At 42.5% G+C, this 71,608-nt stretch overlaps 2 protein-coding genes across 10 annotated transcripts in view; both read left to right on the forward strand.

Annotated features, from left to right (window-relative positions):
* The window catches only part of LOC111548095, a 19,343-nt gene extending 8,490 nt beyond the window's left edge, over positions 1 to 10,853 (forward strand). For 2 of the 8 annotated variants that reach the window (XM_023220327.3, XM_023220325.3), the window contains exons 2-4: positions 1,489 to 1,598; positions 2,036 to 2,156; positions 8,900 to 10,853. In XM_023220327.3, coding sequence (XP_023076095.1) covers positions 9,047 to 9,805 — 759 coding nt within the window. In that variant the 5' untranslated portion in view covers positions 1,489 to 1,598; positions 2,036 to 2,156; positions 8,900 to 9,046 and the 3' untranslated portion in view covers positions 9,806 to 10,853. The remainder of the gene's footprint in view (positions 1 to 1,488; positions 1,599 to 2,035; positions 2,157 to 8,899) is intronic. The other 6 variants (XM_023220326.3, XM_023220322.3, XM_023220329.3 and 3 more) reach the window with 4 other exon arrangements.
* Positions 10,854 to 27,920: 17,067 nt separating this feature from the next.
* LOC111548093 (tyrosine-protein phosphatase non-receptor type substrate 1-like) lies at positions 27,921 to 55,926 on the forward strand. 2 transcript variants are annotated; one of them, XM_023220316.2, is made up of 11 exons: positions 27,921 to 31,876; positions 33,053 to 33,376; positions 34,188 to 34,508; positions 39,560 to 39,868; positions 42,479 to 42,646; positions 43,835 to 44,161; positions 45,213 to 45,322; positions 45,947 to 46,354; positions 47,146 to 47,317; positions 47,610 to 48,794; positions 54,398 to 55,926. In XM_023220316.2, the coding sequence occupies exons 1-7, from the start codon at positions 31,813 to 31,815 to the stop codon at positions 45,317 to 45,319; spliced, it is 1,620 nt and encodes a 539-aa protein (XP_023076084.2). In that variant the 5' UTR covers positions 27,921 to 31,812; the 3' UTR covers positions 45,320 to 45,322; positions 45,947 to 46,354; positions 47,146 to 47,317; positions 47,610 to 48,794; positions 54,398 to 55,926. The 2 variants fall into 2 exon arrangements, with proteins under 2 accessions (XP_023076084.2, XP_023076085.2); XM_023220317.2 differs by lacking the exons at positions 42,479 to 42,646; positions 54,398 to 55,926 and adding an exon at positions 51,188 to 51,605 and having other exon boundaries at positions 27,923 to 31,876.
* The last annotated feature ends 15,682 nt before the right edge of the window (positions 55,927 to 71,608 follow it).

Genomic DNA, 71,608 nt, shown 5'->3' on the forward strand with positions numbered 1-71,608 from the left:
ACGGCCGGCCCACTTACTTATTTATCTATTCATGTGTTTAATGTCTGTGCTTCCCGCTACAATGGCAGCTCCACTGAGGGCCGAGTTCATCTGTTTTGTTCACAGCTGAATCCCCAGCCCCAAAACAGTACCTGGCACCCAGGAAATGCTTCACAAATATACACTGAATGAAGGAAAGAGGGTCTGGGATACAGGAGGCTGGAGGTGTTCACACCCTTGCTGGGTCTCCGACTGGGTGAGACGGTGAGGAGCTCCAAGATGTTTTCCACCTTCCCTAACCCCTCCCACATACAGACTTCTTATTTACTCTTGGAAGCAATGCTGCAAGGGAAGTATTATCCAAACCATTTTATAGATGGAGAAATTGAGGCTCAATCAGAGAAATGATTTGCCGTTCTCAAGGTCACCCAGCTAGTAAGTGTCAGAGCTGGGATTTAAACCCAGGCCTCCAGAGCTCACTTGTCATGCAAAAGGGACGCTTGGTGCTTGCTAGCTCTGCCCACCCAAAGGCAACAGCTAGAAGGTCTAGAAGGTCCATTCACAATCTGTGTGTTTCCCCTTCAAGGTGGGGGGTGTCAGCAACAAGGTGAAACTCACACTTAATTCACAACTCCCAGTTTTGTCCATTTCAGTGAAAACTTTCATGTTGTTTTAACCCAAATCCCCTGTCGACTTCAATGAAAGCTTTGAATCCAAGAGGAAGGTCAGAAAGGGTTTTTTGGAGGTAGCACAGGCGCCCAGTGGAAATCATATTAGCATATTCATTATCATCAGGGCCCTTTGAATGTGTTTTTGAGCTGTTCCCTTCAAGTGACTGGAGACAATGGTTCCTTTCTGTTCACAAATTCCTGGGCTTGAAGTGGGCTGTGGCCAGCTCCTATGTGCTTCTCTGCACTTTCCAAATGGTCACAGTGAACCCGCGTTGCATAAGGTAACGGGGAGGATGTCATCCACTAGGCGTGCTGGTGGTGAATGAGGCTCTTTGTCTGGGTTTGGAAGAAATATCTCCTCAAGTCACTTAGGCAGCTGTGGTAGACCCCAAAGATGGGCTCAGGTAACAAAATATGTTGTTAAACTGTCTTCTAAGGAGGCTGGACCCTATTAACAGGAGGTTCCTGAGTGTGGCAAAGAGTCGGGGCTGGGGCTGGGGTAACAAGGTAGTTGCTCAACCCTGGCAAGTGCCAGGATCACCCAGGGAGCATTTAGCATCAATCAGTGCCCAGCACCACCTCACCAGGCCATCTGGACGCAAATCTTGGGAAGTGGGGGAACAAATAGGCATCAAAGGTTTGTAAGTGTCCCCAGATGCAAATAGGCAGCTAGTAAGCAGAGCAGAACGCCTCTCCTCCAATCGGAGGGAAGGAGAAAAGAGAAGTTGTGGGTGGGGTATAGTGGGGAGGGAGGGCTACAGGAAATCCTCTGGGCATGTATTGGGAAAAGAGAACTTCAGGGAAAAACGCTTTTCTCTCTCTCTCTCTCTCTCTCAAGAAAATTCTCCAACTGCAGAAAGTGGAGACAACAGTACAGTGACCCTACATGCTTGTTACCAGCCTCACCTGTCACCCACATGGAGTCCTTCCCATTTGTGGGGTTTCCAGGTGTGTGCCTGTCCCAGAGAGGCCATGTGGCCTGCTGTCCCAGAACCTTCCTTCTGTAAAGCCCACACCACTCCCCAGTGATTCTGACAGTAGATCCTTGGTGGGAACACAGAGCCCCAGCTCTCAGCCTGGACAAGCTTTGACAGAAAAGCCAGCAACTGGGACACAAGTCCTTTTGTATTAAGGGGGAAAAAAAATAGTTCTAATTAAAAAGAAATCCCCACCTATTTGGACTAATTCCTCCATGACTAGCTTCTCCTTAGTTCTCCTGTTTTCGGACAGGGCCTGCGGCTGATTTCCCCTGAATAGGATCAAAGAAGCGAGGGGACTAGCCAAGGGCTTGGAACACCCAGAGGGTAGCTGCTGGGGGCGTGAGAACTGAGTAGGGATGGCTCCAGGAAGTCCTCTTATGTGTGCTTCTTTGTTCTTTTGACAAGGATTTGCTGAGCACCTACTATGCGCCAGACGTCGTGTTCTAGGTAAGGGGGATACATCTGATGGAAGAAGGTGCTTCCCTAGACGTAGCTTACATCCCAGTGTGGGAGATGACAAGAAACAGTAAGTCAAATCTACTGCATGTCAATAGATGGTGTTAAGTGCTACAAAGAAAGTTAAAGCAGGGAAAGAGACTGGGGAAGGACTGCTGGAGTGGGTGGTAATTTTTAAAGAGGTATGCAGGAAAGGCATCTCTGCAGACCCACACAAGTGAGAGAGGGAGCCGTGCTGGAGGGGCACTCCAGGCAGAGGGCACAGCAGATGCAAAGGCCCACAGGTGGGAGTTCTCCTTCCAGGAGCGGTGAGCACCCTTGAGTGGTTGGAATAGAGGAAGGGCTGGGGAGAGTGCAGGGAGGTGAGGTCAGGGAGGCAGGTCTGTAGGGGAAACTGAGGAGGTCGGACTGTGTGACTTAGGAGGCCTTTGTGTTTCCTTTGAGTGAGAAGGGCAGTGATGGGTGGGTTTTGAGCAAGAGGATTGCAAGCTCTAGCTTAGGTTTTAACAGGACATCTCTGCTGAGTTAAGAACAAGTTGTAGAAGGCAGGCCAGGGGCAAGAGGAGGCTGTTGTGTCACCCCAGGTGACAGACAATAGTGGGTCAGACTAGGGTGGTCATGGAGGGCATGGATACGTTTAGAAGGAAGAGCCAATGGAATTTGTGGACTGCAAGAATATTGGAATATGACTCAGGACAATCAGGGCTGACTCCAAGGTATTTGATCTAAGCAACTAGAATTATAGAGTTGGCATTTCCTGATATGAAAATCCTGCAGAAGGGGTGGGTTTTGGAGGCACAATCAGGAGTTCCATTTTGGACAGGTGAGATGTGACATGCCTCCGTAACACAGATGGAGCTGTGGAGTTAGTAGCTGGGCATGAGGCTGGAGTACAGGGGAGACGCCTGGCCCAGAGTCACCCCAGATACTGAGTGAGATCACTAAGGGTGTGACTGTAGACGGTGAGATGTGGACTAAGGTTCTGATATAATAGGAACTGGGCCAGGCCATGTCTTCTGGGCCTCATCACCTGGGGTTGATGAAGGGATGTCCTGATCCTACCTCCCTCTCCATTCACCACTTCCAATTCTTAGCATTTACCCTAAAGATAAATGGGAGAGCTGAGCTAGCCTAATTTTGGTTGAAAAGAGCAGAGCCTCTCTCCTAATTTGAGCCATGGGGGGTTGTTGTCAAGCTACATGCAGGGACTGGAAGGCAGGAATTTTGACCACACATCACAGAATACAATTTAGCTACTGGAACATCATTCAGGACCCAGTGCTCTGGGACTGAGTTAGTTCATAGTCATCTCAGGAGCAGAGGTTTGTCAAACTTCTCCTCCCCCTTGTCTGTCTTGGAATTTTGGCTTACTCATTGCCCCTGTGCCTTCACATTTGTTTGAATTATGTCATTTTTTAGGGTCTTTCAGCTTGTAGGCATTATCCCAGCTCTTTGTGGTCCAATTCAAACTGGCAGCCACCATCACTGCTGATGAGTTTAGTTAACTGGGCTCAGCCCTGCTGGGTGGAGCTTCTGTCCCAGGCTGTATCATAGGCTGCTCAGCCTCTATTTTAGCAGTCTTTGGGTCAGGTGGCTCTTCCTGCCCCCACCAGGTGTTGTGGAAGTGTGGAGATATCGGGTAAGAATTCAAGGTCAACAACAGTAATGTCAACAGTGATAATAACAGCATGGCTACGTAGACTGCATCAGACAGACTGGGTTCCGGTTCAAGCCCAGCTTCCACCACTTTCTATGACCTTGGGCAGCTTGTTCAGCCTAACTGCATCCCCATCTCTACATCTACAAGTGGGAAATAATAATGTTAACTACATCTTAGCACTGTGGTGAGGAGTATATAAACTAATCAAGAAGACCCTTATGGCATATAATTTAATCAGGGCTCAAAAAATACCAGTCACTCTTACGACTATTGGCTGAACAGTTCTTCTGCACTAAATGAGGTGCTTTAAAGGTGCACATTCTTATTTGATTCCTTATAAAATCCCAATGAGATAGTTTCTTTTTTCAGCCCCACCTTATAGCTGTGAAAGTGGAGGCAGAAGTGATGTGACTTATCCAAAGGTCCTTCAGCTAGTATAAGATGAAGCTGGGACACTGAAACACAGGTTTGTCTCGTTTCAGAACCGGTGGTCTCACTGTGCCCTCCCCCCTACCCCAGCAGGGTATCTATATGTAAATGCTCACCCTGGGCCACTTCCTCTGCAAGACTGTGGGCAGGAGCGCCCCAGAAGGTGTAGGGCACTCCCTGATCTCCCACAACCCCACCCCCTACCCCAGATCTTTCTGCCTTCCAAGGAGATAATGCCTAGTCTTCTAAATACCACTCTGCTCCAGTGGGACTGTGCCCCTCACCTGCTCTGGCCTACAAAGGCCATTCCTGTTCCTTGTCCTGTGTGGTCCTCAACATTTCAATTACTTAGCAAAGCAGGGATTATTTCCTCCCATGTGATAGATGCAGAAACTGAAATTCACCAAAAGGATGGAACTGTCTCCTCCCCAGTCCTTACAAGGAGCGTTTGGAGAAAGGCAAAACTGAACTTGAGAGGAACAGAGAGTCACTGCATGTCCTCCAAGAGGGGTGAGAAGAAGGCAAGAAAGACTGGGGTCAGAACAGAGAAGCTTGGAACTGGAGCAGAAAGGTGACTCATTTAACTGGGCCTGTGCCCTGGTTAGCAATGTAGCCAGTTCTGCAAAGCCTCCTCCAGACTTGGGGTTCAGTCAGGGTGTAAAGGAAATAGAATGATATGAATTCCTGGTGCCAGTTTAAGTTCATGAAATATGCCAGCATGGCCCTGGGGCTTGATGCAGGCTTCCCTACTGAAGGATCACAGCGGGAAGGGAGCATCTGCAGGCTCTTGGCTCACATTTGTCGCCTGTAACCTTCACACACCAGGCACAAGTCTTGCCCATGCGCCGGCACTGTCATCAGTAAACAGTCCCTGAGCTTCACATGTATGGATTTCACAGCACAGCTCTGGAATCTGACAGTTGAGGGTTTGAATCTCAGCCTTGCACCTACGCACTGTGTGGCCCGGAGCAAGTCGTCTAACCTGTCTGGGTTTCTGCTTCCTCATCTGTGATCCTCCCTCAGTGGGATACTGTGGAGATCAAGTGAGATATGTTCGTTTAGTGCTTGACACAGGGCCTGGTGTGTGGCGAACGCCATTATTGTTCCACACAACACAAAACAATTCGGACACTTGCTGTTGGCATAGGAATGATTAAAAGATATACGGTATAGGAACATAACAAATAATAAAAAAGGAAAGATTATTTTGATGACAGAGTGGAGGATGTGTTAGGAAGGAGAAGACTAGTATTGAAACATCTCTGCTAGGAATAGTGTTTGGCTGTTGGTAGCAAAGAAAAAAAAAAACCACCTAACCATGGAACAGATTTTAGTTGTTCTCAATACCTATGCTCCCCTTCTTCCTGAGTCAACAAAATCCCCAATTTTCATCGGAGTACATGGCATACCTCCTGAAATAAAGATTACAGTTTCCAGTTTCCCTTCCATATCCTAGGTATGCCCATGTAAGTTCTGGCCAGTGGAAAATGCTGTGTGTGACTTCTAGAAAATGTCTTAAAAGGGAGGGTAAACACCTTCCTCCACCCGTCCTCCACACTTTCTGGAATTTGAGACATGATGACTACATCTCAAGTAGCTCGGACCATGTGATGAGTTAAAGATGGCTGTGGATTCTTTGATCCTCCTCCTTTTGAGAGGAGGAGTCATTTTCCCCTGTACTTAAATCTGGGCTGACCTGTGACTTCTTTGACCAATAGAGTATGGTGGAAATAATGCCACACCCATTCCAGGCCTAACCTCTAGAAGGACTGGCAGTTTCTGCTATGGCCTCTGGGAGCCATGAGCTGCCATGAAAAAGGTCAAACTACCCTGCTGGAGACACCCACCTGGAGAAGCCCTGGGATTCCATGGAGAGGCAGAGGGACCCAGCTGAGCTCAGTGTTCCAGCCATCCCCACGAAAGCACCAGGCATCTAAGTGAAACCATCTTGATCCTCCAGTGTAGCCCAATCAGCACCTGAATATCACTGAATGACTCTAGTCAGCGCTCCATGGATCACTGAAGGATCACCCAGCTGAGCCCTGCCCAAATTTCTGACTCACAAAACTGTAGATAATACAATGGTTGTTGTTTGGGGGCAGTTTGTTGTGCTGTAGCAATAAATAGCCAGAACAGACCAAGAGGTAGAAGTTGTTTGCTGAAAATGTTGCAAAAATTATACCAGCCCTTACCTAGCTACCTCCAGATTTCTTGCTACATTAAAAAAAAAAAAAAATCCCTATTTAAGCCTTGTTGACACCTTGAGCTATTGCTCAGTCCTCAGTTTTCCATTTGTTAAATGGAGCGTTAGCTCCTGTCTTATTAATTCCCAAAGGTGCCTGAGAGGGTAGAGTAAGAATGAAGAAGAGAAGGCCTTTTTCATGTAATATAAACAGTGCTCATGTCCCCAAAGATCAGTGAGTGACATAATCAAACAGTTATAATATATTTAATGTGGTCGTAATGGGTGTGAACTTGTCATGAACCAATTGCAATGGATTTTGGAATCAGACACATTAGGGCTTGAGGCTCTCAGCTCTGCTAGACAAATTTCTAACTTGACAAATAGGGCCAGTCATTAAATCTCTAAGCCTTAGTTTCCTCACCAATAAAATACAGATGATGTGATTTCCCTCCATTGAGTCTGTGTGAGGATTAAATTAAATGAGATTAATCCATCTATTTGATAAATATTGAATATCTCCTAGGGTCTAGGCCAAACACACTCCTGATACTGGTGGAGGCTGGTGGCCACTCACCCTTAAATCTAAATATTTAAAAGTTATAAATCAAACCAATACCTTCTCTTAAACGTTCTATCCTTCTCCTCGATAAGTATAACTTCTCAGCAGCCTGAAAGGCCAGGATCGATTTGGAAACAGACTTCTTAGATACTTGCACTGACATGTGGTGGTGCTAGGGAGAGCCAGCCCCATCCCCTGGTTGCTTATTTCCCAGCCTATAACCTGCCACCTTCCCTTCTCATCCCCAGCTCCATCCTGTACCGTGTACACCTCACCTGCATGTGTGTAGACATACCAGGCTGCAGGTCCAAGCTCCATCCACACCCCATGCTCAGCAGTGCCCCTTAGCTACACCCTGGGTTTAGTGTTCTGCCTCCAGACAATAGACCAGGAAGAGGCCTGGCAGCAGGCTTGGGACTTTTAGGTAGGGAGCTCAGGAATCCTAGGAATCTGTAGTACTCTAGACAAGGAGCAAAGACTTGGATGGGTATATCCCCCTGGCACTGCAGACTCTCTAGCCTGTGGGGACGTACGCAGCTGGAGGCTGGCCGGGGCACAGCTCGGCTTGCCTGGGTCCAAGGATGGGCTGGTCAGCCTGTGCTAGGTGCTGCAGATACATGAGTAGATGAAGCAGATACCACCCCTGCTTCTCCTACTCAAAGGTGAAGACACATCCCTGAAGTCGGGGCCTCAGTCTCAGCCCTATCTGTAAGATGAGGGCTTACCTGATCTGACATCAGGTAATGTTGGAGACTTGGTGAATGTCCTCAGGAATCTCCTAGAAGCCAGGAGGCCAGATGAGGCGGGGCATGCTTAAGGCCTGAGTAATCAACTTCCTCCTTGAACTCAAGGCTGGTAGGGCAGGAACGGTATCTACCCTCTAGTCGAACTCCATCCACCCAACTCCTTCAGTGGCCATACCAACAAAACTTCCCATCACACTTAGAATGAAAGTCCAGCTCCTTGCCGAGACCTGCAAAGCCTGCTACCCTCAGCTCCTGACCATCTCCTCTCCTTCTTATTGCTGCTCACTGAGTTCCATCCTTATGTTCATGAAACCCCACATGTACTCTTCCACCTCAAGGCCTTTGCCCTTGTTGTTTTCTCTGCTGGACATGCCCAGCTCTTTGCAAGGCTAGTTCCTCTTACTGTGCAGGCCTCAGCTTAGACACTCCCTTGCATAGAGATGGCCATTGACATCCTTTTAGGAGCAGCTCCTATCTAGCCCCAACTCTCTCTCTCTTTTTTTTTTTTTTTTTTTGAGGCAGAGTCTCGCTCTGTCGCCTGGGCTGGAGTACTGTGGCCCGATCTCAGCTCACTGCAAGCTCCGCCTCCCGGGTTCATGCCATTCTCCTGCCTCAGCCTCCCCCGAGTAGCTGGGACCACAGGCGCCCGCCACCTCGCCCGGCTAGTTTTTTTGTATTTTTTTAGTAGAGACGGGGTTTCACCGTGTCGGCCAGGATGGTCTCGATCTCCTGACCTCGTGATCCGCCCGTCTCGGCCTCCCAAAGTGCTGGGATTACAGGCTTGAGCCACCGCGCCCGGCCCCCAACTCTCTCTTAAGTGTGTCACCACTTTACTTCCTTCCTAATACAGCTAAAAGTGGTGTAATGGAGTGTGCAAAAGCTTCCACTTGGGGCTGGACTGGCTGGGTCGAACCCCTGCTGGGCCCAATATTCTCAAGTGCCCAGCCTTCCATACTGCACACTTGAGGCTATTGTTCAACCTAGTTCCCCACATACTGTTCAACCTGTTTCTCCACATATTGTTCAACTTCCTATTTCCCCTGAATAGATTATTCAACCTGCATTTTCCTATTTGTGCAAGGGAGTGAGGATTACATGACCTAATGTGCATATAGCATAGAGCAGAGGCTGGCACAAGCGTTGCAGTGGTGTTTGCTATGATATCAACACTTGTTGCTATTTGAAATTATTGTGTCTGTATGTTTCTTGTTTATTTCCCTCTTCTCTCTGACAGGCAAACTCCCCACAACAGCCTCCTCAACGCTGCCTCCCACAGTGCTTGGACAAAATAATTACAGCAAGGAGCGCGCACTCCTTATACAGGACATCCCAATGCAGGTGGAGAAACTGAGGGAGAGTTGGAGGTTCCTTGCCCTCGGTGATGCGGTGTGAAGCCCTCCAGGCACCAGCCCCGCCGCGTGAGCCGCCGCCTGCACCGCTTCTCGCGGACACCAACCGAGCCGCACTTCTCGCGCCGCTACTGCGGGTTTCCGCGGCGCCGGTGTTTTTGTTCCCGGCACGGCGCGTTTTAGTCGTTCAGGCCGAATCAAGCGAAGGCGGAAAAGCGGCGCGCGGTCCGCGTCAGCTGCAGTTTCGTCCTCCTGGTTCCCGGTGCGCTAACAAAGGCATTTGCATGAAAACAGAAACCCGGTTTGCAGAAAGGACCCGTTGGCGGCGTGCATCGTGCGCTCCAGTGCCCTACCGCTGCGCCCCCTTCCCCAGGTGGGGAAGAAGCGAAGTGTGGGGACTGGCCCAAGACACGGCTCGGCCGGCGGGGACCGGGACGCTGCGGCCCGAGCGACCCCCTTCTCTGCCCCCTTCCCAGGCCGGCGGAAACGGCCGTCTCGGGCGTGGGCGCGCTTCTGCAGACTCATCGGGACGTTTTACCCAGGCGTGCGGCCAGGGCCCCCGGGGTCTTGGGGAGCCGGCGCCTGCGTGCGGACCGCAGCGGAGCGGAAGGAGCGGCGGCAGTGGCTCCTTCAGCACTGGGGCGCAGCCTCCGGGCTCTCCCTGCGCCACTCTGGGCCTCGGTCTCTTCGCATGTTCGACAGGGACGCAAGAATGTCACAACGCCTATCTGCAGGGGGAGGCGGGCTTCCCAGAAGCGTGCCGGCGCGTGGCTCGCAGAGGGGCTCAGTGAATATCCGCTGCGTTGGCCCTTTCCAAAGCTTTTCCTTAGCCGCTTCTCCTTTGGCCCTTTCCAGAGCTTTTCCTTAGCCGCTTCTCCTTTGAAACCCTCGTTTTCCCCAGCAGCCCTTGGAGGCAGGATAAGCTAAGTGGTAAAAGCAGAGGATTAGGAACCGGGGAACCCTGGATTCAAATCCTGCCCGCCGCTGACTAGCTGTGTAACCACGGGCAAGTTACTCCGCCTCTGGAGGCCTCAGCTTCCTCATCTGTAAAATGGGGCATAACACAGTCCAGAAAGTGCTTATTTCCGCAGTGTCACAAAGCAAGTGTTTAATTCATTCTTAAAATTAATCACTTCCAGCTGTGGGACAGGCGCAGGGTAGAAAGGGGTTTTCTTAAGGTCACAGGCGGCGTCAAAGGCAAACCCTCCGGGTCTTCACAAGTAAGTTTTGTGAAGCAGCAAGTCTTCAGCAGCCTGAAGGGCAAGCTCCCCAGATGGTTTTATCCAGCCGGGTAGATGTGAGCGGTAAGGAGCGCCGGCGCATCTCCGCCTCTCTCCGTGAAGACGCATAAGCAATGGCTGGCGAATCTACTGCCTGGAATGGGGTTCTTGGGTAGAGACCGTTTTTTGTTGGAAAAAGAAGAAGAAAGAAAGAAAACAAACAACCATGCAAACAAAAACGGAAAGCCAGAGCCTTTTATGTAGGAGCCAGCCTGCTATTCAGGGCCGACCACCGTCTCTCCGCAATTCCTCCCCGGGAAGGAAGCCTCGCGCTGCCCTCCAGTGGCAGGCGAGGTAGTGTCGCCCGGGCGAAGCTCACAAACAAGGGTTTACCAGAGAAACCAGCTTCAGTCTGCGCGGGTGGGGGCTGTCGGGGAGAGAGCAGAGAAAATCGGAATGGTTCCCTGACTGCTGTTTTTTCGTCCCGGTGGATCTTGGGAGTCTTGGAAAGAGAATAATAAGGCTCTCTGAATTTGAAAGGCATAGGAGTTTTTACATTCTGGTTTTATTTATTTTTGAATAGACAACACATTTACAGGATTCAAAAGATAAAAAAGAAGATAGCGTGAAAAGGAAGTCTCGCTTCCACTCTTGTTCTCCAGGCACCCAGTTCCCCTTCCTAGAGACAGCCATTGTTACAGGTTTCTGTGTAGCCTCCCGGAGATAGTCTATGCAAATACAATTATTTTACAGGATCAATAGTAGCTTGCCCTATATACTCTTCTGCCTCTTGCTGCTTCGCTTAAAAATGCATCATGGAGTTTGTTCCATGTTGATTCACATGGGGCTGCCTCATTCTTTTGAATAGCTGCATAATATTCCATTGTTTGGCTCTCCTGTAATTCTTTGATCAGTGTTCTATTGCTGAGCCTTGAGGCTGCTCCTAATCTTCTCTAATCGCAGTGTGTTACGCCAAATAACCACCTACATGCATTGTTATGCCTAGGTGCCAGTGAGGCACAGAGCTATTGCGGTATAACAAACCACTCCAAAATTCAGTGGCTTTAAACAGAAAGCTTTTCCTATTGCTCATGTGGGTCAGCTGGGTAGCACTGCTGATCTGGGCCAAGCTCAGCTAACTTTGCATTTGCTGCTTGTATCTTGGATCAGAGAGGGTGAGTCTGCTGGGGCTGGTGTATTTGGAATGGCCTAAATCACATGTCTGGTAGTCGACTGGCTATCAGCTAGGGTTAGAGAGGTGTTCAGGCTATGTGTCCCTCAACGTCTGGCAACATGCAGTGCCTCCTGAGACTATAACTGGTGTGAATTTACATCCATTACATTCTATTGGTCCAAGCATGTCACAAGCCATCCCGGATTCGAGAGGTGGGGAAATAGAAATCACTTCTCCCAGGGAAGAGCGGCAAAGTCACATTGCAGAGTATGATGCAAGGGCCCTGAAGCATTGCAGTCATTTAAAAATATATTTATAATATTATAGTTAGCATTATGGTGAAAAAACCTGATAAACATTACCTTTGCCATTACCTGACAGACATTACCTCAAGCCTCGAGGCTCAGCAACAGAAGACTGATCAAATAATTAACAATAATAATAATTAACAACAATAATTTCAACAGAAGACTGATCAAATAATTAACCAGGCGATCAAGGTTAACATTAAGTGATACTGATATTGATAGTATATTCTCTTGATATAACTTGTTGAGAATGACACTATTCCTCTGTGGTTTTCCTCCGCCAAACCAGTCTGATAATAACCCCAGTCTAATAATGAGAATAGCCTGATGTAATAGCTGCTATGCACAGCCTCCACTTAAGGGATGGGGAGTTACGCTTCACTTCCTTGAGGGGGCAGTATGTAATAAGTTATTTGGAATTCTTCTGCTATTTGTTTATTCAGTCATTTATTATATCCATGTGCACTCATGGATATTTATTTTGTACTTTTCATTGTAATCCAATACTATGTTATTTATATTGTTGCTTTAAATTGTTCCAGTTTTGGCGCCTGGGAGCTCTCTCTATTGGCTCCTGTGTCCCTTTGCCATAATTTTTTGTTATGTTTTTGAGCCCTTCCTTACTTTCTGGCACTAAAGCTGCTCCAGACTCATCTTGCATATTTTCTTCCCAGCCTTAGAATCAGCCATTTCTCCAGGGAGCCTGGTTCCTTTCACTGGAGAGTGTTATTAGAAACAGGTCTGAATGGTGGGTTTGCATGTTGCTACTGGGGACCCACTACCAGGGAGCAGGGCTAGGAAATACGTGTATGTATCCTAGCCTGTGTACACATATAACTGTAGTGATTCTGTATCTATCATCGGTATCTATATTAAGTTAAACATGAGCTCATGCTGCTGTCTCTGATTCTAATACATTCATACTGTTCATTCTATCCTTCTCCCTTTGCTTATCTATAACCTTCCACTTCAGCAGTGGAAAACCTGGTTCCTACCATCTGCCGTCCATTTACTTAATTGTTCAATGTTAGTACACTTGTACTGGGGTTTCAGAATTGTCAAGCCCTACCCCTGTGAGAAACAGCTTTACCAACTGGAGGGCAGTGCTTATGGACAGCTCTTTTGGTCTTTAGCCTTCTTGTTTCCAGTCATTTCCAAAGTTGTTTAGGTCAGCACCTCTAGTCTCCATGCCCTTCAATGAGATCTCTCATCCATTTGTAATACAATTAGATTATTTTGTCATCATCTGCATTTTATCCTGTGATTCCCCATCCTCCTAGTAGATTTTTTTAAATGGCATACATTAAGGTTTACTTTTTCTTTTTTTTTTTTTTTTGAGATGGAGTTTCCCTCTTGTTGCAAGATCATGCAATGGTGCAATCTTGGCTCACTGCAACCTCCGCCTCCCGGGTTCAAGCGATTTTCCTCCCCAGTCTCCCGAGTAGCTGGGATTACAGGTATGCGCCACCATGCCCAGCTAATTTTGTATTTTTAGTAGAGACGGGGTTTCTCCATGTTGGTCAGGCTGCTCTTGAACTCCTGACCTCAGGTGATCCGCTTGCCTTGGCCTCCCAAAGTGCTGGGATTACAGGCGTGAGCCACTGCGCCTGGGCAAGGTTTACTTTTTGTGCTGTATAATTCTATGGTTTTGACAAATGCATAGTGACAAATGGATAGTGTAGGACCTCTTTATATGTTCTGGATAACAAGCCCTTAGCAGATATATCAGTCACTACAGTACCACACAGAATCGTTTCATGGCTCTAAAATATCCACTGTGCTTTACTTAGCCACCTGTCTCCTTCTTCTCAGTCCTCTGGCAACCACTGACCTATTTCCCATCTCTATCATTTGCTTTTTTAAATAAATCATATAAACGGAATTATCATATATGTATATATACGTATAGGCATATACATATATAAACATTTGGTAACTGGTTTATTTCATTTAGCAATATGCACTTGAGATTCATCCATATTGCTGTGTGAATTAACAGTTTGTTCCTTTTATCTCCGAATAATGTTCCATAGTATGACTGTTCCACTGTTTGTTTATCCATTCACCTATTATAGGACATCTTAGTTGCATCTGACTTTACTGTGAATAAAGCTGCTATAAACATTGGGTGCAGGTTTTTGTGTAGACATAAGATTTCTTATCAGTTGAGTAAATACCTAGGGGCATAATTTCTAGATTGTATGGTAAATCTATGTTTAACTTTATAAGAAACTGCCAAACTTCCAAACTGTACTTCCAAAGTACCATTTTTCATTCCCACTAGCAATGAGTGACAGTTCCTGTTGCTCTGCATCTTCATCAGCACTGGTATTGCCAGTTGGTTGCAATTTAGCTATTTTAATAGGTGTGTAGTAGTTGTTTTAATTTGCATTTCTATAATGACAAATGATCAGTTTTTCATATGCTTATTTGCCATTTGTATACCTTCTTTGGTGAGATGTCTGTTCATATGTTTTGCCCATTTTTAAATTCAGATGTTTGTTTTCTTACTGTTGAGTTTTAGACATTGTTTGCATATTCTGGATATGATCTTTGGGATGGTTAATTTTATATGTCAACTTCTCTGGGTTGTCACAAGGGATGCCCAGATGGCTGGTAAAACTATTTCTTGGTGTGTCTGTGGGATCGTTTCCAGATGAGATTAGCATCTGAATCAGTATGCTAGGTAAAGAGCATTGCCCTCAATGATGTAGATGGACATTATCTAATCCATGAAGTTCTGAATAGATCAGAAAGGCAGAGAGGGTACACATTCTCTCTCTTTCCTTGAGGTGAGCATCCATCTTTTCTTCTTCGACATCAGAGTTCTCCTGGTTCTTAGCTCTTCAAACTCTGGGTCCTATAATAGCTGGTACCCTCCTCTCAGACCCCTGGCCTTTGGACTTAAAAATTCTGATTCTCTGAGAAGCCCTAATACAGTCTTTCATTAGCTACATGATTTGCAAATATTTACTCCCATCCTGTGTCTTATCTTTTCATCCTCTTTTGTGTTTTCTCTTTAGCAACAGGGTCTCGTTCTGTCACCCAGTCTGGAATGCTGTGGCATAATCATAGCTCATGTAGCCTCAAACTCTTGGGCTCAAATAATCCTCCTACCACAGTCTCCTGAACAGGTATTCTACAATGCCCAGCTAATTTTTTTTTTAAGAGGTGGGGTCTTGCTATGTTGTGCAGGCTGGTCTTGGACACCTGAATGCAAGCAATCCTTCCACCTCAGCCTCCAAAAGCATTGGGATTATAGGCGTGAGGCACCACAGTCAACGCCTGACTGCTCTTTTCATCCTCTTAACAGTGCCTTTTTTTTTTTTCTTAATACGGAGCCTCACTCTGTCACCCAGGCTGGAGTGCAATGGTGGGATCTCGTCTCGCTGCAGCCTCCACCTCCCGGGTGCAAGTGATTCTCCTGCGTTAGCCTCCTGAGTAGCTGGGTCTACAGGCACGTGCTACCACGCCCAGCTAATTTTTGTATTTTTTTAGTAGAGTTGAGGTTTTACCATGTTAGCCAGGCTGGTCCCGAACTGCTGACTTCATGTGATCATGCGCATGCCTCAGCCTCCCAAAGTGCTGGGATTGTAGGTCTGAACTACCACACCTGCCAGTTTCTTGTATAGAGCAAAAGTTTAGTAAAGTACAACTATCAATTTTTTAAAATTATGTTTTTGGTATTGTATCTAAAAACTTGTCACTAGACCCAAAGTCAAGTAGATTTCTCCTATGCTTTCTTCTAGCAGTTTTATTGTTTTGTGTTTTACATTAAGTCTATGATCTATTTTGACTTCATATTAATTTTCATGTAAGGTATAAGGCCTATGTTAAGGATTTTTTTTTTTTTTTTTTTTTTTTTTTTTTTTGTCTATAAACATCTCATTGTTCCAGCATCTTTGTCAAAAATGAGTTGACTGTATTTGTATGGATGTCTTTCTGGGCCTTCCATTCTGTTCTATTGATCTATGTGTCTGTTTTTTTGACCACATCGTCTTTGATTGCTGTAGTTTTATAGTAAGTCTTAAAATTGGCAGTGTGAGTCCTCCAACTTGGTTGTTTTTCAGAATAGTGTTGGCTGTACTTTGCCATCCCATGTTAAAAAAAAAAAAAAAAAAAAAAAAAAAAAATTGTTTTTTTGAGATAGAATCTCGCTCAGTTGCGCAGGCTGGAGTGCAGTGGCACGATCTCTGCTCGCTTCAACCTCCACCTCCAGGCTTCAAATGATTCTCGTGAGTCAGCTTCCCATGTAGCTGGGATTACAAGCGTGTACCACCATGCCTGGCTAATTTTTGGACATTTTTCATAGAGATGGGGTTTTGCCATGTTGGCCAGGCTATTTAGTTGTTTGAGTTTCTTACACATTTTGAATATTAACCCCTTATGAGATGTATAGTTTATAAATGCAGGATTTTCTTCCACTCCATAGTTGTCTCTTCATTCTCTCCATGATTTAGATCTTTTTGATTTCTTTTGTTTTTGTTTTTTCGTTCTCTACTTACAGGTGCTCTATATATTTTGTTTGATTTATACCTCAGTACTTCATCTTGGGGGATGTTATTTCAAAAGGTATTTAGTTTATTAAATTTACAATTCCATTTGTTTATTACTGGCATATAAGAAGGTAATTGACTTTTATATATTAATTTTGTGTCCTATGACCTTGCTAAATTATCATATTTGTTCCAGAAGTTTTTCTTTTGTTAGTTTGGTAGATCTTTGGGATTTTCTGTGTAGACAGCCACCTCATACACGAATAAAGACAGTTTTGCTCCTTCCTTTTCAAACTGTATACTATTTATTTCATTTCCTAGCAGTATCTAGGACTTCCAGTATGATGGTAAAGAGAAATGGTGTGGGAGAGCATTCTTACCTTTTTCTCAATTTTATTAGGAAAACATTCATTCTTTTACATTAAATATGATGCTACATATTGGTTTCTTGTATATATCCTTATTAGGTTAAGAAATTTCCCTTGTATTCTTAATATTTTTAGAGTTTTAAAATCTTGAATGAGCAATGCACTTTGTTGAATGCTTTTTCTGTATATATTGATGCGATCATATGCTTTTGTTATTTAGTCTATTAATATGATGTATTACATTGATTTATAAATATTGAACCGGCCTTCTCTTCCTGAAATGGACCTCATTAATTGTGATATATTATTATCCTTTTTAAATATTGCTGGATTCAATTTGCTGATATTTTATTAAGTATTTTTACAGTTATGTTTATGAGAGATATTTGTAGCTCTTTTTTTCTTTAACGTCTTTATCTGATTTTGGCATTAGAGTAATTCTAACCTCATAAAATGAGTTGGAAAGTGTTCCTTTCTCTTTTATTTTCTGGAAGATATTATATAAAATTGGTATTACTTCTTCCTTAAATGTTTGGCAGATTTCATCAATGAAACCATGTTGTTCTGGTATTTCCTTTTATAGATGAATTTTAACTACTAAATGAATTGGTTTACTAGGCATAGAACAATCCAAGTTATCTCTGGTTCTCCTTAAGTAAGTTTTGGTAGTTTGTGTCTTTCAAGGAATTGGCTAATTTGATCTAAAGTATCAAATTTATGGGAATAGGGTTGTCCATAGTATCCCCTGATCATCTTTTCAGTTTCTGTGGGATCAATAGTAATGACCCCTCTTTTTTTCTCAGTGTTAGTAATTTGTGTCTTCTCACTTGCTTTTCCTTGGTTAGCCTGGTTAGGGACTTATCAATTTTATTACTATTTATAAAGAACTAGCTTTTGGCTTTTATTGATTTTCTTTATTGTTTTTCTGTTTTTCATTTCACTGATTTCTGCTGTAATTTTTATTATTTTCTTTCTCCTATTGTCTCAAATTTAGCTTTCTGTTCTTTAGTTTACTAAGGTAGAAGTTTAGGCTACTGATTTTGGAATTTCTTCTTTTCTAACACACATTGAATGCTACAAATTTCCTTTTATGCACTACATTAGCCAAATAACAGAAAGCTTTATACTTTTTATTTTCATTTAGTTCAAAGTATTTTCTGATTTCTCTTGAGACTTCTTTTTTGACCCATGGTTTATTGAAAAGTGCACTGTTTAATTTCCTACTATAGTCAGCTATCTTTCTGTTTTTGGTTTCTAGTTTAATTCCTTTGTGATCTGAGAACATAAGTTGTATGATTTCTATTCTTTTTAATTTGTGAAGGTGCGTGTGATGGTCCTGAATGTGGTCTGTCTTGGTGAACATTCCATGAGTGTTTGAGAAGAATGTGCATTCCGCTGTTATTGGATGAAATACTCTATAAATGTTAATTAGATCAAATTAATTAATAGTGCTGTACAGGTCATCTGTATCCTTACTGATTTTCTGCCTGTTTGATCTATTAATTACTGAAGGAGGGGTATTGAAGTCTCCAACCGTAATTGTGGATTTGCCTATTTCTCTTTTCAGTTCTGTCTGTTTCGTGTCATGAATTTTGACACTTGTTAGAAGCTTAAGATGATTATGACTTCTTGGAGAATTGACTCCTTTATAATTATAGAATGACCTCATTAGTTCTGATACTCTTTCTTTTTCTAAAGTCTGCTTTGTCTAAAATGAATATATTAATAGCTACTCCAGTATCCTTTTGATTAGTGTGAGTATAGTGTATCTTCCTCTATTCCCTTACTTAAAAAATTGAGACATAGTTCACATACCATAAAATTCACCCTTTCCAAGTATACAGTTCTGTGCTGATTAGTATATTCACAAAGATGTGAAATTATTGCTGGGCATGGCAGCTCATGCTTGTAATCCCAGAACTTTGGGAGGCCAAGGCAGGTGGATCACTTGGGGCCTGACCAACATGGTGAAACCCCATCTCTACTAAAAATACAAAAATTAGCCAGGCTTAGTGGTGGGTGCCTTGTAGTCTCAGTTACTCAGGAGGCTGAGGCAAGAGAATCAATTGCTTGAACCCAGGAGTCAGAGGTTGCAGTGAGCTGAGATCATGCCACTGCACTCCAGCCTGGGCAACAGAGCAAGACTCCATCTCAAAAAAGAAAGAAAATAATGTGAAATTATCAACACGAATTCCAGAAACTTATAATTACCCCACAAAGAAATCCATACCCTTTAGCAGTTACTTCCCATTTCCCCTTCCCGGAGACCCTGGCAACCACCAATCTACTTTATGTCTCTATAAATTTTCCTGTTCTGGACATTTCATATAAATGCAATCATATGATGTGATTCTATAATGTGTCTGGCTTTTTTCACTTAGTGTAATGTTTTCAGAGTTCATCCATGTTCGTCCAAGCAATCCTCCTGCCCCAACCTCCTAAGTAGCTGGGACTGTAGTTGCATGCCACTGCGGCCATGTATCACTACTTCATTCCTTTTTATGACTGGATAATATTCCATTGTATGATGTCATATTTTATTGCATCATCCCGTTTTGTTTTTTATCAGTTGATGGACATTAGGGTTATTTTCATCTTTTGGCTCTGATGAACAAGTCTGCTATGAACATTGATGTATGAGTTTTTGTGTGGATATATGTTTCAAATCCCTTAGGTAAATACCTAAAAGTGGAATTGTTGAGTCATATGGTAGCTGTATATTTAACATATCAAAGAATCACCAAACTGTTTAACAAAGCAGATGCACAAAGTGGATTTCATATAAGTGGACTCATACACTTTTTGTCCTTTTGTATCAACCTTATTTCACTTAACATAATGATGTTTACAAGATTGATCCTTTTGCAGTATCTGCCAGAATTTTATTCTTTTCTATGGCTGAATAATATTTTATTATATGTATGTACCACATTTTGTTTAGTCATTTTTCTGTTGATGGACATTTGATTTGTGTTCCATCTTTTGGCTATTGTGAAGAATGTTGCAATGAACATTGGCAGGCAAGTATCATACTCCCTGTTTTCAATTCTTTGCACTATAAAGCTAGGAGTGGAATTGCTGGATCATGTGGCAATTCTATGTTTAGCTTTTTGAGAAACTAGAAAACTTTTCTACAGTGACCGCACCCTTTTACATTCTCACCATCAATGAACAAGGGTTCCAATCTCTCCACATCATTGCCAACACTTTTTTTTTTCTTTTTTTTCTTTTTTTAGTTGTTATTTGTAAATAGCCATCCTCTTAGGTATAAAGTGGTTCTGATTTTGTATTTCCTCAATGACTAATGACGTTGAGCATATTTTCTTGTGCTTATTGGACATTTGTGTATCTTCTCCGGGGAAATGCTTATTCAAGTCCTCTCCCCATTTTTTAATTGGGTTGTTTGTCTCTTTCATTGTTGAGTTGTAGGAGCTCTTAATATATTCTAATAATTATATTATTGATACATAATTTGCAGATATTTTCTCCCATTGCTTAGGTTGTCTTTTCACTCTCTTGATAATAACATTGGATGCACAAAAGTTTTTAATTTTAATTAATTTTTTCTTTTATTGCTCATGCTTTTGCAACCGCTGCCAAACCCAAGGTTGTGAAGGTTTACATCTATGCTTTTTTCTAACAATTTTATGGTTTTAGCTTTTACATTCAGGCTGTAATTTATTTTGAGCCAATTTTTACATATGGAGTGATGTAGGAACCCGACTTCATTTCTTTTGTTCATGGAAATCCTGTTGTTGCAGCACAACCTGTTGAAGAGACTATTCTTTCTGCACTGACTGGATTTAACACGCTGATCATAAAACAATTGGCCGAATATTTTATGGGTTTATTTCTGGACTTTCAATTATTTTGCACTGGTCTATATGTCTCTATATTGGTTTATATAACCTTATGTCATTATCATACTGTGTTAATTACTATAGCTTCATCGTAAGTTTTGAAATTGAGAGTGTGAGTCCTCCTACTTTGTACTTCTTTCTACATGTCTCCTTATAAGAGGGTGACAGAGGGAGATTTGATACACAGAAGAGGAGGAGGTGACATGACCAGAGAGGAGGAGATTGGAGTGATTTGGCTACAAACCAAGGAATGCCAGCAGCTACTAGAAGCTGGGAGAGGCAAGGAGGAGATTCTCCCTTATAGAGCCTCAAGAGAGCACAGCCCTGCTGACACCTTGGTATCAGCCCAGTGATTCTGATTTTGGATTTCTGGTCTCCAGAACATTAACAGAATAAAATTCTGTTATTTTTAGTCACCCAGCCTGTCCTAATTTGTTACAGCAGCCTTGGAGAACTAACACAGATTGAGTATGTCTTACCTAAAATATTTAGGACCAGAAGTGTTCTAGAGTTGTTTTTTTTTTGGCATGTCTGCATATACATAATGAGGTATCTTGGAGGTAGGACCCGAGTCTAAACACAAAATTCATATATGTTTCATACATACTTTACACACATAACCTGAACATAATTTTATACTATGTGATATAGTTTGGCTGTGTCCCCCCACCAAATCTCATCTTGAATTCCCATGTGTTGTGGGAGGGACCTAGTAGGAGGGTAATTGAATTATGGGGACACGTTTTTCCCATGCTGTTCTCATGATAATGAATAAATCTCATGAAATCTGATGGTTTTTAACAAGGGGAGCCTTCCACCATGATTGTGAGGCTTCCCCAGCCACATGGAACTGTCAGTACAATTAAACCTCTTTCTTTTGCAAATTGCCCAGTCTTGTGTATGTCTTTATCAGCAGCATGAAAACGGACTAATATTGTGTATCAAATTATAGTGTAAATTTTATACTATGTGTATAAAATACACACATATACTGTGTGTGTGTGTGTGTGTGTGTGTCAGCATATAAAGTATATAGAGAGATGGAGTGTTGCTATGTTGCCCAGGCTGGCCTTGAACTGCTGGGCTTGAGCAATCCTCCTGCCCCCAGCCTTCTAAGTAGCTGGAACTACAGGTGCATGCCAATGCAACCAGTTATACGGTATTTTTAAAATTTTGCGAATGAAACAAAGTTTTGACTGTGTTTTGCCTGCAGACCATCCCATGAGATCAGGTGTAGAATTTCCCACTTGTGTTGTCATGTTGACCTTCAAAAAGTTTCAGATTTTGGAGCATTTCAAATTTCAGATTTTCAGATTAGGGATGCTCAGCCTCTACAGCTTGCTTTGTAAATTTTTGCTGAAAGCTGGACATGTTGAATAAGAAAATAAACACTGAGGTAAATAGACCTTTAGTGTGAGGATTGATGTTAATCTGGCTAGGAGTTGGGCAGCATTTAATGCTTGTTGTAGCTATAAGCATCAGGGACTTCCAATTTCTTTAAGGTCCTTGTTTTCTCTTCTCTTGGCTCTGGAGCTTTCCTTTGTACAGCTCCCCAGAGAGTCTGTGTCTTGCAGCTGTAAGTCACTGTACTCTATTGGAGCCTTATTGGTATGTGCTAGAGTGTGGAGGACCGAGGACATTCCCTAATCCTCTAATTAAGTCTCAGTCTTTGGTGGGCCTCTTGCTTCAGGAGTGTGGACTTTAGAAGTGTTTTTCTTCTTCCTGCAGGGGTAGAGCTCCCTCCTCTGCCACCACTTTTTTCCTCCCTAGGTGGGGCAGGAAGTCTGGAGAGGCCTGGAGTCATGCAGAGCTCCTTTAGCTTAGCGAGGATAGAGTTTCAGAAGTGCCCTCTGCCGAAGTCCTTGCCTCTGGAGATGAGGGAAGAGATCCTGGGTGGGCTTCACACATAGCTGTCTTTTGCCTCTCCCTGCTGGGGCCCTGTGGGGAGCTTTCTTATTGGAACTTCGTGAGCTTTCTGGAGGAAAAACCTGCAAGAGTATGAGGTCTTCCCTCTCATGCTTGTGCCTCTCATGCTAGTATGCACAGAGCCTTGACAATCCATCAGAGTTACTATGTAAGCATTCCCACTGACCGACTTAGGCATTGCTCCAGGGAAGCAGAACTTGGGGGTCACATCTATCTGGACTCACCTGACTCCAGATTTTTAGGTGGTAGTTTGCTCTGTGACCTCAGTTTTCTAATGGGTTCAAGGAAAGTCACTGATTTTCAGCATATCCAGCCTTTTCTTGTTGTAAAGTCAGGAGTAATGACTTCCGAGTTCTTTGCATGTCAGAGTTGAAACCAAAAGTCTCCACTGTGGGGAGTTTTAATATCAATCTACTACAGCAAGTAAGAAATATTAAGAGTCACAAAATCATAGGACTATAATCTTGGAATCATAAAGACTTTGGCACGTAGAGTCATAGAGTTTTACAACTGGAGAATCATAAATTCTAAGAATAAAAATCCCCCAGATTGAAAATCTCCATGGACTCACCACTGTTTATAGGACGACATGACGTAAAACGATTTTTATGATCTGACCCATTCTGTCTCTCCAGCCTCATTTCTCACCACTTATCTCACCCCCACCCAAATCCTATTCTCCCTCCCACTCCCCAGCAAACAAATTCTGCCCAGAGTTCCAGCCTTGTCCTAACCTACTTCATATTCTCTGCTGCACCTTGAATATTGCCTGGAACCTAGCAAACCTTCAATGATCATTTGTTAACCTAATTAATAAATAAAGTGGTAAAACTCTCTGCACGGTGTGTAGCACATAGGAGTATTAATAGTGACCTACCTCTATCATCCACATGATTTTTGCCTCATACTCTTTAAGCATGTCACGTGTGTTAATTTTATTTTCATAACCATATGTGATAGGTGCTATTATGATTCCCAGTGTAAAGATGAGGAAAGTGAGGCACAGAGAGGTTAGCAATTTGCTCAAGGTTACTCAGCTGATAAGCGGCAAACTGTCATAAATAGGTTGTAATTAGCATGAGGCTTCTATTATTTTCCAGGCACTGTGCTAATGCTAGATGCATTAGGTGCGTAATCTCTCATTTCATAATAACTCCCATCTAATGCATGAAGAAATGGAGGTTTAGAGGGGTTAGGTGACTTATCCAGGGTCACACGGGTAGTAAAAGCTGGAACTAAAGTTCACACCAGGTCTGCCTGCTCTACATCCCACACGTTTTGCTGTTCTCTGAGCGGCTTCTGCTGGCTGTATGGAAGGCGACACCTTTGCCCCCTTGTCAAGCCATCCAAGTCCTCTTCCTTCAAGACATAGCTCAAGGATCCCTTGGCTATGAAGCCTTTCCTGGCCTCTTCCCCACCCCACCCCTAGCTGCTGCAGTCAGCCTTCCTTCTCTGAGCCTCCATATCCCGTCCACCTGCCCTTCACACCCCAGTGGAGCCCTGCGGTTAGAAATTCAGGCTGTCTTGGTGGTCTTAGGTTCAAATTCTGGTTCTGCTGGGTGGACCTTGATTCACCCTTTGTGTGACCATTTGAGCTTTGATTTTTTTTTTTCTCATCTGTAAAATGGAGATAAGAAAATCAGTTCGCACAGGGGGCTGGGTGAAAGGTGCGTAAATCTTAGCCAAATGCTTACTGAAGCATATACTACACTGTATTGTAATGATCTGTGTAAATGTTCATCTCCATCTCTTAAGTGGAGGGCAGGAACTGATTCTAATGTATCTCTTTGCCCCTTGCACCCAGTATGGCTTAAAATAGGTATTAAATAAACATGGAGTAAATGAATAAAAAAAGAAATAAATGAATCTTAGAATCCTATTCTCATAATTTGATACATAAAACCTAAGGACCTCATGTCACATAACTGCAAAGTTTGAGGAATCTTAGAGGTCAACTTCCTAAGGTGTTCAATCCTTTTGACTATCACCCACAGTTAGTAATATACTTTATATTGCCACCCAGTATGTGTGCACATGCACACACACACACAGAGAAAAGTTTTGGTGAACAGTTTTTGCCCTTCCTATGTGGGATAAACTCACGTAATTTCTCTTCTTTTCTCTCTCCTCCCCTCACCTCCTATTCTATCTTCTAACTTTTCCCTTCTCCTCCTTTCAATCTTTTCTTTCCTCTCTCTTCTATCTTTTCCATTAAAAAAATTGCTGTTTTAGGTCCATTAAATTGATTTCATGCCCCATGAAAGCATTGTGACCTATGGTTTGAAAATCATTTATCTAGTCCAACTAGACTCCTTGTCCAGCATCTCTAACAGGAGTTCTATACTTACACTTCTCTGATGAAAGAAAGTTCCTCCCAAAGATAAACAGTTTCGTTGCTGGACAGCATTTATTGTTAGAAAATTCTTGCTTCTCTTAAGCAGAAATGAACCTCTTATAACTTCCTCATTGGTCCTAGTTGTTCCTATCTGGCTTGCTGCTCTCTCTGTAAGTTATCAAGCAAATCACCTCATTGAGTTTCCTTTTCTTCTCCTCTTCCTACAGATGTGTCCCACCTAAGTGCTGACAACCTACAAGTCCACCATTAAAGCCATTCTTTGGGGGTTAAGGCATTGATCTTCACCCATCATCTCCCATTATTATATCTGCTTGCTCTCATGGAGATAGGGGTCACTGGGGTCAGTCCACCTGTAGTGGCTGAAGTCTTCAGCTCCTGCAGCAGAGAAGTTTGTTGGGATTATGTGAAATATCAAAAGAGGGTTTCTTTAACCCTTAAATCTCTTTTGCTTGTTTTCTTTCCTTAATGGCTTGGATCTTCCCAGTGAGATGCTCGGTGGGGTTAGCAAATAGCATTTTGGAAATCACAACCAATATTGAAGGGTGAAATAGTATGTTAGCCTTTAACACCTTAGTCTAAATTTTCCCCTCTCAGTCTTTTTTCCATCACTTTAAGATCAGCCAGGGGAGGGGAATTATAGTGCTAGCCCTCTATAGGGTCTCCTCAGGCAAGAGGCAGTAACCAGCCTTCACTCCAAGGTAAGTGTCAGATTCTTAGGACTGAAAGATTCCCTTGACCCTACACATCCAAACTCTCTCTTCATTCATTCATTGAACAAGTATTTGTCGAGCATCTTCTTTGTGCTACATCTTGTGCTAGGTGTTGCAGATACCATGGAGATCGAGAGAGTCCCCATTCCTGGCCTCCATGGTGCATGCAGTCTAGCAGTAGTGACAATCACCAATGATAAGAAGGTGTGATATGTGCTCTGCTAAGGTCAGGAGTTGAGGGAGCTTGGAGCAGGGTCTCAGCTCACTGTGTGCTGGAGTCAGGGAAGGCTTCCCGGGGTGGACATTTGAACTGAGACCTGAAGGACAAGGAGCCTGTGGCTGAGTAGTTAATCTCTCCCTGGCTTCCCTCCTTCTCCCCACCTCCCAATGCAGGCAGCATCAATGCCCCCATCAAGTCATCATCCTGAACTCATCTGGGTCACTAGTTTAAATCAGTAGTTCTCAAGTTTTAACTCAGTCAGAATGCTGTTTTGTTTAGTTTGTTCAACTGCAGATTTTAGGACCTCTGCAGGATTCTACATCTGGGGTGGGGCTGTGATCTGCATGTCAGTCCATGGCTCGTATCTTCGGAAATCCTGGTCTATATCAGAATTCCACGGTTTTGGCATTTACCCTTGACTATTTGTTCAGTTTCTGAAGGAAAGAGGAAAAGGAAATTCAGGAATGCCAAGGTTATCTTTCTGGGATTGGTGAGTCTGGGGAGGCATTGGGAGGGTGGTGTTGGTGATAGCAGGGACTGGGAGTTCTCAGAGGGGTCCAGCAAGGGCCCTTGGTCCTGGCACCCAACAACCTGGGGGACCTCCCACCAGCCATGTTGTGCTCCTGCCTCACCTCACAGCAGTGGACCAAAGGCACATGGTAGCACTGGCCACATAATTAGCAGAGCATGTCCCAGAATAATTAAATGTTTCAAAACAGTAACAGCAGAGCAGTAAATCAAGTGCAGGTCCCTCTGAGAGTGGGGCCCTGTGCAATGCAGGAGTCAGAGAGCCAGCAGGCTCAGCAGTGGGGTGAGTGGAGCCCAGGCCCAGACTGAAACTCCTGGGTACAGGAAATGAAACCAGGCCTGTGAATATTCAAAGAAGAAGGATACTTAGAGATCACCTAGGTCAGTTCCCTCCATGTCCAGCTGTAGAAGCCAAAGCCCAGAGAGATGGCCCAAGTTCACCCTGCAAATTGGTGGCAGAGCCAGATCAGAATCCCAGCCCCGGGACCTTCCTTCCCCCTTTCCCTCTCCCCCGATCTCTTCTTTCCCGAGGTGGTTTCATCCTATGCAATGTCCATGTGGAAACCATCCACAAGTTGACAACTTGCAAATATCTATCCCCCATCTCCATCACTCATCTCTCCCCCAGCTCCAGAGTCCTGTGTCCAGCCATCCCCAACTGCAGTGACCTCTTGCTTCTTCTTCTCCCCTGCTTCCTTTCTTACCTACCTCCAGTCTGTCCCTCCTCCAACACACATACACACACAGCCACCAGAGTGTGAGTTTCCAATCTGCAACCTGGATCCTGCTCCGGTACTGCTCTCTGCCCAAGGCACTGCACACAGATTATACTCCTACCTCATCAGCACACAGCCTCCAAGATCAAGTCCTGCAGTTTCTCCCATGACCATCTGTCCCCTCACTCTGCTACCACCACAGTGACCTTGCTGTGGCTCACGTATGCTCAGCTCATGCCTGCCCTGCAAGTGCATTCCTCTCTTTGGAACATTCTTTTCCTAGAACTCCCTGTGACTTCCACTTCCTTCATTCAGGTCTCAGCTCATAGGCCCCTCCCCAGAAAAGGCTTTCTGTGCACACAGTCTAAAATATACCCCGCCACTCTCTATCCCCTGCCTTCTTCATTTTTCTTCTTACCTGTTAACCTCCCTGGAATTATACTGCCTAGTTATTCCTTTATTTTACTATTTTGCTCACTGCTCACTTGCTCAGTGTCCTGAATGATGCTTGCTACATAATTGGCACTCTATAAAGAACTGATGGAGGAATAAGTAAATCAATAATGAAACAAACTGATTTAGCACATGCATGTTCAGGGGCTCTTCAGTGTCAGGGGCTGTGCAAGGCACTGAGGTCTCAGACATGGAGCAAGTGGACAAGGAAGGGTTCCTGTCCCCAAGGAGGCTGATCATTGTGTTGGGGAGACATGGACCTGTGTTCACAGGAGGCTCAGAGTGACACGTGCAGCTTGTCGAGGATGAGTCTAAGAAGATGGGGTGAGGGTAAAAGATCCATGGGTCCTTGGAGCAAGGAGTTGGATTTTAGGGGTATCAACGTCCTTTTTTTTGAAGACAGAGTCTTGTTCCATCCCCAGGCTGGAGTGCACTGGCAAGATCTTGGCGCACTGCAACTTTTGCCTCCCGGGTTCAAGTGATTCTCTTGCCTCAGCCTCCCGAGTAGCTGGGATTACAGGCGCGTGCCACCATGCCTGGCTAATTTTTGTATTTTTAGTAGAGATGGAGTTTCACCGTGTTGGTCAGGCTGGTCTCGAACTCCTGACCTCGTCATTTGCCTGCCTCAGCCTCCCAAAGTGCTGGGATTACAGGTGTGAGCCACCGCGCCTGGCCCAGTGTCCCTTTTCTGAAGAGCTAGCAGCTCTGTGTCCTTTCTGGTCCCTCAGCCTGTTAGGCCAGCACAGGGGCCCATAATCATGATGAGGGCTCTTGGGTCCCCAGCTCCTATAAAAGGTCATGCTTATAGAGTAGGTGACAGCCAATTCTTGCCGGTGCTAGAATAAGGAAGGAGACTGACGTGACTCTACTCAGAGGAAGCTGAGCCTTACCCAGTGGATGCATGGCCCGGCCTGAGCGAGCCCTGTGGGTAACTTGGCATTCCTCAGGCCATCCCTTGGAAAACCCCATCTTCCCCACTTCCCCTTCAGCCTTCCAGCCTCACAAGGCAGGCCGTCCATGGCTGCCCACCCACTGCAGCTTAGCCTGGGTGTCGCCAGTCTTCTCCTTCTGTGTAAATGGTATGATTAAGCTGGAGGGCAGAGATAGAAACCCTGAAAGAAGCCCACTTCCTCCAGGAAGCCCTCTCTGCTTTCTCAGTGGGAGTGCTTCCTTCTTTCCCTTGCCCTGTAGCACATACCTTCCTCCTAGTTTGTTTATCCATGGGTGCATACGTCCATCCATCCATCCATCCATCCATCCACCCACCCACCCATCTATCCATCCAACAAACATTCATCCAGCACTTATTTACACTAGTGACCAAGAACATGGTCCCTGTGCTCCAGAGCCTACAGTCTAATAAGGGAAATAATTATTATGCAACTAGTTTCAAGTTAACAATTTAATTATAACTGTGATAAATGCTCTGCAAGAGATGTATTTGAACCCACGGGGAGACATTAGGTAGAAAAGACTTCCCTGATGAAGGAATGTTTCACCCAAGACCTCACTGTCCGCTATGGTAGCCAGTAGCCACATGTGACTGTTGAGCCCCTGAAATGTGGCTAGTGTCACCAAGGAACTGAGGGTAGATGAATAATTTTATCAAAATAAAATAACTATTCTGTGTCAGGCCCTGTTAAGGCCAGTCCAAACTAGTCTGGTTGAAAATGCCAACAATTACGTCTAGTTCAGCATCCACCTCCTTCCCTCACCCCAGCCCAATGCTGCCCCCAAGTCCCTGCTGAAGGATCTGGAAGGGATGGAGGTGAAGCATCCTTTTGTTCCTCTTCCTTTCCCTGAATTGAGTCTGTCTATCATCTGGTGTGTTAGGGCCTGGGAGGGAAGATGGAAAAAGAGGGACCTTTTACTCAACAATGCTCTGTTGATTATGCTCTGTTCAACAATGCTCTGTTCACTATGGCTGGACTCTGGAAGCCAGCTGCCTCCTAGGGCACAGGTGTGGATTCCTAGGAGGATCCTGCATGTGTGCATGCATGCATGCATGTGCGTGTGGGTGTGCCCATGTGTGTATGCTGTGGGGGTACACAGTCTGCTACACAGTCTCTCTTATGCATGATCTGATCCAGGTGCACAGCTCCCTGCCGGAGTCCATGCTGCAGTCTCTTACTCCTAGGCCCTCTTGCCAGTGGTCATCTCTCTTGAGTGGGATGCTGTAAGCTCAGCTCCCTCCTTTCAATGGGGATCTCTCCATGGACCTCACCCCCTTGCCACTCTGCAAGGAGGAAGCTTGAGCTGCTGCCCTGCCACCCTATCCCTCTACCCTGCCATCTCTTTTCAGTTCCTTTTTCTCTTGCTCAGGGCAACATCAAGGTGGATCAACAAATTCACTGTTGCTTCAGGAGACACCTGGAAAAAGAGAAGCCAGCCTCCTCCTCCTGCAGGCACCCAGTATCTAGGAGTCATTTTAGGGTACCTTGCTTGGCTGGGTGGTGGTGGGGAGTTGTGAGGTTGGGGGGAGTTTCCGTAACAACCTCCCCCAGGCTAACAACTCCTCTCTATCCTCTCCCTCCACTTTAGCTGAGTGTACAGACCCCAAAGAGATAGGATGGCCGGGGAGCAGGCCAGGCTTGGCTGCTTTGTAATCATACCTGGCCCCAAAGATTCATTTGTTATTACCGAGTATCTATTCTGTGCCCAGCACTGTGTGGCTGCTGGTTACAGCCATGAACAAAAATCAGTAGTCTTCAGGGCAAATCATTTATTTTTCATGAGGGAAGTGGATAAAAACAAATAAGTATACATCAGGGCTAACCATTGGAAAGCCAAGTAACGCAGGGTAAGTAAATGGAGAGACCAAAGGGAGAGGTTGTTTTCATAGGGAGGTCAGGGAAACTGGTGGCTGTGTTTCAAATTCATGTTTCCCCAACTTGGAGCCTAGTAGACAATTCTGAGCCACGGGTAATCCGTGCTGCCATTGTGCAAGCCTAGTGAAGCCATGAGGCAAGGGTTGGGTTTCAAAGTCTAGAGTCTTTCTTAGTTGCACGTGGTTGTGTATGTCAAGGCTCACTTCTCAACCCTCTGGGCCCATGTCTGATCCATTCTGCATTCCCAGAAGCCATGTCTGGGTCTGGAACAGGGCAGGCTTTTGACGCTGCTTGTTCAGCATGGAGGAGCCTCCAGGAGAAGGGATATCAAGGCTCAGCCTATCAGAGGCCAGCTTTGTGGCTTGAAGCTTGAGGCAGAGCTCAACCACTTCCCTGTCTTGCTCATGGGGAATCAGAGACAGCTGGAACCCAGTGAAAGGCTCCAGATGCCTCCCTGGCTAGAGACCACAGGCCTGAAGGTTTGGGGCTTGGAAGGAGGCCTTGGCCACAGTGACCACTTCTCTCACTGTGGCTCAGGCCTCTGCTCCAGCCATGGCAGGGAATTGGGTGGGGTGAACATCTGAGAAGCATAAAGCCTGCTCCAGGCTGTCAGAGGCTGGTCAGTGGCTCCTGGGCTCTTTCAGGGCCTTAGCCAGTGGTTGTCACTGGGAACAGACCAGGAGCACTGTGAGTCTCTCACCATGGCTACCACACCTGGGTGGGCCCTGGGCTCCCTCCTGCCTACCCTTCTGCTGGGACTCACAGGTGAGTCCTGATTCCTGTCCAGAGAGATCCTCAGGGCAGGCAAGGAGACCCCCAGGAATGACCACATCCAGCCACCGTGTCTTCCTGAAGGGAGACTGAGGCTCAGAAGACATGACTGAACTGTTTTCCTACCAGTCAGGTGCTATTTTTCATCTTTTCTTCAATGTAGACCTTGTGGATAAAGGGAGTTGGTGGGAGCTGGGGGATCAGAGGAGGAAGTGACCTAAGGGTGAGGGGCTCAGGGGAGGTCAGGAGGTAAAAGAAGAGCCCACCTCCCAGTTTTCCTGATGTCAGCTCTAGTCTGGGTGGCTACCTGTTCTGGATCAGAAAGGGTGTAAGGGTGGAAAAGACAGAGAGAGAGAAAGAAAGAGAGAGAGAAGTTGCCAGAGTGATGGAGCCTCCAGCATTGGAGGCATGGAAGAGTCCTGGACCCAAAGTCAGACCGGCCTTCTTACCCTCCTTCCTTAGCCACTGATAGGCTGTGTGACCTTGAGCAAGTCACAAGACCTTTCTGAGTCTCTGTTTCCTCTTCTGAAAGTGGGGGCAGTAATACCAGCCTCCTATAGCTGGGATGTGGAGGAAAATAAGCATACACGGCTGAAAGTGTTTTCTGAACCACATGGTGCTCTGTGCAGGGTGGGTGATAAGGGCAGAGCACAGTTCAGAAGATACCAGAGCTGTGTGCTAAGAGGACGAGTTCCTATGGCCTCCTGCGCTGCCGTCTGCCTGTCATCCTGCTTGTCATTGGTTGTTTATTTGCCTTTCCCCTGCACCTGACCAGATGCTTCTCAAGGGTAGGGGTCCCGTCTGACTCATCTCTGTGGTCTCAGCACCCAACTCCTGACCTGGTGCGGAGCAGGGGCCCAGGGAATGCTGCGAAGACTTGGGGAGGTTCCTGCTCCAGAGCTCTGCAGGGCTGTCCTTAGGAGGAGGGGTGAGTCTCATCCTGTAGTTTTCCTGGAAAAATTCTGGGAGACAGGTCTCAGGTTATACCCCAGAAGCAGGAAATATTTTGTCATAGTCCTAGCTGTGTGTGAGGGTAAATGGAGCTGCTTCTCATGGAGAGCGCTCCCTGTCACTGGAGGTAAGCAAGCAGACGACGGGGGTCTAGTGAGGTGTTGATGGGAGGGACCCGAGTAGGAGGGTCAACCATCCCTGTTGGGGTGATTCTTGACTTTACATTCAAGTCCTTATAAACTTACATCCACAGTGGAAATCCTGATTCATCACCATTCCCTTCCTATCCCAACTTGGTCCTTCTCCAGTTCTTCCCATCTCAATACGTAGAACTACCACCCACACAGCTGCTCTACAGAAAACCTGGGAATTGTTGATCCATAATTCAATCCCTCACCCCCTATCCTGCCCGTCACTGAGTCCTATGGGCTGTATCTTCCAAATGTGTCTCGAGTCTCCTTTTCTCACCACCCTAGTCTAGGCTACCATCACCTCGGCCTGGAGGCCTGTACCAGCTTCCCCACTGATCGCCCTGCTTCCATTCCTGCCACCCTCCTTCCCATTCTCCACACAACCCCAGTTATCCTCTAAAAAATGTACATCAGACCACTTTGCCCCTCTATCAAAGTCTCTTCTGGTTTCCCGTCACTCTCAGAATAGAATCAGGATTATCACCGTGATCCCCAGGCTCTTCCCACTCTGGACCTCTTTGCCATGACACTAGGGTCCTACAGACTTCTTGGTTTCTCAAGCCCACCAAGCTATCCCTGCCCGAGGTCCTTCTCTCCTGCTATCCCCGCTGTCTGGAATGTCCTTCCTCTGTCCCTTCCCATGGCTGGCTCCTATTCATTCCTCAGTTTCAGCTCAATGATGTCACCTCCTCAAGGAATTCTTCCCCAGCTGCCCTTCTAGAATAAGTCCTCCCGGTATTCTCCATCTGTGCACTCTTTGGGTTTCCTTGAGGGCATTGGGCTCAGACATAATCACATTTGCATTTGCTTGTTTTCTTGTGATCAAATGCTGATGTGCTGCCTGAAGACGGAACCAGACACAGCACATAGTAGGTCCCCGGGCCTGACACAGCTTTGGTGCCACTGGTGCCTGTGGGGTGTGTCCCACCCTCAGTGTGCAGTCACAGTTGCTCTTTCCTTAGCTGGACAGCCCTTCATCTCTCTGACTGGTCCATCTCAGAGGACAAGCCCTGGAGACTCGGTACCTTTCAACTGTACTGCTGGCCCCTTCAACTCCAAGGCCTTCTCCCGGGACTTCAATGTTACCTGGTTGAAGGACAGTGATGAACATCCAGCCTCAGCTCAGCGCCTGGTGCCTGACAATGAAGGCAATGACTTCATCACCAGCAAGGCTTGGGTGACACTGACCCGACAGGATGTCTCATCTGAGATCACCTGCGAAGTCACCCACAGGACCCTGGTAGAGCCCCTGAAAACAACCATGAATCTCTCCCAAGTGCTCCGAGGTGAATGGGCAGTCGGGTGGGGTGGACATTAACCCTGGAAGCATCCAGCTTTCAGGAGTTTTGCCCAAAGCCTCATTTCATAAATAGGGAAATGAAACTCCTCATTGATTTCTGATCGTGTGTATTGTGGTTATAAGCGCAGATTCCAGGGGCTCACTGGGTTTTAATCCTAGCTGTGCCACTTTACAACTTGTGGGATCTTGCGAGTTATGTGACTATTTAATGCCAGTTTCTTTATATAATAGGAATAAGATGAGGACCTACTTCATAGGTGTCCTGTGAAGATTAAATGAATTATTCCTTATAAAACACACGTAACGGTGCCTGGCATGCAGTAACTTACTTATGAATGTTTCACCTTGTTATTATCTGGTCCCAGACTCCCTTTCTAAACATCTTTGTTCTATTAATGTCATTGTTACAGTTTTTTAAATTAAAATGTTTATTACTCATTTAATAATAATGAATAGCCACCGTATGCCAGACACTGTGCTCAGTGCTGGGGATGCAGCAACAAGCAAAATAAAGTCCCTGTCCTCATGGGCATCACCTTTTACTAATTCTTAAAATTACATTTTCTGATATGAAATATTTCAAAAATACAGAATATAGCAGACACCCCTGTATCCTTACCCATATTTAATGAATATTAACATTTAGCCCTATTTGCTTTACATTACGCATACAAGAAAAAATTATTTCTTTACAAAAAAGCGAGAGACCTTGAGGCTGGTCCCTGGGAGAGGAAAGCATGGGTGGCCACAGGGAGGGGCTGATTTCACCAGATCTTACTTCCTATTCCTCTGTCTAGTTGTCCCCACCCTGAAGATCACCACTGAAACCTCTGGGACCCGTGTACGTGTGCAAGACAGAGTGAATCTCACCTGCCACGTCCTCCACTTCTATCCCGCCCACCTGCGACTCACCTGGATGGAGAACAGGCGCATGATCCAGACCCTAGTGTCCCCTCAGGCCACCAGAAATCGAGATGGGACATACTCTCTGGAGCACACGTGGCAGGCAGAGGTCACGCCGGAGGAGCGTGAGTTTGCTTGCTGGGTTGTCCACGATGAGCAGCCCCCGCTCAAGGCCAATGTCACCCTGCAAGGCCAGGTGCACAGGCAGGGGAAAGGTGGGTGCAGCCTCTGACCCAGCCCCTCTCGACATCCCCTGTGGGCAGCATGGCTGGGGAGGGTTGGAGACTCAGGGCGGCATCAGGTGATGGTGAAGGATGGAAGGATACCCTCAGCTGGTGATACAACTCTCACGCATTTGCCCCCAAACTCCACTCCTTATGCCTTCCTCCACACCCTCCCCAAGAAGAAAGGGTGGGACTCCTCTTCCCTAATTCCATGCATTCTTGATGTTGAAAGTTCTCCATCTTAACACTTGACTGAAAGAAATGGCAGAGATTAAGGACTGCTGAGCACCAAAGTGCCTTATAGAAAGACTATTAATCAAGACTGGCACAGTTGAAAGTTTCTGGATGGCACCTTTAAAGAGAGGCCAGAATTCTGAATTCAGCTGGAAAAGAGGGTCTGTGCAGGGCTTTATATGGGGTCAGTGCAGGCCCTTACACAGGGTCAAGACAAACCCTTACACAGGGTCAGCACAGGCCCTTACACAGGGTCAGCACAGGCCCTTACACGGGGTCAGGACAGGCCCTTACATGGGGTCAGACAGGACCTTACCTAGGGTCAGTGCAGCCCCTTACATAGGGTCAGGACAGGCACTCACATGGTGTCAGGACAGGCCCTTGGAGTCAGTGTAGGCCTTTACCTAGGGTCAGGGCAGACCCTTACATGGGGTCAGAACAGATCTTCCTCCTCCTTTTCCCCCTCACTTTCCTTCTCCTTCCATTCTTCTCTTTTTCCTTGTCCTCTTCACTTTCTCCCTTTTTTGAGTGTTTTTTTATATTACCTTTTTTTGTTTGTTTTCTTGTTTCTGTTTTTTTTTTTTTACACTTTGATTTTAGGTTCAGGGCCCATGTGCAGGTTTTTATACAGGTAAATTGTGTGTTGGGGGAGTTTGGTGTACAGCCTCTGTTATTTTTTGACTTTTTAATAATAGTCATTCTGGCTGGTGTAGGATGGTATCTCATTGTGGTTTTTATTTGCATTTCTTTAATGATTAGTGATGTTGAACATTTTTTCACAAGCTTGTTTGCCACGGTTATGTCTTCTTTTGAAAAGCAGCTGTTCACATCCTTTGCCCAGTTTTTAATGGTGTTTTTTTTTTACTTGTGAATTTATGTAATTTCCTTATAGATTGTGGATCTTAGATCTTTGTCGGATGCATAGTTTGTGAATATTTTCTCCCATTGTGTGGGTTGTCTGTTGGCTCTGCTGATAGTTTTTCTGGCGGGCCTTGCCTTCCGGAATCTCCTCTACCTCTGATCTCTCTCACTCTTTCTGTCCTCAAACGATTTTCCCCACAAGAGGGAGCTGTCTGCTGGCAGTTCAGATTTAGAGCGCGCGGGCTGCTTTCCTTTGGTCCAGCTTGGACCAGCTTGGGAGAATGAATTACCGGTCCAGAGTGGGCCTGTTGGGTGGTGGGGGCAGACAGTGTCCGAGAGGGTGGGTGGAGGTTATTAGGATTGGCCGGGTCTGGAGTAAGCCAGCATATGGACTCACAGCTCTCCAGAACCACATGAAGCCAGAAAGGACTGTCCCTTTTGGGCGGTGAGGGTGTTTGCCTCTGTGTACGAGCATTACAGTGCAGGCCACTGCCAGAGCAAGGGTGGATGGGTGCTGGACCAGCAACAACAGCCCATCTTCCCACCAGGGCCTTCTACCTCCCCTTCTCTCTCTCCCTGACGGAATTGGCTCTATCTGGCTGCTGTAAGAATTCTTAAGGAGAATGATCCCACTCAGCTTTCAATTTCTCCGTTCCTTTTTGTCTGTTGTCCAGCAGAAATAAGGAAAACACTCACCCAGCAGGACACACAGGTCTGGTTGAAAAACTGGAAACTGGTCCTTTCTGATCAGAAGCAAGTTACAATATTTCTTTATTGACTCATGCTGGGTTTTTCTTCTCTTATTTTTCTCTTTTGCCTGCATACAGTCTATCTGGCCCACTGCTGCAACATTAACCCCCTGGGAGCATCCTTTTGATTATATGGCTCCCCTATGTAGCTTTGTGGGGCCCCGTGCTCTGCAGGGGGAAGGGCAGCCCCTTCCTTTTCTGGCATTTAGGCCCCTTTCTATTTGGTGTTAACAAAGCATTGCAGCTATCCTTCCCCAACCTGGCTCATAAATGCCTTCATCAGCACCCTCATCTCTTGTGCACTCCCCACTCTGTGTCTCTGTTCCTATCCTGGCTGACACCCGTAGAGCATTTACTGCACGCTAGGCATCCTCAAATATGTTATCTGAACCTACAACAGAGCCCAGAGCTACCACAGGGACCAAGGTCTCAGAGGTTCCAAACAGCATAGCTGGGGTTAGAATGCAGGCATGTCTATTCAAAAATTCAATGTGTTTTTCTGCATTTTTCTTTCCTATCCTGCCTGAGAATACAAAGCTTAGTGTTATCTCAAGTCTCTTCTCAAATCTCAATTTTAAATGCTCTATTTCTGATATTTATTTCTTCCTGAATTGTATGGTCTTATCTGTCCATACCATTTAGTTCTCACAATTGGTACTTAAACTACAAGGGTGTTCTGAAAGTCCCCTAACCTGGGGTTTTATTCCATTTACACCCATCTTCCATGATTAGACTCTCACATCCTTGAAGCAGGGACTGGCTCTTATGTTTCGAGGTGGCCAAACTTTGGAGTCAAACAGATCAGTGTCCCCAGTCATGTGACCTAAGACAAAACAACTCCCTTTCTTTTTTTAAGATGGAGTTTTGCTCTTGTTGCTCAGGCTGGAGTGCAATGGTGTGATTTCAGTTCACTGCAACCTCTGCCTTTCAGATTCAAGTGATTCTCCTGCCTCAGCTTCCCAACTAGCTGGGATTACAGGCACACACCACCACGCCCGGCTAATTTTGTATTTTTAGTAGAGATGGGGTTTCACCATGTTGTTCAGGCTGGTCTTGAACTCCTGACCTCAGGTGATCCACCTGCCTCAGCCTCCCAAAGTGCTGGGATTACAGGCGTGAGCCACCGCACCTGGCCACAACTCCCTTTCTGAGTCAAGTTTTCCTTCGGTGCAATGACAATTCTTACACCCACCTCAAAGAGCCCTGCTTAAGATTCTTTTCCTTGACTCCTGCCTGGCATCTGGATAATGGGACCCATAGCAAGTTATCTGCAGTGACTGTAGTCTCCATAGTGCCTAGCCTAGAGCTGAGCTGCAAGTAGGGCAATATTAAAGGTCATTTAATATAGAACCAACTGTGCAGAAGTAGAGGCAGCTATGAAGTAATGGAAAAAGGACTTGACTTGGAGTCAGAACTCCTGGGTTACAGTGTCAATTCTGTTCACTGTGAGGCCCTTGGATGAGTCACTAACCCTCCCTGAGCCTTTTCTTTATCTGTTAATATTAAAAATACGATTAATAATTCCTTGGATGGTCATTGTGAATATATGGTGCTGATGGTTACCATTTATATAGTGATTACTGTATGCCACATATTCTACTTAGTTACATCCCTTAATTTATTAATTAACTCTTAGAGAAATGCAAATCAAAACCACAATGAGATACCATCTCACACCAGTCAGAATGTCAAGTATTAAAAACTCAAGAAATGACAGATGCTGGCGAGGCCATGGAGAAATAGGAATGCTTTTACACTGTTGGTGGGAGTGTAAATTAGTTCAACCATTGTGGAAGACAGTGTGGCGATTCCTCAAGGATCTAGAACCAGAAATACCATTTAACCCAGCAACTCCATTACAGGGTACATACCCAAAGGAATATAAATCATTGTATTACAAAGATATGTACATGCGTATGTTCATAGCAGCACTACTCACAATAGCAAAGCAGTAAAATTAATTCCTTGACACAGAATCAACCCAAATGCCCATCAGTGATAGACTGGATAAATAAAATGTGGTACATATACACCATGGAATACTGTGCAGCCATAAAAAGGAATGAGATTGTGTCCTTTGCAGGGACGTGGATAAAGCTGGAAGTCATTATCCTCAGCAAACTAATGCCGGAAGAGAAAATCAAACACAGCATGTTCTCACTCATAAGTGGGAGCCGAATAATGAGAACACATGGACTCAGGGAGGAAAACAACAGACACCAAGGCCTTTTGCAGCGGGTGAGGGGAAGGAGAGCCTCAGGACCAACAGCTGATGTATGCGGGGCTTAATACCTAGGTGACGGGTTGATAGGTGCAGCAAACCACCATGGCACATGTTTACCTATGTAACAAACCTGCACATTCTGCACATGTATCCCAGAACTTAAAGTAAAATAAAATTTATAAAAAGAAAGAAAAGAAAAATATACTTCATCAAACCTAATGGCTAAACAAAGGAAATCTGAATTTAATTATACTCCAGATATCAAAATGAGATGAATAGTTGTTATACAATTTAAGCCATTCTTCTTCTATAAAAAAACAAATCATCCCCATTTTGCAGATGAGAAAACTGAGACTCTGAGGGTTAAGTTGCTTGGGCTCCAGTGGAAAGCTGGAAACGTAAACTTGGGTTGAGTGAGATCCTAAAGCCTGTGCTCCTAACTTTTCTCTATGGTTCTAACGTCTTCTCCATGACCTGGCCTCTGAGAAGTGAGGTTCTCTTCCATTTTCAAAGACCGAGGGTATGGCTGAGTGACAGTAAGGGGTGCTGACCGTGGAGCCTGATTACTTGGCTAAGATCCTAGCTCTGCCACTGACTAGTGGACCTTAACAAGTTATTTAGCCTGTCTGGCCTCAGTTTCCTCATCTGTGAAATGGGAATAGTAACAGCTCCCACTTCTGAGGGCTGCTGTGAGAACTCAGTGACTTAGGGAAGAGCCTGTAGGTAGGGTAAGTGCCAAGTGAGTGTCCACTATGCAGTATCTGTAGGAGTTTACCTCCTTACAAACTGCTGTTGCCCATTCTGCAGTTTCATTGGCCTCTGATACCAGATTCGGAAACTGGTTCCTATCAGAACATAACCTTTACATCTTATGAAAGAGGAAGCAATGGGCTTCTTGGCAGATGCTGTGTATTTGTTCACACTGGGGTTCAGGCACTTCTGTGCCTTCTCATGGGAGGGGTCTGTCCTTGCAGGCCGGAGTGTGCAGCCTTACAAGTTGCAAGGCCCCCTTCAGCGATCTGAGCCCGGCACAAGGATCCGATTGACCTACACGTCCTCAGGGTTCGCAACACACCAGGTTACTGTGACCTGGCTTAAAAACAAACACGAGCTCCCAAACCCCCAGACCAGCGTCCAGTACAGTGGACACACCTACAATGTGACCAGCAGTGTGCTTGTCCTGCTGACGAATGATGATGTATTCTCCCACGTCATTTGCCATGTTGAGCAGAAGTTGACGCTGTTTTTCCAGAAAACCATTGGCCTGGACCAGTACCTCCGGGGTAAGATCTCTCTCTCTGCTCAGCTGAGGTGGTGCAGAGATGGGGTGGGGACTTCTCTGAGCCTCAGTTTCCTCAATGAAAAATGAGGAAGAACCCTCAAAGATAAGCAAGCACATCCCTTGTTTGATTGAGGCAAGAATTTAGTGAAATAATGCCCGTAAAGTGCTTAAGACAGTGCCTTGCTCATAATAACTACTCAGAAGTGGCAATTGTTGTTGTTAATTGGTATTATTGATTATAGCACTTCTCAGAACTCACTTCTTTCATCTGTAAAATGGAGACAGGATATCTTCTGGGAATTCAATTTTATTATTATCATTATTTTATTTGAAGAAGATTTGGAGGGCTTGGGAAACTAAATTCTAGGGCCTATGATGTCTTTAGATGGGTTGAACCAATGCTTGGCTGACACGAATTCCATGAGATCATAAGGTATCATGCCTAGAAGAAATCTTAATGCTCATTCCATTGTTCTGACAACTGTAAAAGTCAGAGAAGGCAAGTGAGTAGTCCAAGCTTGCATAGCAGTAAAATTAATTCCTTGAAAGTATATTGGACTTTAAAATCTACAAAATATGTCTCTCTTCATTTTCTCGTTCACAAAATAGGGGGAGAAGTGTGCTATTAGGAAGTAAACACATCTTACTACATGGAGGAAGATATTGGTAGTAATGTCTCAAACATTTACAGCTCACAGGCAGTAAAGCACACTCGTGTGAATGGACTTTAATGTGTAGAACTGCCCTATACTGCTTGTGCCATTTGTGGGTTACAGAAGGAAACCGAGGCTCAAAGAAGTGAAGGCTGCTTAAGGTTGTAAAGCTGGTGAGTGAGAAACCTTGGCATGAATTCCAGCTTCCAACTCTGCTCTATTTACCAGTTATGAGATCTCCTGCTGTCTCTGGTGTAAACCCACCTTTGCTACTTGTGCCCTCAGGCAAGTTACTTAACCTAACTTGCCTAATCTGAATCTGAAGCTCCTTCCTATGTGCAATCTTAATGTGTTGGATTCTAAGACTTAGAGTCTGTGAATCTTCAAATCTTAAATTTATCTAGTCATAGAGTAAGTTATGTTTTCCCATCCTCAGTATCTTTATCTGTAAAATAGAGAAATGATAGTTCAGGGAATCTTCCTTATCTGAGTATTTATTATGTAATTGTCTGGAGCTAGGACAATTGTGTTGAGAAGCAAAAGTTATAGAAAATACAAATTTTCAAAAATAATTGATTACATATAAAATTAGCTCCCACTCCAAGCCCTTCCCTATTCAACACTGCATGCATCTCAGGGCTGTGCTTCCTCTCATGGAAATATCTTTGTGGCTGTCTTTGAGTTCTCCTGAAAGCAAAGCCTGAACCCAGGACTTGGGGGCAGGTGGTTGGAGGGTGATGCTGAGAGGTTGGGATAGGGGCAGGGGCAGGGAGAGAGATACTAGCTTTGCAGGGAGTTGGCCAAGAAAGAATGAGGTATTGAGCTGGGTGCCCCTGTGGACCACTGGGGCCCAATGACACTGGATACCCTCTGAAGAACTGGGTAGAATATGCCTGAGAATTGCCTCATGAAGGAGGAGAGGTGGGGATGTGCTTGCAGTGGGGAGCTGGCATTTCATGTTTACAGAGAGAAATCCAAGGCAGAGAAGAGGAAAGGGTTTTGGAAGCCCAAGGTGGGACTCAGTGTGAGCGGTACTGCTTTGCACCACTGCAATGAGGTCAGGCAGCTGGGAGAGGAGGCGTGGAGCCCAGAAACCCTCTGCTGTAGGGTTGGTCTTGCCTTGATTGAAGTGTGGCAAACCTCACACTATCTTGTGCAAATTGAATCCATATTCATTGCAAAGTGCAATCTGAGATCTTGCAAAAGTTGTATTTCAAGAAGTTGAGGCAGGTGATATTGGGGAGCTGCAGGGATCACAGGCAAAGCCTTTTGACTGTTAAAAATGGAAACATAATAATAAGAAAAAATTCATGATGCTAATGATACTGTGGGCACTTCAAAAGAGAGCACTTCGATGAAAAGAGCCCCCTATGAAAATCGATAAGACACTCAAATAATTTCAAATGATTTTTCAAAATTACTCTTTCATGATTGTGTGAGATTTGAAATGAAGGATTTGTTGGTACTATAGTATAAATTCTGAGAAAAAACCATGCCAGCCTCCATCCACTCCTCTTATTCTTCTAAGAGTTGGTGCCTCTTGGCAATTATAGTCTGTGTATAATTATATGCAAATATACATTAAGTAAATTTTTAAAAATTTAAATGCTTTTCAAGATGACGTTACAACCAATTCCTTTTTTACAATTTCTATGAAATTGAGGCCTGATTTTGTATAGGCTGCTTCTAAGTGGAATTTTTTTTTTTTTTCCTGATACCAAGTAGCTTCAGTGTTTACATTATTTGGTTTTGTGAGAATTAAGTAAGAAAATGCATGCACACTGCCTCAAACATTGACATTCAGAGGATGGGAGCAGTTGTCATCAGCTGTGCTCAGGCCTTTGTCCTCCCAACACTGGCCTGGACACCAGACAGCCAGGAAAACTCACTGGGGGTTGAAATGGGCCATCTCAGCCTCTTATCTGTTTTTATATTTTTTGGTCCTTGCCACCTTTTAGAACCCATGGTAGTTGTGTGGAGGCACCTTACCTTGCCCTCTTCTCCACGGGCACCACCCCAGTTACCAAGATTTCAACACCCGGAGTCCTCCATTCTCAGGCCTTGCTCTTTTCTTCGTGAGATCCCTATCCTCTCCTGGTGTGCTGAAAGGGAAAGACTAAGTTCAGGTAACAAGCTCAGGGAGGGTGTCTGCCTCAGCTGCCATTAGCAACATCACTGATAAAATTTTACAAGTCTGGATAGGTTGAGGATGAGAAAATGATATTTGGGAGTTGGATTTCTGTAACTCCTTCAAATTGCACTACCAAAAGAGTTGCTTCCTCTACCCGAGACCAAGAGCTGAAATCTCTCTTAACTAGGCCCATGAGAGCTGATCTGACCTCAGAGAATTTCATAATTTTAGAGTCTTAGAAACAGAGGGAAAGTGACTGGCATAGGTCTCACAGTTGGCTATGGTATCAGTGCAAGGACCAGAATCCGGATCAACCAACCCTTAGTTTAGTGTTAGAGCTGCATGGTGTTGTGTGTTCATAAGAAGTCTACCGAAATATTTAGTGTTTTATAAGATTTCAAATTTGTCCAGTTTTCCTTACTGTGAATACATTCTATTGCATAGCTGAAAATCTGGTTGAAACAATTCTAGAAGTCATGAGATCATAACTTTGGAAGCCTAGAATCATAAATGCTTATAGCCTTGTAGTTTGGGTGTTAGAACAGCATAAAGGTAAAACCTGCTGTCTCTGGTGTAAACCCACCTTTGCTACTTGTGCCCTCAGGCAAGTTACTTAACCTAACTTGCCTAATCTGAATCTGAAGCTCCTTCCTATGTGCAATCTTAATGTGTTGGATTCTAAGACTTAGAGTCTGTGAATCTTCAAATCTTAAATTTATCTAGTCATAGAGTAAGTTAAATGATTTGTAGCTTCTTCAGTGGAATTCATACCTCATCTTTTCATCTTTAATGGCCAAAGTGAAAAAGAAAAGAAAGATTAAATGGCTTTCATCAATCCCATCTAACCATCCACTCATCCATCCATCCATCCATCCATCCATCCATCCATCCATCCATCCATTCACTCATCCATCCACCCACCCATCCATTCATCTATCCATCCATCCATCCATCCATCCATCCATCCATCCATCCATCCATCCAAGCATGCATTCACTCATGAATTTGCACTATCATTCAATCATGCATTTCCTTATGTGTGCATTTGTTAACCAATGCCTAAAATATTGCTCTGTGGCAGGCTCTGGTTAGGCCTAGGCAGATGACTTCATCCTCAAGGAGCTTCCAGGCACCTACAGATGGCTTCCCACAATAACTATTTGTTTTCTCTGGGCTTTATCAGTTCCCCCTACAGTGACAGTGTTCCAGTCTCCCACCTTCTCCAGCTTGGTGGCCGTTACTTGCCTTGTGCAAAGATTCTATCCACAAAATGTGCACCTCACCTGGCTAGAGGATTGCCATACACTCAAAGGCACTGAGCAACCGACATTCAAGAAGAATGGTGATGGGTCCTACACCCTGGAAAACCTGCTGCTGGTGAATGCATCAGTGCAGGGGCCTGAGCGGGTGCTTACCTGCATGGTGGAACATGAAGGACAGCCTCCCAAACGGGCCAACCTCATACTGTCCACAACAGCCCACACCACTTATAAGCCCATTGGGAGCACAGGTAAGCTCATGTCTTCTTCTATGAGCACCTGGGGTCACTTCTGTATCCTGAGTGGATTTCAGAAGGTACTGGGAGGAGGGAGAGCTTGATAATCAGTGAGGTCTTATCCCACTTGAGAGTCTACGATTCCTTAAATAACCGGAATGGTTTCTGGCTGGTGGATTCCTTTAAATCTGGCCATCCTGAAAGGTTCTTTAATTTCTGTGGAAAGAGCGATCTCCTGGCTCAATCTCCTTCAAAATTCCCAAGAGAGAGTTCAGCTTAGTGCACTCACTACTGGTGCTTCTGAGCTGGTTGTCAGCAAGGCTGTCTTGTTTAAAATATTTGTTTCAGTTATATGGAGGTGCACTTGCCTGCACATAAAACCTGCTTGCATGATGTCTGCTTCAATGGTAGAATAGGCTCTTCGACTTGATTCTTGCACAGGCACTTCACCCCTGTGTGCTTCAGTCTGCTTATCTGTAGACAGCATCTAAAAAAGATTCCTAATTCATCCTCTTTATGAAGATTAAATGAATTAATACATGTAAACTTTACATACAGTCTACAATAAATGTCAGCTATTGATACCTATTATTTGAATTCAGGTAAGATTATTTTAAAATTTAGTTTCCAGTAGTTACAGCTTTGTAAACTTAGGCAGCTGAGTCAATTACCTTCCCATAACCTCAGTTTACTCATCTAGAAAATGGTGCTAATGATACCAAACACTTAAGATTGTAGCAAAGTTATATTAAATGACCACAGGCCTTTGGGACATGGAGCTGATTATATTATACTTAGGTTTGTGCCTCTAAAGCCTTGCACAGTGGCTGATATGTGTCAGATATTCAAATCAGCATTTGTTGAGCCAAATTCAAGGTAAGGCTTATAGGTCAAGGTCAACTCTTATTTCCAAGAGAGAACTAAATGTAGAGAGAAGACATGGGTTTGGAATCAGAATCAGGTGCCACCTGCAAGCTCTGGAACTTCTTGACTACATGACCTCAGAGAAGGCATTTAAACTCACAGAGCCCCCATGCGATGGCTCCTTCTATCCTTTGGCATTTAGGTCCAGAGATGCCTGCCCTTATCTTTGTGGTTTTCCTCCTGGGCCTCAAGGTGCTACTGGTGATGAGTTTCACAGCGACCTACATCTGCAGGAGGTGGAACCTGTGACAGGTAAGCATAGGATGGGCCTTAGTCTTCAGGAGTGGGTGACAGGCTGGCAAGAGGCCTACAGGGCAAGCCCACAAAGTCACTGGGGCCCTCAAGAGTGATCCAGCCTCAAGGGAAGGTTGTGAACACTCTTTATTTTCTCCAGATGTTTTTTGCGATTCCCAGAGTCTTTCAACTCCATGCATTGTGTAGTGCCTTGGAGGTGGAAAGGTTTCAAATTCCATTCTTTGGAACCCTGGAGATGGGGGTAGAGGAGATCCAAGGTGTGGTAGTGGTATGAATGTTGAGACCCAAACTCCAGAGTCCCCCAATACACCGTTACATGTTTCAATTTTCATATGATATATTTTGGGGATGCATAAGGAAAGTATTGCTAAAATCAATGAATAGAACCTATTCAAGGGACTTGGAGGTTCTGACTAGTGGCAAAGATGAATGTGGACATGGGAGAGAGTTTAGAATCCAGAAAGTGGCGTTGGGGTGTAATGAGTAGAGGCCTTACTTCTGATCTGTGCCACGAATCCAGACCAAGCAGAATACCTGCCATATAGTAGGTGCTCAATAAATATTTGTGAAATTAATTCATGAATAAACAAACACATGAATGAATGATTTTTTTCTCTACAGCCCCTGCATGCCCTGTGATACATTACTTCCAGCCCTCTCGAAGGGGTTCAAGCGGGGAGAAGCTGCAAGGACTGATAGGTCACTAAAGACCCCTTTATTCCGTCCCTGCCACCCCCATCGCAGACACGCTCCCTTCCGCACACCCTTTTGATGTTCCTTCCCTCAGAGCTTTGGAGCTGAGTCAGGGATGGATTTTCTTCATAAGGATTCCAGGGATGTCTTGACCCTCATGTACTGAGCTTCAGATCGGCCCTGCTTCCACCCAAGAGAATTAAGCTGATCAAGAAAAGAAGTTTCCATTCTACCCTGGTCATGAACAATCCTTAATTTTCAGAGCAGTTTTTACTTTTGTGCAGGGTTTTTGAAAATATGATTTCATTTGAACACACATATATTTTGAAATCACTGGTAAGTTGCATAAGCATTTTTCTCTTCTGAAATGTACAGAAAAAATACAAGCAATACCCAAGGACCTACCATCCTATCTTTTAAAAATAGTAACATTTGCCATTATGATCTTCAGTTCTTAAAAAAAAAAAAAAAAAACACTGTTCTGAATTTGTTTGTCATTCTCAAGCATGATTTTATAACTTTATAACATATGTATAAATCCTTAAGCAATGTATAGTATTACTTTTACATTTTTACCAGTATATAAATGCTATGATACTGTACAGAGCACTCTGGAACTTTATTTTTTATGCTTAACACAGTTTGTGAGGTTTATTCCTGTTGATATGTGGAGCTACATTTTATTAATTTTGCACTGTTCTGTGGTCTTCTATTGTAAGAATATGCCACAATTTATCAGTTCTTCTCAAGATAGATTTTGAAGCTTCATTCAGTGTTTTGCTAGTACAACTTTGCAGCAAACATTCTTATATTTGTTTCCCTGGGGATGTGTGGGAGAGTCCGCCTTGTTCCTCTAGCTTGGTGCACAAAGCTGCAGTATTGGTATGATTTGGGAGCTTTTGTTACATAAAAAAATTTTCCAATTGTTGCTTAAGTTTTACTCTTTCCATTTATCCCTTTCATCTCGCTATATCTGTCTGTCTCTCTCTCTCTCTATATATATATATATATAATATTTTTGAATGTTTATTGCATTTTTAAAATAGATACCTTTTAGGAAGTTAAAGAGTTAAGGAGTTTTCCTTTCTTCCATGCTGATATTAACATATTTTAAAATCAAACAAAAGCAAAAGAAATCATCACCAGCAGACTTGAATTATAAGAAATACTAGTGGACACCCTACAGGCACAAAGAAAATGACACCAGGTGTAAATCTGGATCCACACAAAAGAATGAAGAACAGAAAAAGTAAATAGATGCATTAATTTAAAAGACATTTAAACAAAACTCTATAGATGGTAAGTGAATGTTTAAAACTAAAAATAATAATAATGCAATGTGGATGTTATGATAATAATGCATCAATATCATATAATACCTGAAACAATGGCACAAAGGCTGGGAGCAGGAATTGGATGTACACAGCCAGAGTATTCCTATACTATACACACAGTGGTATAAATATGGGGACTTCTTTTTCAGGATCACTGTATAATTTTATATTTTTCATGTTGTCTTTTATGCCATTTACAAACAACTTTGTTTTTTAATATTAACCTCGTGCATTTTTATTAAATTTGTCTTTTTAAGACTTAAATGTAAGATCTGGAATTACAAAAAGAAGAAAACTTGGGAAAAGCTCTTCTGGACACTGGCTGAGGCAAAGACGGAGTCTCACTCCATCGCCCAGGCTGGGGTGCAGTGGTGTGATCTCAGCTCACTGCAACCTCCACCTCTCAGGTTCTAGCAATTCTCCTGCCTCAGTCTCCCGAGAAACTGGGATTACAGGCACGTACCACATCTCGCTATATTTTTCTGGTGGTGTGTGTGCACACGTGTGTGTATGCGTTACGGATGGTAGGAATCTTATGTGTTTTACAGGTGGTAGGAATCTTGTCTTTTTTCTAGAAGGATTAATTATCCAGCACTCCCTGATGTCCACTACCACCTTTGCTGTATAGTGAGTGTCTATAAATCTGCGGTTCCTTTGATGAGCTCTTTGTTCCGCTGATCTACTTGTCTAGCTCTCTGTCAATACAGGCAAATTAAATTGTGCTTCACTTTACTGCACTTCACAGATCCTGCGTTTTTCGCAAATTGACGGTTTGTGGCAACTCTGCATTGAGCAAGTCTATTGGTGCCATGTTTCCAACAGCATGTGCCCAATCCGTGTCTCTGTCACATTTTGGTAATTCTTGCAATATTTCAAATTATAATAATTATTATATCTGTTATGATGATCTGTGATTAGTGATCTTTGGTGTTATTATTGTAACGGTTTTGTGGCTCCACAAACCACGTCCGTATGAAACAGCACACTTGATGGAAAAATGTCTTGTATGTTCTGACTGCTCCACCTACTGGTCGTTCCCCCATCTTGCTCCCTCTCCTCAGGCCTCCCCACCTACCCTGAGGCACAGGAAGACACAGTGACCCGAAATTAGGCCAATTAATAACCCTGCAACGGCCTCTAAGCGCTCAAGTGAAAGCGAGAGTTGCAAATCTCTAACTTTAAATCGAATCTAGAAATGATGAAGCTTAGTGAAAAAAGGCTTGTCCAAAGCTGAGACAGGCTGAAAGCTAGGCTTCTTGCACCAAACACTCAGCCAGCTGTGAATGCAAAGGAAAAGTTTTTGAAGGAAATTAAAAATACTACTCCGGTGAGCACATGAATGATAAGAAAACAACACAAACTTATTGCTGATGTGGAGAAAATTTCAGTGGTCTCGACAGATGATGGAACTAGCCACAACATTCTCCTGAAATATCTCCAAGGTATGCTTGTATCTGGCTTAGCGTAGCTCTACAGTAAGTTTTGCTATCTCTTTTGGCAAAATCATTTCACCTTTTCTTATCCAAAACTGTTGTGACTATTCTTGGCCCAAATGCATTTTAGACTCACTTTATCAAGTTTCATGAAAAATCCTTTTAGATTTATTATTTGATTCCACGGAATTCATATATTATTTTGGAGACATTTATATTTTTCCAATATTGAGCCTTCCCATTTATGGGCGTGGTATACCTCTATTTATTTAGGTTTTCTTTTGTGAAGTTCAGTTTACAATTTTACAGTTTTTTTCTCTATAATGGTCTTATGCATCGTTAGTTAGAGACGCCTTTAATATTTTCTAGTTTATGGAATCCTTAAAATTTATTATTACTTTTTTCAGTGGTTGTTGACTACTGAATAGGATTGCAATTGAGTTTTGAACATCAATCTCATAGCTGGAAAGCTTATGAAATTCTCTTACTAGTACTAATAGTATGGATATTCTTTCTATATATAACTCCCCCTTTTTTCTTTTAGATGGAGTCTCGCTTTGTTGCCCAGGCTGGAGTGCAGTGGTGTGATCTTGGCTCACTGAAACCTCCGCCTCCCAGGTTCAAGCGATTCTCCTGTCTCAGCCTCCCAAGTAGTCGGGATTACAAGCGCATGCCACCACACCAGGAGACAGGGTTCCACTGTGTTGGCCAGGCTGGTAGTGAACTCCTGACCTCTAGTGATCCACTCTTCTCACCTCCCAAAGTGCTGGGATTACAGATGTGAGCCACCACACCTGGCCTTTATGTGTGACTCCTGTAACATTCATCTAATGATCTAAATTAGTGTTTATCTTTGTCAAAGTTACATGTACACACTATTTAAGAGTCAAATAAATAGTATATAAGTTTTACATACAAAAATTGGAGTCTCCCTAACATCCAACCATGTTCTATCTCCCAGAAGCAACTATTCTCAGCTTTTAATGGATTATCTTAGATTGTTACTGCCATATCTCGTATAACATGTTTATATCACCACTTCTTCATTTTTCAGTAATAGGCATTATTTTTGACCTCCTGTGATTGCAGATGGTAATATAATGCTCCATCATTGCTGATTTAATGCCACACATGAACACTTTCTATTCCCCATCAACTGAATATGATCATATAGTAATTTGGGATACTTTAAGAGTCAATGTCTATATTGTAATAACTGTTTGGATATTCTTTCTCTCTCTTTCTTTCTTTCTTTTTTTTTTTTTTTTTTCCTTTTGAGATGGAGTCTCACTCTGTCGCCCAGGCTAGAGTGCAGTGGCATGATCTTGGCTCACTGCAATCTCTGACCCCTGGGTTTAAGCAATTCTCCTGCCTCAGCCTCCCTAGTAGCTGGAATTATAGGCATGCACCACCACGGCTGGCTAATTTTTGTACTTTTAGTAGAGATGGAGTTTCACCATGTTGGCCAGGCTGGTCTCAAACTCCTGACCTCAAATGATCCACCCACCTTGGCCTCCCAAAGTGCTGGGATTACAGACACGAACCTCCCTGCGCAGCTGAACATTATTTCCAGCTGAATCTGGTAATATTCCCAGCTTTTGCTTATGTTCAGTCTCTCCTGTGCATGTTTGTGTGATCACCACTATAGTCAAAACACAGACAATTCCACAACCATAAAGGTCTCCCTGGTGCTACCTCATTATAGTGATACCCACCCTCACCATACTAAGTCTGGCAAATGCTAATCTCTTCTATATCTCCATAATTTTGACAATGTTATGTAAATGGGATCATACGGTATGTAACATTTTGAGTTTGAGTTTTTCACTCAACATAATGCCTTTGCGATCCTTACAAGTTGTTGCATATATAAATAGTTTATTTTTTTATTGCTGAGTGGTATTTTATTGTATGAATGCATACTGTTTGTTAGCCATTCACTTGTAAGACAAATTTGTCTTACACTGGTTGTTTCTAGGGTTTTGCTGTTACAAATAAATCTGCTACAAACATTTGTGCACAGTTTTTTGTGTGTACATAAGTTTTCATTTTTCTGGGACAAATGCATGGGAGTGCAATTGCTGGTTCACTTGTATAGTGAGTGTATGCTTAGTTCTTTTTAAGAAGTTGACAACCAGTTTTATAGAGTGGGTGTATTATTTTACATTCCCACTTGCAATGCATTAGATATTCAGTTTCTCTGCATCCTAGCCAGCATTTGGTATTGTCACTATGTTTTACTATAACTGTTCTATTAGGTACATAGTAATAATATCTCACTGTGATCTTAATTTGCATTTTCCTGATGGTTAGTGATGTAAGCATCTTTTCATGTATTTATTTTCTATCTGTGTATCCTTTTTGGTAAAATATCTCTTCATGTCTTTCACCCATTGTGATAGTGTGAAATATATATTTGGTCTTCAACCCTGTTTCCTGCCAAACGACTCCTAAAATCCTTAGACTCTCCAAAGAGATGTCTTTTTGTGTCTTAATGAATTGACTGATGGCTGGGAGCACCTACGTAGCTTCAGGATGGGGACTGGTCACGTGAAAGACCAATTTTTAAAGACAAGGGACCTGAAGAGTAAGCTGATCAAATGATTTAATCAATCTTGCCTACATAATGAAGCTTCTGTAAAAACCCAAAAGGACTGGATTCAGAGAGCTTCTGGACAGCTGAACGCATGCAAGTTCCTGAAAAGTGCTGCACCTGCGGAGGTCATGGAAGCTCCGTGTCCCTTCCCCGTTTCTGTCCCTATGCATCTCTTCATCTATATCCTTTATAATAAACCGGTAAACTCAGTGTTTCCTTGAGTTCTGTGGGCCACTCTAGCAAATTAATTAAACCCAAGGAAGAGGTCATGAGATCTCTGATTTATAGCCAATGAGTCAGAAGCACGTTCCTTGCAATTGGCATTGGAAGTGGGGAGAAGTTCCATGGGACTGAGTGCTCATCCCCGTGGTATCTGACGTTACCTCCAGATAGATAGCATCAGATTAGAATTGGATTGAGGACACCCAGCTGGTGTCTGCTGCAGAATTGATTGCTTGCTTGTTCGGGGGGAAGAAATCTCCCACATTTGGTCACAGAAGTCTTCTGTGTTGATTGTTGCTGTACGAGTGCAGAGGAAAAACACTTTGAGTTTTCCCACCTTTAGCCACTTGTAATGGAAGTTTTTGTCTTGTTTTGTTGTTCTTAATTGTTGAGTTTTGAGAGCGGTATCCTAGATTTGAACCCTTTGTCAGATGTGTGGTTTGCAATATTTTCACCTGGTCAGTAGCTTTGTTGTCATCCTTAACATGGTATTTTGGAGAGTGAAAGTTTTAAATTTTGATGAAATCCAATTTATCAATTTTTGAAATTGATCATGCTTTTGATGTAAGGTCTAAGAATCTGTCATCGGGCCGGGTGCGGTGGCTCACGCCTGTAATCCCAGCACTTTGGGAGCCGAGGTGGGTGGATCACGAGGTCAGGGGTTCGAGACCAGCCTGACCAACATGGTGAAACCCCATCTCTACTAAAAATACAAAAATTAGCTTGGCGTGGTGGTGGGCGCCTGTAATCCCAGCTACTCAGGAGGCTGAGGCAGGAGAATTGCTTGAACCCGGGAGGCGGAGGTTGCAGTGAGCCAAGATCACGCCACTGCACTCCAGCCTGGGCAAAAGAGTGAGACTCCACCCCCCCAAAAAAAAGAATCTGTCATCAAGCCCTAGATCCTGAAGATTTTCTCCTAAATGTTTTGTAGTTTTGTTTTATCTTTGAACCTATGATCTATTTTTGACATAATTTTTGTGTAAGGTATGGTATGAGGTTTAGGTTGAGGTTCACTTTTTGTTTATGGATATCCAGCACCTTTTGTTGAAAAGTCTTTTTCACTTGCGGAATCAATCTTTCCTCCATTGAACTGTTTTTGCCACTTTGAAAAACCAACTGTCTGTACTTGTATGGGGCTGTTTCCAGGTTTTCTATTCTGTACTACTGATCTATGTGTCTGTTCCTCTGCCAATATCACAAAGTTTTGATTACTACGTCTTTGTCATGTCTTAAAATCAGGTACATTGATTCCTTCCATTTTATTCTGTTTTGACTTTTTAAGTTTTCTTTTTTTTACCATTTGTTCATATAAATTTAAAAATAGTCTTATGTATATTTACAAAAATATGTCTAGAAATCTGATAGAAATTGTGTTAAACCTATATATCAGTTTGGATATAATTGACATTTTTATTATGCTGAGGCTCCCAGTCCATGGATACAGCATGTCTCCCTGTGATGGTTAATTTTAGGTGTCAACTTGATGAGTTAAGGGATAGCCAGATAGCTGGCAAAGCTTTATTTCTGGGTGTGTCTCTGAGGGTGTTTCTGGAAGAGACTGGTGTTTGAATCAGTGGACTGAGTAAGGAAGATCTGCCCTCTTCTAGTGAGGATGGGCACCATTCAATCAGTTAAGAGCCTGGATAGAACAAAAAGGCAGAGGAAAGGTGAATTCACTCTTTCTTCTGGAGCTGGGACACCAATCTTCTGCCCTGTGATATCAGAACTCCAGGTTATCTGGCCACTGGACTCCAAGACTTATACAAGTGCTATGAGATTCCCCTGTCCCAGTCTCTACCTCTGTAGAGTCTGAGGCCTTCAGCCTCTGACTGACAGATATGCCAGCAGCTTTCCTGGTTCTCAGGCCTTCAAATGCGGGCTGAGCCACTCCACCAGCTTCTCAGGTTCTCCAACTTGCAGACAGCATATCGTGGAACCTCTCGGCCTCCATGATCTCACACGAATCAATTCCCATAGTAAATCCCGCCTCATCCATCTATTGATATACATATCAATAGATACATATAAATCACATCTCATCCATCTATTGATATATATATATATATATATATATATATATATATATATATATATATCCTATTGGTTCTGTTTCTCTGGAGAATGCTGACTAATACATTCCTCTTTATTTGAATCTTCTTTGATTTCTTTCATCAGTGTTTGCAATTTTCAGCATGCAAGTCTTATATATGTTTTGTTAAATTTGTACCTATTTCATTTTTGAGCAATTTAAATGCTATTATATTTTAAATTTTGGTTTTCATGGGTTTATTGCTAGTATATAGAATTAAAGTTAACTTGGCTGGGCATGGTGGCTCATGCCTGTAATCCAAGAACTTTGGGAGGCCAAGGTGGCTGGATTACCTGAGGTCAGGAGATTGAGACCAGCCTGGCCAACATGATGAAACCCCATCTCTGCTAAAAATACAAAAATCAGTTGGGCATGGTGGCGTGCACCTGTAGTCCCAGTTACTCAGGAGGCTGAGGTTGGAGAATTGCTTGAACCCGGGAGTCGGAGGTTGTGGTAAGCCAAGATCGTACCACTGCACTCCAACCTGGGCGACAGAGTGAAACTCTGTCTGAGAAAAAAGAATTAAAGTTAACATTTTGCGCGTTGATCATGTAGTCTGTCACCATTCTGAACTCATTTATCAGTTGTAAGAGTCTCTTCTGTAGATTCTGTAGAATTTCCCACAAAGGCTATTATGCCATCTACAAATAGAGACAGTTTTATTTCTTTCTTTCTGATATGTATGCCTTTTATTTTCTTTTCTAGCCTTATTGCCCTGGCTAGGACTTCCAGTACTATACTCAATAAAAGTGGTGAGAGAGGAAGAAACACTGTGACTGAGAAGTCATGGTGAGGCCAGGGCCTGTCACTACCACTGCTGCCACCGAACATCAGAGAAAGTCAAAAGGAACTTCAAGTGCCAAACACTGAGCCTTATCTAAAAGCCAAAAATAAATGCCCAAATCTACCCAAGAGAATGTTATCAATCATGCTATTTTGCCTGTTAAAGCATAAGGCCCATCAGCATTAAGCTCCAGGTCAGACCAGACAATATTACAAGGTCCCAGAAGCGAAAGTTGGAGCCGCTAAAACTGGGCAAAAGGCTGATTTCAGGATGTGTTTCTTCTAACACAAACCATAAGCCTCCAGCGGTAGTTGACAGCGGCACAAAGCTGGATCATTCACCATAAAAGAACTGTCAAGAAAACTCATGGGGTCACTAAGTGCACAGGATTTGAAGACTACAAAGCAGCAGTTAACATATCAAGGAATGCTAAGTGTACAGACTCCATAGGAAATACCTGCACTGAAAATTAATCTTTGGTTAGCTTTCTGAAAGAGATTAATGAAGAGAATTTGCCTCATACCTTGTCAGACCCTGAGAGGAAGTCAGATTCTCAATTATGTACCATAAAGAAGTTAAAGAATAACTTTCATAATTGAACCAAGAGCAGTTTGGTTCCTAAACAAGCCGTGGGCAGATATTGAGTGACTAGTGCTGCCATGAAAGACAGAGTTAATAAACAATTTGTTAGAGAAACACAAGTCAAGTTTCTATCAGTAAAGCCATGGCAACTCTCTCAAGGAGATCTTGCAAGACTTGGAGAAAAGATCCCAAGACAGTTCCCTCTGTCTTTGTTCAGACCCTTAGTAGGACTCAAGCATTAAAAAAAAAAAAAAAAAAATTAATGGTCAAGGGTACAAAGGTTAATAGGGTTAATTATTAAAAACCATGTATAAGTTAGTGAACAGGAAGTAAAACATATCAAAACCAAGACATACTCCAGTTTGTTTCAGGGAGGATATAGTAACAGACATTTAAACATTAAGCAAAATCAGCAGTCCATTCAACCTTGTTTTGGGCCTTGGTCGTGTGTACTGCAAAAATCAAAAGCCACAAGCCAGAGGCCTAGTTTGACAGTTGGCAGCTTAAATTCAGTCATTCTCAGCACTCATGGCATAAGAGCAAATGGAACTAATGGGGACAAATGCCACAACAACTTACCACACAAAGCACAGGCGTTGGACTTCCAGTTGAAAAAGGCTCTTCCATTTTCTAAACAAGAGAGCTCCCCAAACTCAAGCTGGTGACACAATCATGAAGGGAAAAGGAGTCCCAAAAGGGACCCAAATGAATCCAAATACTGAAAAGAAGACAATAGCAGAGGATCAAAGGAAACAACTGGAAGAATAACAGAAATCAAAGGGGAAAATTTGTAAGTGGCCTCCTATAACACGTAAAACAGAAAGAAAAATAATAGAGAAAATAAATATGCTGGAAGAGCATTGAAAAAGAAGAGGAAGAAAAGAAAACACAGCTTCAACTGCTCAATAAAACTAATAACACTCTGACGGCATATGTGCAGCTCATTGAAAGGGGTGTGGTTTTTAATGAAATATTTGCCATATTGTCCAGTATTCCTGAGGCCAAAGAACTGCTAAATTCTGGTTCTACAAAGCAAAGTTGTTAGCCAGACAAGGCACCTACGATGCTATTGGGCTATATGAAAAGGCCATTATAAAGGGGGCAATACCAACAGAAGTGTTACAGGAATTTGTTCTTAATATTTTGCAAGATCCAAACAAAACCGTGGAAGGAATTACCTCTGACTTTTTAGTTGCTAAGACTGATATGACATCAACAGAAGAGTTGGCCAAGAAGATGGAATCTGGAAAGTCTTGTTCCTTTCCAAAACACAAACAAACAAACAAAAAACAAAGCAACAGGTTACAGCAACACCCCCAATAATGAAGGCATAACAGGATAATCATCCTGGTATCAAATTGTAGATCGCTCTAACCCTGGAATAAGTGAAGTGGCAGAATTGCAAGACATGAAACTTACCACTCCTATATGGTGTTCGGTGGAGATGAAACAAGCAGTATCCAACTAGCTGGAAAGGCTGCAGGAATGCAATTTAGTAGTGACTTCCCTTGACGAGCTATTAGGAGTGAAAAAAACACAGCATTTTATGTTTTATAAAAGTGAGATTTTGCCTGTAACATTAGAGTTTCAAATCCTTGAATCATAATTTCTGGAGGCTTTTTTTTTTTTTTAAGGTGTTTTAGACCCTCTGAGCTAAGAAATGCCCTTGTTCAAGTGACCTGGAAAAGAATGTATAATAGGGAGGCATAATGGATGCAGAAGGTTATGTACGGCCTCTCAGGATTTCAAGTAATTCACCTGGCTTACTCAGGTTTTCTGTACCCACAGGAAAGTCTTCGGTATATGTGTTTAAGACCTGTAGTTTGCCACAGTTTTAGAGTGTACATAAATTTCAAACTATTGAGAATTAATTTATCCCATAAGTATGGTAAAAATTTGTACTTTGTTGATGTACTTTAACCCCAACATAGTTCTTTTTTATATTAGAAGGTTGGTGCCACAGTATGATGGTCTTTCCTTTCTGCATCCACCTTAGCAGGGAGGGTAAGTCCTTTCAGGGTGGAAGAACTGAGCTTTCACACTGGCTTGCCAGGCTAGGTGGGACATAGCAGACCACCTGGTTCAAATCTCCTCACTTGCAGATTAATTTATACTAGGTTTGTCTTTGCTCAGAGCCTGCAAATGACGTTTATGTATGATCTTTGATTTCTGTTACAGTATCCCTGTAGATGAACCGTAATCCTTTCTGTGCCAGGTCTCCTGGAATGAAATGGAATCTTGAATTGGGGTGGTCATCTGGCTCTTTTGGTTTATATTCAAACCTAATTTTGCATTTATTACTCAGAAATGCTCAAAGTAAAAACAAAAGGGGCAAGAGAGAGAGGTGAGGAGGAGAAAGGGGTGAGGACACTGCTTCTTCATTTCAGTGCTTTGATCTGCCAGGGGACAGTGGCCTGAGAGGTAATGCAAGTCCTGGAGACTGTTCTAAGTTATTTTTTCTGAGCAACTGCTCTAGGAAAGGTAAAATCAGAGTCATCATGGTAACATAATATATAGAAAACCCTGGTCAAGATATTTTAAATTGTAACTTTGTGAATAGTTAAGTATTATCCTTTAAACAATCATTAGTATTTTGTTTATTCCTGCTTTTAAAAAAAGAGTGATGAAAGAAAACATTCTTATCTGTATCCTACCTAGGGAGAAAGGCTTCAATCTTTCATCATTAAGTACATTAGCTGTAGCATTTTGTTTTTGTAGATGTTCTTTCTTTAAAAAAATTTTAGTTGACACATAATAATCATACATATTTATGGTACACAGAGTGATATTTTGAAATATGCATACAAAGTATAATGATCAAATTAGGGTAATTAGGATATCCAGCATTTCAAACATTTATCATTTCTTTGTGTTGGGAACATTCAAAATTCCTTCTACTCGCTTTTTAAAAAATGCAATAACTGGCCGGGCGCGGTGGCTCAAGCCTGTAATCCCAGCACTTTGGGAGGCCGAGACGGGCGGATCACGAGGTCAGGAGACGGAGACCAACCTGGCTAACACCGTGAAACCCCGTCTCTACTAAAAAACACAAAAAACTAGCTGGGCGAGGTGGCGGGCGCCTGTAGTCCCAGCTACTCGGGAGGCTGAGGCAGGAGAATGGCGTAAGCCCAGGAGGCGGAGCTTGCAGTGAGCTGAGATCTGGCCACTGCACTCCAGCCTAGGTGACAGAGCGAGACTCCGTCTCAAAAAAAAAAAAAAAAAAAAAAAAAAAAAAAAAAAAAAAAAAAAAATGCAATAACTTATAGTTTACCATATGCACCCTACAGTGCTGCGGAACATCAGAACTCATTTTTCATATCTAGCTGAAATTTGTAACCATTCACAAACTTCTCTGTATCCTCCCTACCCCTCTATCCTTCCAGCCTCTGATAACCATAACTCTCTACTACTATGGGCTCTTTTTTTTTTTTTTTTTAAGCTTCCACATATAAGTAAGGACACGTGGTATTTGTCTTTCTGTGCCTGACTTATTTTACTTAACAATGTCCTCCAGGCTCATCTATGTTGCTACAAATGATAGGATTTCTTTCTTTTTTTTTTTTTAATGGCTGAGTAGTATTCTATTGTGCATATAATACCATATTTTTTAATTCAATCATCTGTTGATGGACATTTAGGTTGATTCCACACCTTTACAATAGTGAATAGTGCTGCAACAAACATGAGTATCCCTTTGAGAAACTAATTTCCTTTCCTTTGGATAAATACCCAGTAGTAGGATTCCTGGATTGTATGGTAGTTCATTTTTAGTTTTTAGAGAAGGTCTTTATACTACTTTCAATAATGGTTCTACTAGTTTACATTCCCACCAACAGTGTATAAGAATTTCCCTTTCTTCACATCCTTGCCAGCATTTGTTATTTTTTGTCTTTTTGATAATAACCAATCTTAGCTGGGGGGAGATAACTCATTGTGGTTTTGACTTGCATTTCCTCATGATCAGTGATGTTGAACATCTTTTCCTATATTTGTTGCCCATTTATTTGTATGCCTTCTTTTGAGAAATGTCTAGTTAGATAATTTGCCCACTTTTAAATTTGGTTATTTGTTTTTTGGTTAAGCTGTTTGAGTTCCTTGTTGGGTGAATAGTTTGCAAACTTTTCTCCCATTCTACAAGTTGTCTCCTCACTCTGCTGATTGTTGTCTTTGCTGTGCAGTAGTCTTTTAGTTTGATATAGTCCTATTTGTCTGTTTTGTTGCCTTGTTGCCTGTGCTTTTGAAGTCTTAGCCATAAAATCTATGGCTATAACAATGCCCTGAAGCAGTTCCTCTATATTTTCTTCTAGTAGTTTTACAGCTTCAGGTCTTACATTTAAGTCTTTAATCCACTTTCAGTTGATTGTTGTGTATGGTAAGAGACAAAGGTCTAGTTTCATTCTTCAGCATATGGATATCCAATTATTCTGGCACTGTTTATTGAGAAGATATCCTTTCTCTGATATATGTTTTAGGTGCCTTTGTTGAATGTCAGATAAATGCACAGATTTGTCTCTGGGTTTTCTATTCTGTTTCATTAGCTTATGTGTCTATATGCCAGTACCATGCTGTCTTGGTAACTGCAGCTTTATAGTATGTTTTGAAGTAAGGTAGTGTGATATCTCTAGCTTTGATTTTTTGCTCAGCATTGCTTTGGCTATGTGGGATCTTTTGTGATTCCATACAAATTTTAGGATTTTTTTTTCTATGTCTGTGAAGAATGTCACTGGTATTTTGATAGGCATTGCATTGAATCTGTGAATTGTTTTGGGTAGTATGATCATTTTAACAATATCAGTTCTTACAATCCATGAGCATGGGATGTTCTTCCACTATTTTGTGTTCTCTTAAATTTCTTTCATCAGTATTTTGTAGTTTTTATTGTGGAGGTCTTTTACCTCCTTGGTTAAATGTATTCCTAGATATTTTATTTTATTTTTATAGCTATTGAAAATGGGATTGCTTTTTAAATGTGTTCTTCAGCTATTTATTGTTGATGTATAAAATACTACTAATTTTAATGTTGATTTTGCATCCTGTGACTTTACTGAATTTGTTTATTAGTTCTAAGAGATTTTTTTGGTGGAGTCTTTAGTTTTTTTCTATATATAAGATCATGTCATCTGCAAAGAGGGATAATTTGACTTTTTCTTTTCCAATTTGGATCTTTTATTTCTTTCTTCTGCTTGATCATTCTGATTAGGACTTCCACTACTATACTGAATAGGAGTGGTCAAAGTGGGCATCTTTGCCTTGTTCCAGTGCATAGAGAAAGAAAGGCTCTTGGTTTTCTCCATTCAGTAGCTGTGGGTTTGTTATATATGGTCTTTATTATGTTGAGATATGTTCTTTCTGTGCCTAATTTGTTGAGAGTAAGCTTTTATTTTGAAGGGATACTGAATTTTATTAAATCCTTTTTTCTGCATCTATTGAGATGATCACGTTTTTTGTCTTTCATTCTGCTGCTGTGATGTATCACATTTATTGATTCATGTGTGTTGAACTATCCTTGCATCCCTAGGATAAATTTTATTTGATCAAGATGTATTATCTTTTTGATGTGTTGTTGGATTGGCTTACTAGTATTTTGCCGAGGATTTTTGTATCTATATTAATCAGGGATATTGCCTGTAGTTTTCTTTTTTGTTGTTTCCTTGTCTGGTTTTGGTATCAGGGTAATGCTGGTCTCATAGAATGAGTTAGGCAAAATTCCCCCTTCAATTTTTTTGAGCAGTTTATGAAGAATTAATGTTAGTTTCTTATAAGTTTGGTAGGATTTAGCAGTAAAGCTGTTTGGTCCTGGGCTTTTCTTTGTTGGGAGAGTTTTTTATTACTGGTTCAATCTTGCTACTTGTTACTGATATGTTCAGATTTTCTCTTCCTTTCTGGTTCAATCTTGGTGTGTTGTATATGTCCAGGCATTTATCTATTTCCTCTAGGTTTCCAATTTGTTAGCATATAATTGTTCATAATAGTCTATGATGATCCTTTGTATTTCTGTGGTATCAGTTGTAATGTCTCCTTTTTCATTTGAGGATCCAGTCTCACTCCCCTACATGTGGCTTGCCAATTATCCCAGCACCATTTGTTGAATAGGGTGTCCTTTCTCTACTTATGTGTTTTTGTTTGTTATGTCAAAGATCAGTTGGCTGTAAGTATTTGGCTTTATTTCTGGGGTCTCTATTCTGTTACATTGGTCTATGTGTTTATTTTTATACCAGTACCATGACCATTTTACCTCTTTTTATGTTTTTTGACTTAAAGTCTATTTTGCCTAATATAAATAGAGCTACTCCTACCTGCTTTTGGTTTCTATTTGTGTAAAATATCTTTTTTCATCAATTTCAATCGATGTGTCTTTACAGGTGAAGTGAATTTCTTGTAAGCAGCCTGTAGTTGTGTCTTATCTTTTTTATTCATTCAGCTAGTCTATGTCTTTTAACTGGATATGTAAACTGTTTACATTCAAGGTTGTTATTGATAGGTGAGGATGTACTCCTGTCATTTTCTTATTTGTTTTTGATTGACTTGTACATCCTTTGTTTTTTCTTCCTTTCTTATTGGTTACTTTTGTGATTTGGTGGTTTTCTGTAGTGACAACATTTTATTTCTTTCTTTTGTTTTTTCATTTGTTTATCTGCTCTACCAGTGATGTTTATACTTTTGTGTGTTTTCATGATGGTAGACATTTTCCTTTAACTTCCAAATGTAGAATTCCCTTAAACAGCTTGGGTCTTGAGAGGTGAGTGAGATCCAGTGTGAATTTTCTCCCTGAAACAATGTAGTCACATGAACTCCAGGCAGCTCCTATACTAGGCTTATGGCCTGTAAGGGCCAAGAAGTTCTCCTGTGGCTAGGATTATAGGTGTCCACGGTAAGAATGTGCATCGCCGTGAATCTCTTGCTTACCATTTTCCCACAATGGGGAGTTCTTCCTGGAACTGAGCTGATCCCAGCCAGGCCAACTGCTCACTTCCCTTTCCTTCAGTGCCTCAGAGGGTTCCTGTCACTTCCCTGATGAATTCCAATGTTTTCTCTTAGACACTCTATTCAATATGTGGTTGTCCACTCTCTGTTTTGATCTTTCTTTGTGAAAGAGGTGAGTGTTGGGCATCTCTAGTCAGCCATGATGTCTCCTTGGTAGATGTTATTTATCACATTGAGAAAGTTCCTCTATAATATCTAGCTTTCTGAGTTTTTAATCATGAAAGGGTGTAGAATTTTGTCAAATGTTTTTTCTAATAACTTAATAGAGTCATCTGATTTTTCTTCTTTAGCCTGTTATTGCAATGAACTATACTGACAGATTTTCAAACATAGAATCAGCCATGCATCTTCATTCTGCTCGTTTGGGGTTTATTTTGCTATTTTTTCCTAGGTTTTTATTTTATTTTATTTTTTTGACACGGAGGCCCACTCTGTCACCCAGGCTGCAGTGCAGTGGCATGTTCTCAGCTCACTGCAACCTCTGCTTCCTGGATTCAAGTGATTCTCCTGTCTCAGCCTCCCGAGTAGCTGGGACTACAGGCACCCACCACCACGCCCAGCTAATTTTTGTATTTTTAGTAGAGACGAGGTTTCAACATGTTGGCCAGGCTGATCTCAAACTCCTGATCTCAAATGATCTGCCCACCTCCAAAAATGCTAAGATTACAAGTGTGAGCCACCGTGCCCAGCCTCTTTCTAGCTTTTAAAGGTGTGAGCTTCGATTATTGATTTGAGATCTTTTTTCTTAATGTAAGACTTTAGAGATTGAAATTTCCCTCTCAGCATTTCTTTAGCTGTATCTCAATATTCATTTGTGTGTGTGTGTGTGTCTAGATCACAAGAAATTTGAAAATAAATAATACGCTGCTAAATAACCAAAAGGCTTTTGTGCAGACACATTTATTTTTATTTCTCTTGGGTATTCTCTAGGAGTATAATTGCTGGATCATATGGTAATTCTATGTTTAAACACCTGAGGAACTGCCAGATTATTTTCCAAAGCAAAAATACCATTTTAAGTTTCCACTACCGTATAAGGGTATCTCATTGTGGTTTTATTTGCATTTTCCTGATTATTCATGACATGGAGGATCTTTTCATATGCTTTTGTAGAAATATCTACTTAGATACTTTCTCCATTTGAAAATTGAGTTATTTGTATTTTTATTATTGAGCTGTAAATGATTATCTATCTATCTATCTATCTATCTATCTATCTATCTATCATCCATACTAGTTCCTTTTCAGATATTATAATTTGGAATATTTTCTCCCATTCTGTGAGGTATTATTTTTACTTTATTATCCAAGGTCATGAAGATTTATCCCTACATTTTCTTTTAAAAGATTTATAGTTAGGCCAGGCGCGGTGGCTCACGCCTGTAATCCCAGCACTTTGGGAGGCTGAGATGGGTGGATCACGAGGTCAGGAGATCGAGACCATCCTGGCTAACACGGTGAAACCCCGTCTCTACTAAAAAAACACACACACACAAAAAACTAGCCAGGCGTGGTGGCGGGCGCCTGTAGTCCCAGCTACTCAGGAGGCTGAGGCAGGAGAATGGCGTAAACCCGGGAGGCGGAGCTTGCAGTGAGCTGAGATCCGGCCACTGCACTCCAGCCCGTCTCAAAAAAAAAAAAAAAAAAAAAAAGATTTATAGTTTTAGCTCTTGCATTTAAATCTTTGATCCACTTTGAGTTAAATTATTTATATTGTATATATATGTGGCTATCCAGTTGTCCCAGAATCATTTTGAAGAGACTATTCTTTCGTCATTGAATGGTCCTAGCATGCTTGTTGAAAATCACTTGCTCATACATGTGTGGATTTGTTTCTTGACTCTCAATTACATTCCATTAATATGTATGTCTATATTTATCAGTACTGAATTTTCCTGGTTACTATTGCTTCATAGTTAAGTATTTCTTTGGATATACCCAATAATGAGATCGCTGGGTCAAATGCTAATTCAATTTTAAGTTCTTTGAGAAATTGCCAGACTACTTGCCATAATGGCTGAACTAATTCCCATTAGCAGCATATAAGTATTCCCTTTTCTCCACAACCTTCCTAGCATCTATTTTTTTAACCATTTTAATAGCAGCCATTCTGATTGATGTGAGATGGTATCTCATTGTGGTTTTGATTTGCATTTCTCTAATGTTTAGTGACAATGAGCATTTTTTCATATGCTTGTTGACTATGTGTATGCCTTCTTCTGAAAATTGTCTGTCCATGTCCTTTGCCTACATTTTCATGGGGTTGTTTGTTTTTTGCTTGTTAATTTGTTAAAGTTTTTGTAGATCCTTGATATTAGGCCTTTGTCAGATGCATAGTGTGCTAATATTTTCTCCCATTCTGTAAGCTGTCTGTTTACTCTCTTGATAGTCTCTTTTGCTGTGCAAAAGCTCTTTAGTTTAATTAGGTTCCATTTGTCAATTTTTATTTTTGTTGCTGTTGTTTGTGGAGTCTTCATGATGAAATATTTACCAGGCCTTATATCCAGAATGGTATTTTCTAGGTTATCTTCCAGGATTTTTACAGTTTATAGTTTTAGATTTTACATTTCAGTCTTTAATACATCTTAAGTTGATTTTTGTATGTTATGTAAGGAAGAGGTCCAGTTTCAATCTTCTGCATATGGCCTGCCAATTATCCCTTACTAGGCAGTTTTTGTATGAGTTTGAGTCAATCTAGTTATTAGATGAACAGTACCCTAAGTTTGGGTACTGTTAATGTTGTGTTTACTTTCAGCGCACCCAGGCTTCTAATTCCTCTGTCACCTTGTGTTCTGGATGGACTTGTTTGCAGGAGATTTTTCTCAATGGGTGCTTTACCCTCTGCTTTAGGTCTTTCCTTTGCATCTCCCCTTTGTCCTTCTTTGTATCTCCCCTTTATCAGTAGTAGACTGCTGTTACTTATTACTCGGGACCTGTTAACCTGGTTGGGGCAGGGTGTGTGTGCACAGGGAGCTCTGTTGTTATGATTCAGTCACAGTCTTAGTCACTATGGTCCAGGGTTGCAGAAGTGGAGACCTCTCAGTGGTCCTTCCCTTGGGCATCTCAGTAGGAGATCTCTAATGGTTTAGGCCCAGGACATTTTTCTATCCTTTCCCCAGTGGTACAAAAGGATTTTCTTTCTGCTCCTTTATCTGAAGAAAAGCAGATTTGCTGTTCTTTCCAGCTGCTTAATGTTTTGTTCCATATGGGAGACAGACGGGAAGGGTCTGGGTGGGGCTTCAGGCTTTTTCCAACAGTAGCTGTTGCCCACGTCCCCTAGGTCTGTACCATGAAGGAACCTTTCTCTGAACTCTCATCCTGATCCAACCTTTCTGAGAATCCAGTAAAGTCTGTGGAGTAGAGCCTGCATGTACATGTAAATTTCTTTTATGTCCATGGCTCTCTGGAGTTCTATATTCTCATGTTAGCCCACACATAGTCACTTTAGCAATTTGACAAAAAAAACTTTGAATTTTTCTTACCAGTTTATTTGGTGTCCAGCCTCTGCCCCAGGGAGGCATTTGCTCAAGGCTCACGTCTTCTTGGAGGCATCTGTTTTCCTTTAGATTTCAGGTTAGCTAATTGCCCTGCAACTTCAGCTCTGTGATCAGTTCAAGAAAAGATTTTATTTTGTAGATTATACAACTTTAAATTTTTGTTGTAAGAGTGGAGATGTCACTCTTTCTGAATTTTATCATTCTAAGCAGAAGCTGAATTTCCCTGGATGTATTTTTAATATAGAGCTCATAGGATTTGCTAATCTGTAGAGTGAGAGAGAGAGAGAATTCAGGGATGTCCCCAAGATTTTGAGCCTAAGAGACTGGAATAATACATTGCCGTCAAGTGTGTTAGAAAAAGCAGCACATGGAGCACCTTTGGATGAGGAGATCAGGAGTTTAATTTTGAACATGTTAAGTTTTAGGGCTGTAATTGGAAACCCTGTTGTCTCTCATAATACTTCTGTTTCTGAGTGCGATGCTTAAAAATCTTCTCTGTTCTTCAAAGCTCCACCTTTAGATAAATAGCATATTTTCTAAAGGAAAAGCTCCCTGCACTTCCAACAGGATTGCAAATGAATAATAAGGGTCTCCCCCATCTCAAGAAGGAAGAATAATGAGGACCTTCAGACATGCATTCATGAAGATGGCACATGTTTCTAAGGACAGGAGTCTGGTTTCTTGAATATTTCCTCAAGAAGATAAGTTGCTATGTGAATAATGAAATTTTGTTAGAAGCAAATATTTCTATTGTCTTCACAAGTTGAGAAGGTCAAGGATAGTTGAACCCATGGCAAATACCTCCAGGACCTTAGACCACTTAAGCAGAACATGGGAAGAGGCTACAAAAACAAGTTGTGCCTGCATTAGCAACCACCCACCTCCAACCTACATAAGAAGTTGAAAAGTACAGAGAAGCAGGGAAAGGAAAGATCTTTGGAAGGAGTCGTTAAGGGCTGTAGCAATTTTCCTCCCATCCTTAGGGTTAGGAGTAAGGGGAAAGCACCTGAAACCAAGCAAGAGAATGTTCGGACAACACTTCAGGGATTTTGACACTTACACCAAGGGTTTGGGAGAGCAGAAGGGTTTGTACTAGAAGCTGTAGCTCCAATGGCGTAAGGCAGCAAAACAAAGAAAGAGGCAGGGCTGCACTGGGGGCAGCTGCACTTCCTCCAGTGGTGAGAAGTTCAGAATTCATCTGTAGAAGTTCCATCTTATTATACATGACTCTCCTATAAATACAGAGAGTTTCCATCATTCAGCACAGTTTTCTGTGATGTCTGGCCACATCCCAATCACTTCAAGGAGTCTGATCCATGTCGTTACAAATATCCCAGTGAAGGGCAAAATACAGCTTAGTTCATGATTTTTGCAAGTGAGAATGGAGTAAAAGCTAATCAGATCCAAGGTTTGGTTATCATTTGAACTCAACATTATGTTCTTGTCAACTGAAAAAAGAAAAGAAACTGATAAAAGATAACTGATAAAAGAAAAATAATTTAGGCATACATCTTGCCCAAGCAGAACTAGTTTGGAAGGCTTTCAGGGAAAAGGCTTCTTAGAAGCATGAGACCAGAATGGGGAGCACTTGTGTATACATTTCCACTTAAGTTTTTCCATTTTCCTTCTCTAATATCTTCTTTTGTATAATAATTGCTTCTCTTTATAGGCACAGACTCAGAGATCAGTCATTACCTTGGACTTAAACTTTTTTTTTTCAAATGTATACATTTATAGGTTACTACCATTTTTCAGTGGCCTGAGGAAATCTATTTTGAAGTAAAGTAATACCATAGAGTATTTTATGTACCTTCATTGTCTTTTACTGGCTTGATGAAGCCAGTCATGGCCCCAACCCACTCTTATTTTTTTTCCTTAAGCAGATGAAAGGAAAGTTGCCCTTATTTTTTCTAGAAATTGATCTTCTTCTGACATGTTGGAGGGCTTATGTATTTTGTTTTATTCTTGTTCAAAGTCTTTAGCTTAAGCTATGTCAAGGCTGTCTATAGCAGCTGAATTCTGCTTTCTGCTGGGTCTTCAATTCCTGTTCCTCCTGCCACAAAAGAATGGTTGCTGATGCTACTTTAGAAAGTGAAGTCATTTGCCTTTTCAGATAAAATAAAGACAGCCTTGAGGAGCCTGCAGAATCTTTTCACATGGTGAATATAATAGGAAGAAAGGAAGGGAAGGAGGGAGAAAAAAGGAAAGGAGGGAAGGAAGGAAAGAAGAAAGGAAGGAAGGATGGAGAAAAAAGAAAGAAAGAAAGAAAGAAAGAAAGAAAGAAAGAAAGAAAGAAAGAAAAGAAAAGAGAGAGGGAGGGAGGGAAAGGAAGAAAATGAAGGAAGGGAAAGAGAAAGGGAAAAAGAAGGAAGGAAAGAGAGAAGAAAAGGAAAGAGAAAGACAAAGAAAGAAAGAGGAAATAAAGAAATAGAACTTTCTGTCTGATAGAACTAAACACCGCTCAAGGAGGCCTGGGTGTGACTGTGACACAGGCTCTGGAACCACAGGATGGACCAGTGAACTCCTTTTTCTTGCCAGGTGAAGTCTGTAAGATTTTGATTTGTATATGAGCTGGAATAGAATTGTGCCTTCAAATAAGTGACTTTTCTAACTTTAGGTTATACATGGTGTGATACTAACTCAAAAATAAGTGCATTTTCCTTCAAAGAAACTGTTTCTTACATACAGCAATTTGTAACTTAACAACAGTGGGGTTCTTGGGTGTCTTGTTTTGCATTCCACAGGTAAAGAGAGCTGACTCTTTTAACAGGTAAAGAGAGCTGACTCTTTAACACTGGTTGCAAGAAAAAAAATGCACAAGTGCATTTTAATTTCTCAAATTTCTTTTCTTGGATATGTAATTTTAAGTATATATGACACCAATTTAATAAATATCCTATACATTGACAATATATATAAGGCCTCTTCTGGGGAATTTGGAAGTTACCAATGTTTTTAAGCAGCGTCAGTTCTCATGAATGAAATAGCTTGTGTACAGGACGATGAGCTATTCATTAAACATAATCATTGTGCAGGGAAGTAGCAGGGGTGGTGTTTTGTTCAGAGTTTGTATCAAACTACCCATTCTCTTAGGCTTAGTGTTCTCAACAAATGACTATATTTATAACATAAAATGTGAAGTTGTTTTGTAATTGGAAAAGGGAACAAAAACATGTACTGCCATTAGGAAATATCCTTTCGTGTTCAGCTCTGTCATAATTTTTTTTAGCTCGGTTAATCTAACTGTATAAAATCTTTGTAAATTATGACAACTGTACCTTCTATTTCAAGTGGTGGAATGGTGCAGCTTATTTGGATGCAGTTATAAATCAGGCACACACAACAACCAAGTCCAAATGCGTTTCTCGTCACAGGTTTCTTACTTTAGTAAGAACATTATTTTTACCAATATAAGTAATTTTACCTTCATTGTTGCACTTGTCAACTGAATTCAATATTAATCACAATAATGTCAAATGCTTAAACTACCAGAGTGAATTTCCAAAAGACTTTTGATTTCATGAATTAAATGAAAAAAATTAAATCATGATTTTCTATTTGAATCTCCTGATGGCATCATTTAACTGTTGACTTCTCTTAATGGAGCCAACACATTAACAACCATTGCTTCACTTTTCATGTGTGCATAAAAAAAACTTGGAGAAAGTAATGAGTATAATTAACTTAGAAGAACCGTCTTTTGATCTAAATGAAGTCATGCTTCATAGAGTAATATGTAGGCTCACCTTTTGTAGCCCTCATTTTAATCATTATCTTTTAGCACCATCTTCTTAATGTAGCTATTAACTTTTGAAGTAGATGCTGATGGTTCTCGTGATTGGCAATCTGTGTCTTCTGATTTCCATCTAATCAAGCTTTTCCTAGGCTGCTGGCATGAGACTGCACTTTGCTTTATCATTGAGTGCCCCTCATGCTGTTCTCAAAAAGGAGGGTTAGCTACACTGTGACCAACTGCTAAAAAAAGCATTTTGCTCACTACACATATATCTCACAGCCTGTAAGGTGAGACCATGGCAGAAGCTGCAAGTACAAAGTGGAGGTTTACTAAATCCACCCCAGCTTCATTTAATGCAACTATTGACAATAATACTCCGTTAAAACAACAAGAAAAAGGACAAATACCCAAACAAACAAAACATGAGGACAACAGGTATAACCCAAGACTGTTCCTGTGAAACCAAGGCATAGGCTGATCCATAGCTGATGATAAGGATGCCAGCTCTGTGGATTAACAAGTGGGAGGGATCAAAAGAATCCCAGAGGGAGGGGTTGGCCTTGGAGAGGCAAGAGAAATTCTACAATACCGGATAAGAAAAAGTGTCAGTAGGTCCACAGCACCTGGAAAGCCAGAGATCAGTGACAGACAACATGCAGTAAGATTCATTCAATGCTTAGCAATTTCCTGTTGTTTGCCAAGCATCAGGTATGACAATCAGTACCATTTATTCAGCATCATTACATAACAAACACTTTATCTTATTTAATCTCCACAAAAGAGTGCAAGGTAAGTATTGCCACTTCTGGTTTACAGGGGATAAAACTGAGTCCAGGAGGGGCCAACTGACTTGCCCAATTCCTGGCCACTCCGTCCTGTTCTGGGCATTTCTCCTCTGCCTCTCCCCATTTCTCTGCCTACATGAGGAGCAGATGGGAATGGTGACCTCACATGTTAAAGGGGTTAAAATCTGTGTGACTGTCTCTCCCACAGACCCCTCCAAAAACACATCCTTGTTTAACTAAACCCATTTCCTCTACTGGCAAGAGAGAGGAAATGGGTTTTGATCGTGTTGCAAAAACGTCAGGGGTCCACAGCACACTTTGCATCTGATTCAATTTTGTTTTATCATTTTATATTACTAGAGAAACTTTGTTTTTACTTTTTTAATTTAAAAAGAAAGAGGTTTATTTTGCTCATGACTGATGGCTGGAAAGTTCAAGGTTAAGCATCTGTACCTGGTGAGGGCCTCAGGCTGCTTCCACTCATGGCAGAAGGTGAAGGGGAGCTGGCGTGTGCAGAGATCACATGGCAAGAAAGGAAGCAACAGAGAGAACAGGGGAGATGCCAGCCTCTTTTGAACCACCAGCTCTTGTAAGAACTAAAATAATAAGAAATCACTCACTATGCCCACCCCCTGCCCTCCACAGGGAGGGTATTAATCTATTCATGAGGGATCAGCCCTCATGATCCAAACACCTTCCATTAGGCCCTACCTTCAATATTGGGGATTGTATTAGTCTGTTCTCACACTGCTAATAAAGACATACCCGGGACTGGGTCATTTATAAAGGAAAGGAGGTTTAATGGACTTACAGTTCCACATGAGTGGGGAGGACTCACAATCATGGCAAAAGGCAAAGGAGACACAAAATCGTGTCTTACACGGCGGCAGGCAAGAGAGCTTGTGCAAGGGACCTCTCATTTATAAAACCATCAGATCTCATGAGACTTATTCACTACCACAACAACAGTATGGGGAAACTGACCCCATGATTCAATTCTCTCCACCTGACTCCACCCTTGACATGTGGGGGTTATTACAATTTAAGGTGAGCTTTGGGTGGAGATGCAGCCAAACCTTATCAGGGATCAAATTTCAACAGGAGGTTTGTAGTGGACAAACATCTAAACCATAGCAAGTAATCGATTCACCTATCAATAACCAATAAGCATTTAAAAAGTTTCTTACTCTCTAGTAAATAAAGATGGCAAATTAAAACAATAAAATGTAATTTTCTATCCATCAAATTGAGAACTTAAAAAGTGACAATTCCTCAAACTGGAGAAAGTACAAGTAACCAGACTCCCATTACCTGCTGGCAGCAGTGTAAACTGTTGCAACTTTTCCTTCACAGAAATACCTAAAAACGTTTCTATCTGTACTATTAAGAATCAGATGACAGGTTCAGAACAGTGCATATGATTTGCTCTCATTTAGAAAACTTACCAGTGGTCACCTCTGGAGAGTGGGGCTGAGGGTCTAAGTAGAGATGGAGGTTTTGTTTTTTGTTTTGTTTTGTTTTTGAGACGGAATCTCACTGTTGCCCAGG

This window comes from Piliocolobus tephrosceles, chromosome 20, assembly GCF_002776525.5.
Source record: "Piliocolobus tephrosceles isolate RC106 chromosome 20, ASM277652v3, whole genome shotgun sequence".
Lineage (NCBI taxonomy): Eukaryota > Metazoa > Chordata > Mammalia > Primates > Cercopithecidae > Piliocolobus > Piliocolobus tephrosceles.

Excerpts from the sequence above, each read along its gene's own strand:
- LOC111548093 (XM_023220316.2), top strand. The coding sequence starts at position 31,813 with ATGCTGCGAAGACTTGGGGAGGTTCCTGCTCCAGAGCTCTGCAGGGCT. Across the intron at positions 33,377-34,187 it reads TCTCTCCCAAGTGCTCCGAG|TTGTCCCCACCCTGAAGATC; the intron begins GTGAATGGGCAG and ends TCCTCTGTCTAG. Across the intron at positions 39,869-42,478 it reads CCTGGACCAGTACCTCCGGG|AACCCATGGTAGTTGTGTGG; the intron begins GTAAGATCTCTC and ends GCCACCTTTTAG.